At 35.2% G+C, this 72089-nt stretch overlaps 2 protein-coding genes and 2 non-coding genes across 5 annotated transcripts in view; 2 read left to right on the forward strand and 2 right to left on the reverse strand.

Moving 5' to 3' along the window:
- Nucleotides 1–3161: 3161 nt before the first annotated feature.
- Nucleotides 3162–28717, forward strand: LOC149787785 (DNA damage-regulated autophagy modulator protein 1-like). Of its 2 annotated transcripts, none has more exons than XM_089975667.1 (8): nucleotides 3162–3292; nucleotides 14922–15027; nucleotides 18052–18105; nucleotides 22953–23020; nucleotides 23601–23746; nucleotides 25281–25461; nucleotides 27367–27443; nucleotides 28063–28717. In XM_089975667.1, the coding sequence occupies exons 2-8, from the start codon at nucleotides 14957–14959 to the stop codon at nucleotides 28411–28413; spliced, it is 948 nt and encodes a 315-aa protein (XP_089831793.1). In that variant the 5' UTR covers nucleotides 3162–3292; nucleotides 14922–14956; the 3' UTR covers nucleotides 28414–28717. The 2 variants fall into 2 exon arrangements, with proteins under 2 accessions (XP_089831793.1, XP_089831794.1); XM_089975668.1 differs by lacking the exon at nucleotides 3162–3292 and adding an exon at nucleotides 3878–3979.
- A 10289-nt stretch (nucleotides 28718–39006) lies between these two features.
- Trnag-gcc (transfer RNA glycine (anticodon GCC)) lies at nucleotides 39007–39077 on the reverse strand. The gene has a single exon. It is a non-coding gene; the product is annotated as a tRNA-Gly (tRNA).
- An 8881-nt stretch (nucleotides 39078–47958) lies between these two features.
- On the forward strand, nucleotides 47959–48029 carry Trnag-gcc (transfer RNA glycine (anticodon GCC)). Its single transcript has one exon. It is a non-coding gene; the product is annotated as a tRNA-Gly (tRNA).
- A 1957-nt stretch (nucleotides 48030–49986) lies between these two features.
- Nucleotides 49987–72089, reverse strand: part of LOC149787788 (DNA-binding protein RFX6-like) — a 66957-nt gene continuing 44854 nt past the window's right edge. Inside the window, exons 5-19 of the mRNA XM_089975669.1 lie at nucleotides 70577–70654; nucleotides 69493–69520; nucleotides 65045–65149; nucleotides 64035–64112; nucleotides 62963–63076; nucleotides 62532–62581; nucleotides 59086–59186; nucleotides 57692–57750; nucleotides 56610–56754; nucleotides 55012–55106; nucleotides 54386–54503; nucleotides 53050–53172; nucleotides 52632–52736; nucleotides 51218–51799; nucleotides 49987–50725 (exon numbers count right to left, since the gene is read on the reverse strand). Coding sequence (XP_089831795.1) covers nucleotides 50556–50725; nucleotides 51218–51799; nucleotides 52632–52736; nucleotides 53050–53172; nucleotides 54386–54503; nucleotides 55012–55106; nucleotides 56610–56754; nucleotides 57692–57750; nucleotides 59086–59186; nucleotides 62532–62581; nucleotides 62963–63076; nucleotides 64035–64112; nucleotides 65045–65149; nucleotides 69493–69520; nucleotides 70577–70654 — 1951 coding nt within the window. The 3' untranslated portion in view covers nucleotides 49987–50555. The remainder of the gene's footprint in view (nucleotides 50726–51217; nucleotides 51800–52631; nucleotides 52737–53049; nucleotides 53173–54385; nucleotides 54504–55011; nucleotides 55107–56609; nucleotides 56755–57691; nucleotides 57751–59085; nucleotides 59187–62531; nucleotides 62582–62962; nucleotides 63077–64034; nucleotides 64113–65044; nucleotides 65150–69492; nucleotides 69521–70576; nucleotides 70655–72089) is intronic.

The following is a 72089-nucleotide window of genomic DNA, read 5'->3' on the forward strand; positions in this document are numbered from 1 at the left end:
GTGTTCAAATCCCTGTGGAATTCTAGTTCAGCTCCCTGTGGCCTTCGAGACAATATTCACCGCAGAGGTAATCAACTCCCTGTGGCCTTCGAGACCATTGACACATCAAAAGTATTCAACTGTATGTGGCCTTCCAGACCATGTTCACATCAGAAGTGTTCAAATCCCTGTGGAATTCTAGACCATAATCATATCAGAAATCTTCAACGCCCTGTGGTCTTCGGGTTCATATGCACATCTGAAGTGTTCCGACGCCCTGTATCCATATATACCTTATTCACATCGTTAGTTAGGCAATACACAATGCGAGTTGAAGCGGGCAAGTGACATAGCGATATCTACCCTAATTTACAGCTAGGATGTCAAATTTTAAATCGCATCAAAAGTATTACACGGTAGATTTTATAATTGTACCAACCCTACAAGTATGTCTTTGCTATTGTCTTATTTATTCCATTCTTCCTTTCATGGACTTTTATAGTTCTACTTTAAAGTATGATTTATTTCCAGCAATACATTCTACATGCGAATATTGGCCGTTTTCTTGTGCGTAGCCATGAGAGGTTATGTGGTACCAAATTGAGGAGAAAAAACAAGGAAGACAACAATCTGAAATTATTAGAGATCTTGCACGTCAGGGGCGCTCGCAGAATTATGGTGTGGGCAAAGATGAGGTGGTCAGCTATAAAGTTTTACCAAAACATCTTTAGTTGTGAAATTGGTGTGGAATTTATCCTATGTTGCACGCATGAATAACTTAGTTGCGTGGATAATAAGTGCATCAGTATTGAGTTTTGGAGGCGGACTTATATGAGGGTTGACAATAACAGCCTTCCCGACCGTCATAGACAGGTTATTTTACGATTTTTTGAGAAAGCATTCTTGGTGGACGGTTATGATTCGTCTCTGTTCTTCCCTGTTAATCCCAAATTAGCATCGGTAAGAAGGAAGAATACTAGTTAAAATTACTAAGGTAATTTTGATCGTACAGGCAACTTTATGAAGTTTTCTACCCTGGGGTCATGTGATAATTTTCAACATTACTTATGTGAGAAAAAAGCAGACTACTTTCCTAGTATCTTTGGTCATGCATCACTCGTCTTTTCAATGTCTTTTTTTTTCTCTCCCGCTGTCTACGGGATACCTACCACCCAATTTTGGTATTGGATTGCCATGGCCCTCCACCACCCCACCACCCTTATATAAAATCTCAATACACGTCGGTGTCACACACGATTTAATTTACCATGAAAATTGAAATATTAGTACTATAGTCAAACATGAAAGCTATTATTTGTGCATATACGTTCCCATAAAAATAACTATCTTTGAAACTTTTTCTAAATTTAAAACTGCAGTACTAGCTAATTCAATCGACAGGGTACTCCTCTCCAGCATCGGAAATTGTTTTGGAAAGGAGAATGGTTCTGTTGCCATTTAAATCACCATTTCTTCTCTACCATTATAAAATATTAGACACTTACCTTGATTACATACAAGTAAACAATTCGTATTTTATCTAAACGTCAAGCAGCAAAGATGATAGCGGAATAACCGGTAAACCAAAGTAAATTTGCATGATATTTGTTAGTTCTTTCGTGTCTCAAACAGCTTCGTTTTCGAGCTGATGTTTATTTAGTTACCAAGTAAAGAAGCCCCATGGAATCAAAACGGCTGATTTTAATTATACTTTCAAATTTTCGATATATTAATCAGCGAAAACCAGTTTATCAAATGAAATGTTGAAAAGTAAACGCTATTTAGGCCAGATGTTTAAAAAAGAAAAGAAGAAAACAAGTACTTGGCGGAACCCGGTGTCTCACATGGTTTCGTACAATCATATTTCCCTCTACTTAAATTACGAGGAGAAAACTGTATCACACAACGTTAACGTTGACGGTGCCGCTGCAGTCGCAAACGGATTATTGATGCTTACGTCACAAAATTCGTACCACAATGCAGTTGAGACGAGAAGAAATCAATTTAAGAATGTACAACACCCTTGGCGAGCTTAGTTGTAAGTCATTTGCAGTAAATTTCAACGGTCAAAAACGGGTCATTGAAGTACGAAATTAATATTGGGTATATAAGACCAACGAACTAAGCAACTTTCTATTTCCAACACGTCACGTGAATATTAAAAGGCAACGTGGCAACAACTGGAAAGTTCTCTAATAATTTTTAGTTGGTAACTATTGCAACATAATATCAGTATTTTAACTATCGCGACTTAGTTGGGGAATTCAGTTGATATGTGTTGGTATTAACACGAACTTTTATCAATTTGTAAATAAATCGACTTCAAAATCATTATATTGTCTCAAGTCTCCAATTAGTCGACCTTTTTCTCATCTTAGACGAATTATTTTATTTATGTATACAAGTCTGAATAAAAAAAAACGATTTCATTAAGCAGATAAGTGGCAGAAATATGCGAAGTGGCCACTAACACAGCCTTATTTGGTAAAATTAACCTGCTATTAAGCTGAAATTAGCAATGGGATATGTTGCATTAGATTTTATATACATCGACTTGTTTCTCGTCTTAAAGTGACTTATTTATTCTGGAAATATATTTAAATGAATTGGCCAACTTAATTAAATGGATAAGAATCAATTATCTAGTATAAATCTGCCGCTATAACGGTAGTGTACTTTTGGAACATAAAACAAGAAGAATAAATCAGCGACACCTATCGGTAACAATCGTGGAACATATATCAACCACAGTCTACCTCCGTCTCGATTTCTCAAAGTAACACGAGAATCTGGTTAACGAGACTAAACTATCTTCGGAAATATTAATTTAATTCACGCCCAGGGCCGTAGAAAGCGATCACGGGAACTGGGGTAAGAAACAACCTGGTCTCTCCTAGTTCTTGTTCAAATAAAAAAAAATTTCATAAAATTAGAAAGTGTTGTTCGGCCCACGCCGTTTTACAGGCCCGGGCACCTGGGATATATCCCTGGTGCCCTCTTCTCTCTCTCCCCCCCCCCCACACCTCACCCCCCCACCCCCACCCCCGGTCGGCCCTCTTAACGCATTGACACGAAATCTACACTAAGGGGAAACAATTCTATTGCTACTATTTTCTAGTAATACAAGAGAGGAAACATGAAACGATTCGTGCTCCTTGGAGAAATTGGTATTTGGTTTTGTCGCGCTCGTGTTTGTGAGAAATCAAATGCATATCAGGGTAAGACCAAACTTAGTAACAGTGGAATTGATAGATGTAAACAGGTACATTTTATTTTGATCATCATAACCACAAGCAATTCAAGTATCATTCAGGTAAGTGAAACTCAATTTCCCTTTTTTTTTAAATTTGGAAACAAATTTTCGTGTTGAATTGTCGGCCTATACATAGTAAATATGGATAAAGTTGACCATTTAATGTGTCGTGTCTTATCAGAACCATTCTTACCTCGCGTTTGCAAAGCACACTTTTAGACTTAGTTTTAAATCTTCCGGTGTGAAACCATAAGGGTATTTAAAAAATACCAAATCGATATTGTCATGTTACACCAGTCATAGAGTGTGACGAAGGGGGTGGGGGGTTACCCTGAAATTGTTTAAATTAGAACTATCGAGCTAACCAGGCATATTAACGTTCAGACGAACGGATAGAGGTATCGACAGACAGAGACTGACGTAACGGAATGAGAGGTGACCTCCTATACAGTATATATTTCACAATGGCTAATTTAGATCGAGTCCAGATATATATTTATACCATATACATTAAAAATAGCACGGCTTTAAACTTTAAAATTTTGTGTGAAGGAGTTTGATATACCAGTAATGTCGGGATATCAAATTGTGATCCGCCCATGGTGCATTAATATGAATATATGCATATATAAACATTGTTTCAGAAGTAGGCTATTGCTTCTATGCTCCCCAGATGAGTGATGAATTTCCACTGACTAATTTGCAATAGACATGATAAAGAGATTAGCAAGACGTGACGTCGAAACGGTATGTGTACACTTGCACACATACTGTAATCTATGTAGTACTTAATTTGTTATATTTGTTTTTTCCTATAAAATCCTAAAACAGATTAGATTATTAAATATACATCTCTCTCTCTCTCTCTCTCTCTCTCTCTCTCTCTCTCTCTCATGACTTGACAGGCAGCATAATAATCGACCAACAGAGAAACACTGAACACAACATAGCATAACATTGGGACGGACAATACAATATAACCTTGTGGTAAGTCTTCCCAACATCCTTCCTCCTCTCTCTCTCTCTCTCTCTCTCTCTCTCTCTCTCTCTCTCTCGGTTCGGAATGCCCAGGGCACTTCCCTTTCTTACGAATCTAGTCTTCAACTATGTAACAGAAACAAATTGAAACCAGCAAGTTTAGTAAGCTAACAGAATAATGCATTTTCCCAAAAACACAAAGCGAAAATTTAACAGGAACTTAGCGTATTGTAAATTAAATCCCAAATAATCTTAAATGTCATGTTTACAAGCCCAGAACTGTTGAATGTTTCCAATAGTCTTGAGTGTCTTGATGTGACCCATTGATAGGATCCATAATGTCTTTGAAAAAGTCTTCAATAATCCCAAAATAATGTGTTAATCCAGTCAATTAGCACTTAGTAATTTCAATGTATGATTCAAATAATTCCCCAAGAATCATATCTTAACACAACAACAAACTCTGATCATTGGTTCCCAAAGACTAATATGAAACATGAATGAAGACATTGTTTACAATATATGATTACAGTTTTGCACTGCAATTGGTTCCATCATCCGGTGGGGATCCTCTTTCCTAAAGTGCATCGGCTCTGACCCACAACACTCTCCAGATGTGCGCCCACTGAGTTGATCAGACTCTGCCCGGAACCAGTAAGGATTTCTATCGCTAATCTCCTCTCTCGTCTGTTTGCCAGCCTTGGTGACTAGCGTCCTGTTGCTAGCTCCTGTTATCCCAATGACTCCCACGGCACTCTCAGTTCTAATAAAGTGACGTGTTTGGTACCTCCTGAACACAGTACTATATCGGGTCTGATGTTGGTGTTACCTTAGAGATATATTTTGGGAATTTCAGCTGCCCTTTTACATCTGTCGTCTTTGGCTTTTGTGCCTAATCCTTTTTAATATTGCTGATGAAGTTTGGACCACTTTTTACTTGCTGTTTCTTTTCCTGGCTATATACATTTTGGCAGCAATCTCAGCAAGCACGTTGTCATGGCGATAAGGATAACGTCCTTATGTTAGAGCTACCTTACAGGATACCAGCATGTGCTGTAAATTGCAAGTCTCCCACAAAGTTTACAGTTTGGGTCGTCAGCTAGCCCACATGTCTTCAAGTTGATTGGTGTAAGGAGAACAACATGCACTGATAGTAAGAGGAAGCTGATTTTCTGTGCATCAGGTGTCCAGATCTCACTCCAAGATCGTTTCCTTGACCTCAGATTTCACATCGTATCCAACCGTCCTACTTCCTGATGCTGACAGCTTTGACTTACCTGTCTTCTTCGTTTGCCAGACATACTACTTACTGGACCATGGCACGCTTCTCTTTGAAGCATGCTGCTCGTCATGATTTCTTTCCGGACGTCACAGCCCATTCTTCCTGTTTCTACTGTGCTTACCTTGTCGCTGTCTCAGTCTACATTCTTCAAATGCCTTTGCTGCCTCCCACTTCCATCCTGTGCGTACCTCCTCTGCTGCTGCCCTCACCTTCTCATCTGCACTGTATTTCAACATCATCACCTACCTGGCCTTAGTCACCTTGAACTCCTCCGTCACTGATGATAGTGGTAACTGAAGCTTGCTGGCGGTACTGCACAAGTTGATTCATCTGAAGCTCTTTGGAACTCCCGTCTATCGTCGCAGATATGTGGTAAACATTATCTCGACTGTTTCTACGGCCTTCAATGGGACTTGGCATGCTAGAAGTAGCAAAAGTATTCTTGGTAGAATACCATGCTGGTAAAACCAGACCTTAATCTTCCCAGGTAGCCCGCTCTTTTATATAGCTTCCATCCAGTCTTCTGCTTGTCGCTTCATTTCTACTTTACTCTCGCCGTCATTCATGAAGTCCTTAAACCACTTGGCGAGGATCGTAATTGGCTGCCAACTCAGTGTTGGTGTGACTTCCTTTCCTATTCTGAACGTGTATATTGCACCTTCCCTTTCTTCAGGACCAGACTTCTTGACTTAGATTACGTGAATTTATTCCTGGCCCAACGAATCAAATCTTCAAGATCCTTCAACACCCATCTTCCTTCTGTAATTGACTTGGACGTAATTGTCATATCATCCTAGAAGGACCTTGATCCTCGGCTCATCTTCACTGCTGACTTTGCAAGCAGATTCCTTGAAGCTGATAATAGTACCACCGAAATGTTAAATACAGTTATGATGCAAATATCTAATCTCTGCTATGCTGATGTTTGGTCCGACATGGTGAAGCGCATTTGGAAGTTATCGAGATAGTGTTGAAGTATGTCTCTGAACTTCTCTGGTACATGATATTTGTTTGAAGTCAGGTCGACCAACTTGTGTAGAATGCTAATATGTGCATTGACGAGGTCAACCACAACATTGTCAGATCGCCTTTGTTTCCCTTGGCATCCTGGATGATATTAGTTAGGATACTTGTGTGCTCAAGTCAACCATGTACTCCTGGAATTACAACTTTCTGAACTGAAATATCCATGTACTTGTTCTCGAGCATTTGTTTCATCAGACGCTGAGCTAGAATCGCAAGGCATATATTCCCATATATTCCATTTCACGTTTACAAGGACAATTGTTCTGAATTGCTAAATTGCTAAATTCCTGACGAGTTTTCTTCCTTAGTAATACAACATCTCTCTGCAAGATGCCAACTCTCTGTCAACTTGCCTCGTCGTCATATGACCTTTATTAGCTTCCGGTGTTTTCTGTTGAGTCCTGTACAGTATTTGTAAGGCTTGTAAGGAACACAATTTACTCCTGAAGCTGATGTGGCTTTTGCCTCTTCTATAATGTCATTCCCTCCCTGCAGTATTAGTTATGAACTGTCAGTTGGGGTTGCTGGTCTTCTGGGTTTATAAGTCTGGGCTGGTCTCTATCTAGATCACTGTGGGCTTTCCTCAAGTGTTCTTCTACATCCTCCTTCGGACATTCGTGTCTTCTCGATCTTTTGTCTCCTTGCAACTTTTTGACAAAGCAGAACTGATTGACAGTCACGGCTTTCGTTTGGCAATGTGTTTCTTTGCTTCTTTTCTTCTATCCCCAAACAATATTTCCCCGTGCCTTACATGATGGTGGACATGGCCTTTTCTTTTCTATCAACACTTCCTGCCAGCTTTACTTCCATTAATTGGTCTATGTCCTCATCAAACTGTCTCCACGCTGTTTTGGTTGAATCCAGAGTCCATTTTACTCTTAATTTCTGTCGACTAATACTCCCATTTACCATTGTAGTCTGATAAAAAAAAATTGTTAACAATGTTAAATAAAAAAAACAATTTACAAAATTAAGGTAAGGCAAAACTCTATACTCATCTCGGAAAAAGGTCAGACACAACATATACTGGACACCCGCCTAAAGAAAAATAAAGCTATATAAAATAAAGCTTTCTTTTACATATTAGTCAAAACATATATATGATAATCTAACGATTAAAAGTCACATAAGATATCTAATGAATGACAGCAAATGTGTACAAAATAAAGCAAAGTGATCTTTCAATACACATAAAACTGTATTTGCAATCAAATTATATTTTTCATTGATGTGTCCAATTTCATCTATATATTCCTGCAACATCAAACTCAGTAGTCTCTGAGTTTTTGTTTCCATTTTGTTCATGAAAATACGAAGTTTGCGAGTATTGAATACAATAATCGGAGAAGAAGCTAAACTAATGTTCTAAATCCAATATAAAATCTAATGTTCTAAATCCAATATAAAATCTAATGTTCTAAATCCAATATAAAATCTAAATATTCCGTCTCGATTGCGAAATATTTTCTTTGGTACCTGTTTAATTGTTTAGAAAATATAGTACACTGGATGATCCACAACGTTTTCTTTCTTCTTCTTGAATCAATAATCCACCAAGCCCTACTTGCTTCAAACAACATTTCTGTTTAATTGACTGAAGATTTCTGACACTTGTCAGACCAGTGCACTTTGGATTTCGTACTCAATACATCTGTCAAAGGCTGATTCCTTTCGACAAAGGTTTCCAATAATATGGTTCCAGCCATACCCAAAAAATGCATCAGTTCAGTTATTCTGATAGGGATTGGGAGATAGTCCTGACCTTAATTTCTGTAAAAAATATGCCCTTAAAATGTAACACATGCACGGCAAAACTCACTTTTACCTAAATTAATTAACAGATTATCATCAGTGAGAGTAATACAAAAATGTCCGAATGATTTCCACGTGATGTTTTGAAGGATCATACAATTTATCCCGAAGAGGATTCTGATGTATGGGCAAGAGAACTAGAACTATATCACCAGGCTGAAAATTTGTTTCCATTGCATGTCAGTCATGTCTTAATTTCATTCTTGACAGAGTAGATGAATATTAGTTCTTGATACATCACAAGCATTTGGCGATTTGTATTTGAAACCAGAAACATAGGTAAGAAGATTAATCGCGGAATCTTCAATAAAAAGAAGTTTCTCTTTTAATAATTTCAGTGGACATTAAGTCCAAAGGGTAGTTCAAAAGGACTTTCAGATCCAATGATTCTTGAAATTATTATCTAACAGTAAGCAACAGGAAATGAACGCTCTCATCCCAATCCTTTCCTGTATCAATATTACTGAATGGTATTTTTCAAAGTTTGATGAAATGTTTCAATGTGATAGGAAGAATATATAAACTATTACATGCCTAATTAATGTGTAACTTGTTGGAAAATTTCAAACATAAAATTTTACTCTTGATTAGACTGGACATATTTGGGTCAGATAGAACAAATCTTGGACAAATCTTTTACTATGGTTTAATACCTCTTAAACGGATTGCCTCTGGAAATCTGGTGGACGCACACATAATGCTCGAGAAGTAATGTTTGCCTGGCTTGGTTTTAGGTAATGGAACGACGCAGTCTACCAATGTTCTGACAAATAGCTCTACAAATGCAGGAATAGGTTACAAATAAGCCTGATGTATTGTCAGATTGGGATTTTCTCATATTTGACGTTTATGACAAGATCTACAATATTTAGAACCATCACTTTTAGTTTTCGGCCAATAAAACTAGTAAAGTTCTTGCGATAAGTTTTATTGACTCCTAAATAACCAGCCAAGGAAGCTTCATGGTCCAGATTAAGAATGTATTAACTATAAGATTTAGGAACGACAATTTCATGGCTCAGTGACCACGAATCATCAGCAGGTACATTAGTTGGTCCCCATTGTCTCAGAAGGGCCCCATTTATACGAAAATAGGAAATTGTGACTTGTTGGGTTCAGTTTTATTAACAGTCCTCTGCAACGAACAGGAGATCTCAGGATCTCGTTCCTGTTTGATAATAATTGATTATATGTTGTTACCCTGATTCGAACTGATGGAATGAGTAGTAAAAAGAAGATCAGTATTATCGATACCTTTTAATTCACGACACCATGCGCAAAAGCGAACTCCTCACAAACCTGACCAATAAATGTGTCAGCCAAAGGAATATATTTCTGATCAACGTCATTCTCAAGTGCACTTTTTCTCATAGGTCTGGACAGGAATTATATCAATCAGAGATATCAGTCTCAACGTGATCACTTTTCTGATCCAAATGCACACACACACACACATACACACACACACACACACACACACACACACACACATTTTTTTTTTCAAATCCTGGAACAATTTGATCTTTTCAAAAAGGATGAATTTATACAAAATGCCAGAAAATACGATCTTTCTGAGGTAAAGGATTCATTAACGAAAGACGAAATAAGAAATATTTCGTTTCAGAATTTCGTAGAAAAGAATGTGTTGGATAAAAGTGCTTTGGTTTCGATCAGTAAATCTGTATCAGACTCTGACATAAAAATGAAAGAATTAGAATTAAAATACAAGATGGAATTGGAGTTGAGGAAGCTGGAACCTCAGAAGAAGAAAGAAAATTAAAAAAAAATGCAGTTGCAATCAGAAAAAGAAAAAGAACAAATGAAATTGGAGAAAGAAAAAGAACAAATATTATTGCAAAAAGAACAAATAAAGTTACAATTTGAGAAAGAGGATAGAAAGAGACAGAAAAGAGAAAAAGACAAACAAATGCATTTACAAGCAGAAGAAAAAGAGAAATAAAAACAAATGCAGTTACAAAAAAACAAATGCAATTACAAGAAAAATAAACGCAGTTACAAGAAAAACAAATGCAATTAGATAAGGAAGAAAGAGAGAATGTGATGTGATGTGATTTTGGATTTTTAACGTAGCTTTAACAATTTTTCAGTCATATCGCTACGATGTCTGCAATGTGGCAGTTTATAGTGATGTCTAGCACTGGGGCATCATGCCGCAGACATGTAGCATGATGTCCCACCCAGTCGCATTATCTTGACACCGGGCCGACCAGTCCTAACACTAACCTCTTAATGCTAAGCGCCAAGCGAGGCAGCTGTTAGTACCATTTTTGTAAGTCTTTGGTATGACTCGGCCGGGGATTGAACCCACGACCTCCCGCATCCGAGGCGGATGCTCTAACCACTAGGCCACCAGAGCGGTTAGAAGAAAGAGAGAAAGAGAGAGAATATCAATGTAGATTGAAAGAAATGGAACTGGCAAAGTGAATAGCACATTCGTACTTGAAATCCATATTTAAGTTTGGATCCTGCAAAGAATATTAGATTAATGCCCCCTTTCAGAGAAAATGAAGTAGACAAATATTTTACTCGTTTTGAAAATGTCGCTGAAAATGGCCAAGGGAGCATTCGACTCAGTTATTACAATGTGTACTCACTGGTAAGGCTAGTGATATTTACAATTGACTATCAGTTCACCAAAGTGGTAACTATGAGGTGGTTAAAGAAAGCATCCTAAGGGGTTATGAGTTAGTCCCTGTAGCTTATCGGCACAAAATTCAGAACATATAGAAAAAGTTCGACAAACTCATGTCGAATTTGCTAGAGATAAAGAGCAGTCATTTGATAGATGCTGCTTAGCCAAGAAAGTTGAACGAAACTATGAACGTCTGGAACAACTTGTATTACGTGAAGATTTCAAAAACTGTGTCCATGGTGACATTAAGTCTTATCTTGACCAGCATCAGATTGAAACACTGGACATTGCTGCTCGTGCTGCTGATGAATAGTCTTTAAAGTTCCTTTTATAAATAAGACTTCCACTCAACAGTATTCTGGCAGAAAACGTATTTCAGCCTAATACAAGCCCTTCTAAAACTCAAACTGGCACAACTTCTGAAAGTCAAACTTTAGAGAAACTTGATTCAAGATCCTTCTCTCATCCTTCAATTACCTATTGCAAGAAAAAGGACACAATATTTCTGATTGCTACAGATTGAACAATATGCATCAGAATCAAGACAGACCTATAAGAGGTCAAGGTCACGGTCATGTATTGAAAGTAATACATGTGTTGGGTCTAATAAACCCGTCTGATTTGATTATGGAGAATTATGAATCATTCATATCGAAGGGTTCTATATCACTCTCGGCTTATTCGGCCAATCCTATCCCAATTAAAATTTTAAGGGACACAGGAGCTTCTCAGAGTATTTTATTGTCAGGTACTTTGCCTTTTCCTGAGAAGTCTTTTTCTAATGAGAGTGTTCTTATTAGGGATTAGAGTGCAGCTTTGTTAATATTGCTCTCCATTGTGTTAATTTGTCATCAGACTTAGTCATGACCCGTGACAGTCGGAACAGTCACAGTTTTACCCATCGAGGGCATTCATTTTGTACTAGGCGACGACCTAGATGGAGGCCATGTTGTGGTTAATCCACTTGTAACTGACAAGCCTTGCATGGTACAGAATGTCGACCTAATTGATAAAGAATTCCCTGATTTATTCCCAGCTTGTGCAGTTACCAGAACTATTTCAAAGAAAGATCTTGAGAATGGTGTTGATAAGGAACGTATTCCTTTAGCTGGCACATGTAATGGTCAGGTTTTTGATGAGGTCACTTTCACTCCTTGTTTGGATCAATCAGAAGGTATTGATCACAGTGATCCTCTTTTAGCTACTCATTCTCTTTATTCTAATCAGGAAAATAAACGACAAACAATTATCGTCGAACAGGAAAAAGACCCTGAGATCTCCTGGTTGTTTCAAAGGACCATTAGTGAAACCGAAGCTACTGAGTTTCCTGTCTGTTATTTCATTAAAAAAAGAATTCGTATGAGAAAATGGAGACCTCCCGAGGTACCTACTGATGACGAATGGTCAATGAACTATCAAATTGTAGTTCCAAAACATCACAGGCAGAAAATACTTAGTTTGGCCCATGAAACTCCATTGGCTAGTGATTTAGGGATCAATAAAACTTATCACAACATCTTAACTCACTTGTATTGGCCAAAAATCAAAAGTGATGTTGGTAAATACCGGAGATCTTGTCATACCTGTCAAATGGTAGGAAAACCAAATCAGAAAATATCTAAGGTTCATCTGCAACATATTCCTGCCTTTGACGAACCATTCAGTAGAATTATGGTAGATTGTGTTGGTCCTTTACCTAAGACCAAGTCAGGTAACCAATACCTGTTGACCATTATGTGTGCGGCAACACGGTTTCCAGAGGCAATTCCTTTGAGGAATTTAAATTCTAACATAATAGTAAACGTTTTGATAAACTTTTTTTTTACTCAACGTGACCTTCCAATATTTGTTCAATCGGGTCAAGGATCAAATTTTAGGTCTGGAATATTCCAGTCTATTATGCCTGAATTTGGCACTAATTTCAAGCCAAAAGTGAAATTACGGTTTAACAGAACTTCTATGGAGAGATCGTTCTAGTTTGGTAACTGTGGAGTTCTGTCTCTCTTACTCATTCTTCAAATGTATCTTCAGAATAGATAGTACGGCCAGCCCTTACAAAGTTAAGAAGAAAATGAATGAATTAAATTATAATATTGCTGCTCCTGGGATCTAAATACGTTAGAGGAGTACCAGTATATAGAAAGAGATGGCCAGCTTTAAAATGCAATTAATTTAGTTGTACCTATCCCACTCATGAGCAAGAAAGAAATGAGCTTAAACATTTATTATTTTCATATAAGCACTTATTTCAAACTTTTCCTACAAGAACGAACAAAATTTTCCACGACGTTGATATTCTAAATTCTAAACCTGTCAAACAACATCCGTACAGGATGTACCTTCTCAAACAGGAATACTTGAAAAAAGAAATTAAATTTTTGCTGTAGAATAATTTTATAGAGCCCAAACGGTGACTGTATTTCACAAAAACCAGATAAAACTGTCCGTATGTGTACTGATTATAGGAAGGTGAATAGTGTGACAAAAACAGATATTATGTATATTTGATTTAATTATATCTGATTTAATATATATTTATTTTAATTGAATTGTTTGTTTGTCAGTTTTTTATTTTAAAATATTTTGTTACATGCTATTGTAATGTAAATTTATTCACTGGAGATTATACTTTTTCCAGAAAATAGTTTGATCTTGTTTGTTCGTTTTAGTAAACACGAAATGTTGACCTACATCCTGACCTTGATTCAAAAGTAGTAGCAGTTACGTAAATAAGTTCTAGTTTTATTTTAAAATGATTGGCTTTTGTCAAAGTCATGATGGGACTACGTGATCAAGAAGTAAACAATTTTTTATTTTATTTCTTAGAGTAAAATGATTGGTTTTCGTCTGGGTCATGTTAGGCGTCAAACGCCGGTCCTGTGTTTTTCTTAATGTTTTATGAGGATTTCTGATGTATTGCTTGCTTTATAATATTTTCTCTCAAGAATAAAAGGTCAAGGCAAATTGCAATGTTAACTGGAACATAATATGTTAATAATAATATCATTATGAAGCATATCAACTTAAGGATATGACATGAAGTTTGTGGGCATGTTAGTAAAAGTAACATGCAGGCTTTCATGATATAAACATATCTTGATTTTAGTATTGCGTTCAAAAGGCACGACCAAAACATAATCGCTTTTCTAATGATTTTGAAGACATAGGATATTCAGAGTTACGTATTAGATGATACAAGACGAAGAGACTAGATAAATACTTTCTTCGAAAGGTCGTAGTGCAAGGAAAATTCATGAAAACAGATTTTTTCTATTAGCAGCTGCGGCTCGAGGGTTCTAGGCTCCCGAGGGCAATGCTATTTAGTGGCAACTCTATTGTGCTATAGAGACTAGTTTTTATGTCAGTTTGCAACCTACCTCATTCACCTGCCCACCCACACCCTCCTAAATATAAGTTTTGTAAAAGAATGATATCACCACCACCTAGTTACATTAAGGTGAACTACTTCGAAAATTTCAGCTACAAAATAGAAGCTTCCAACAGCGCCACCTTCGACTGGCACATGGGAGCAATTGCCCTCTCCCAGCCAGGCCCCTTGCACCGCCACTGTCTGTTATATTCTGATATCTCAAGCTGAATATTTCAAATGTAAAAGTAAAACCGCACACTCATGTACGTCATTTAAAAAAAAAAAAAAAAAAAAAAAAATCTTTAATCGTTTCGTAATTTTTTCAAACACGAAGATAATGTATTTTCTGGATATGTTTTCAATGTGAAGTAACTACAGTTGAATAAACTGGGTGCTTTATTAGTTTTTCATTAGTGCCGGATAAATTCACGAGGACAGCATATGCAACTCATGCATATTCTCTCTCTCTCTCTCTCTCTCTCTCTCTCTCTCTCTCTCTCTCCTTTAGAAGACTATATGCAATTAACACAAGCTATTATGCATTAAATATTCCCATAACATATTGCAGGACATATGGAAACCAGGACTGTGGAAACCTGAACGATGCTTGAAAACCACATCTTCCTTCTTCCAATTGTACTCGTGACCTACTTGCCAGTTTCATTCATAATCACGTGAGTAAAGCTCGCTTTAGTTCCCCATAGAAAATGATTCGTGTGCAGTTTTTCAAGTTATGTATGACATTACATTATTTAAGGAGATGATTGAACACAGGCATATCTAACATGAAAGAGGAAGTTAGGAAAATAAAGTATGTAGCATTGTCATTTAAAAGCTTGTATTAATACTGTATTGTACTGATCAATCTTGTATCTGTTTTATATGATATTTTTGTAGTGTATTTGCTATTCATTCGAGTTCTTGAGATTTCATATGATTGTGTAGAGGTCCTCAAGCAGTGAGGAAGAACGAGCACTTGTGCATGGCCCCATCAAACTTACAGTCTCTCGGTTGTTGTAAGTGCATATAACTGTTTGTTAACTTCCAGATAGGCTTCAGTATGCTAAAATGTTTTGGAAGCTTTTAGCAACGTTAAAGAGAGACACGCTTTTGCCCTCATTATGAAAACCAAATAAAAATTCCGAAGTTCAATTCACTACCTGCTTTGTTGTTCAACAGTCCTTCACATAAATATGAGGTAAGTAAATTTGCAAATTTTGATTAAAAGAGCCCTTGTGTCTCTAATTATTTTATGAGACGAATCTTTCTTGTGTTGTTTCCTGTACATCGAGGCCACAAATAAATGAAAACAGATGCAACCAGTTAACCTATTTCACTGGAGTAAGAGCTTCCAGTGTCGAATCAAGAAATATTTGTTTAGAGTTGGTAGGCGAGGAGTCTGTGTGATGGAATCATTAGTACAGGTCCATGTGGCAAAGCCTCTAGGAGCTTTGCGTCTCCATGGCATAATTGTAAACATCTAACTATAAATAAAACTTAATTTAGGAAACCAATGGGTATGTTTCGTACGTGGTTTTAGGAGAGAGGGGTCCAACCCATCCCCACCCCAGCATCTACCCATTGTGTACATATACAAGTTATAGAGATTTTTCTGACTTTTCTTATATTTCTCATAAATATGTTAATGAAACGTATTGTCAAATAGTCGGTACACTTTACCTATCTGGGAATGTATGCATCTAGTTATCATCCTTTCACATGACTATCGCAACAATGGAATGTTCAGTTGTGAAACTGACACGCTTTAGTGTTAACATGAGTTGTCTACCCTAACCGGTATCAAGCTACGTGACATCATACGCACTGGACAATCTGTGTTGAAACGTGATTTGTCTGTGTAAAATGTTCTATTTATTCGAACGGTCACTTTCTCTTTGATTTATAATTTGTTAACAAAATGTACTTTAGATGTTAAAGGCTGTAGAACTGAGTCTGGGACTATTGTTACGCGTAACAAATGAAAGGTGATCCGTCAGGAAGTGGACGAAATTATTCCGCATTTCTTTCTAAACAATTTTCATTAAAATAAAACTATGCGATAAATAGAACCTCAAATGGGCAATGCTCGTTAAAAAAATGTCCCGCTTTTGCGAGTCAAGGTTAGCAACCAAAAGCTTGACAAAATTCAATTCATTTCATAAATTCAATGTTAAATCATTACCTATTTGAGATTCTCTGTTTATTAAAGACTCTATCGACAGACTAAAGTAATCGGCCTTAAATGTCTGTTCAGGAAATTATATCATCGGCATCTCTTGAAAGGATTAAAAACATATTACAAATTTATTTATACAAATTTCGTTATTTTCATCTACATTATGATAAAATTTTCTTTGATAGCAATTCTGATTTAGCCGTCATCAATATTAAACAGAATTCACAAAATTACATTCTTTTAGTTTAATCGCACAATGAATGAACTTCATCTGTTGCATATTTCAGCAAAAACATTGGAAACGGGCAACGGTCAGTGCAGATAATTGCCTTTCCCATGCACATGGCACAAAACATATATTTATAACTGATTATTAATTGATGGTAAAGTCACATTATGAATAATTGTACATATAATTATGAGCACTGCTTAAATCATTAAATGGCACGACTTTAAAAGAGATTTAGTGTAACTTTGCAATTTTTAAAATTGAGATTCTATATTCAGATAAATATTCCTCTAAATATCATTGGACTCCTTTCCAAAATTCAACCAACCTTGCTTTGCGGACACCTCCATGTAAAGGACATTACCCTCAAAGGAGTATATTAACCTTTTTGTTGCCAGACAGCAAAATAACTGGCGTATGGACTAGCGTGTGTTAGTCCGTCTTATCAAGTCCTTATGGTGTCAACGCTCAGATTAAAGTGTCCGTTGAGGTCATTTTCTCGGACAGTATTGTTCGCAGTCACGTGATCTGGTATTGCAATTGTTCTTCTTGAATTTAATAGACAAATGTCAGTAAAATTAGACAATGTTTTCAAGATGTCGTTATTTTGGTAATCTTGGTGGTCGTCTTGTTTACTCGGGTCTTATTGCCTATGGAGTCACAAAACTTCGAAGGTAATTGCGTTATGAGGAGTATGCCTAGCATCAAAGAATAGTGGGTCTCTCTTACCTACATTTCATGGTTCAGTCAGTTGTGCTTTACTTATAGCTAGGTTACGATTTTATTTAAGATCATTTTGTCAGATACTACAGCTCGTAAAGTCACAAAATTGCAATTTAGCTGTGTCTGAAAATTAGGGTTTTTACTTAGGTCATTTTCTCACACGCTGTTGTGAATGAATCAGTTGATATATTGAAGTGTCAAAGGAGCTATCAAATTTGAAGAGAAAAAAGTTGGTACCGTCTGAATTAAAAATGTGTTTACAGTATTCATTTGTAATCCCATCATGCTGCCACTAGCGACTTTCTTGTGGTAAGTTTAAATACATATTTCACTATTTTTATACAGGACATTCGCGTTTTAAAAAGAACAACACACAATTGTGCTTTTGGGGTGTTCCCTATAAAGAGGGTCTATAGAAATCAATGTAACTGATATCTGATCATCATCATCATTATGATCGTCAGTGTATTACTGACGTAGTGTAGATGATGATGATGATGATGACGACGACGACGACGACGACGACGATGATGATGATGATTATTATTATTATTATTATTATTATTACAGATACATTATTGCAGTCAGATACGGTCATGTAGAACCCGGGTTTCCTTATATAAGGTAAGACTGAATATGCTGATTATTCAATGTTTCTCCTCTTCATCTTTGATGTTATTGGCTTTTTCTATTTGCTATTGTAATAACCGAAAGGAGTCTCTTGACCGAGCGAATCCTACCCTGGTGTAAATCCTGCTAAAAGTTACTTGTTTTCCCCTGATTTCCACGGACTTTTCGACAACAACCGATATCTACTGGAAATTCCAGATAACAGAACAGTCCCTTCTTAATTATTCCATTGTTCAAATTATCAGTCCCTATCACAAATACTTCACCTGGAGATACACAATCAATCAACATAATTAGACTTTAATAGTAACTTCCTGGCTAAAGGCCCCCGTATGCAGCTCTGACCTGAACTCACCACGAAATAAAATTCCGGTCAAGTACTTCGGATTGTTTATTATATAAAAAAGTTACCCATCTCCTAACCGTGGACAGAGATCATATCGAGTTGACGCATGGAAAACATGAACACGTAAAATGCCAAGGGAAATAACAGCATTCTATCCCATATTACAGGGTGTTTGGTAATAATTCTAATTAGTAACTAGTTCTGAATCTCAAATTTAAAACGTACGCATGCCAATATATCTATTAAAAAGACTATTCCACAGGAATTTTTGATTGTGGTCGTGTGTGGTCAAACCTTTTCAATATATAAATCATCAGATGCTTTATACCTGTTTTATTTCCTTATGTAAGTATGGAAGTGAACCAGATAGCAAAATGATTACTGGTTCCTATCCATGACACATTTAATACAATTAAAGCGAATATTAATAATACACGATATACAATAAAAGGAGAGAGAGATCATTGGTATGAATAGCCATTTATCATTGTTGGGTCGGTATTTTAGGGCGCGAAATGTAAGGCAAATTGACGTATACAAGAGAACACATTTCAGAATGAACAAAAAAATTCTTTACTGAAGCAATTCACTTTCAAATATGTTGAAATAGTGCGTGTCCTAGTCTGTGAAGATGACGAGTGGCCTAGTCTGTGGATATGATGCGTGACGTAGTCTGTGACAATGGTGCGTGGCCTAGTCCGTGGATATGATGCGTGGCCTAGTCTGTGGAGATGATGTGTAGCCTAGCCTGTGGAGATGCTGAGTGGCCTAGTCTGTGGAGATGGTGCTTGACGTAGTCTGTGTCGATGATACGTGGCCTAGTCTGTGGAGAAGAGGAATGGCATATTCTGTGTGGATGATGCGTGGCCAAGTATATGGAGATTATACGTGGCCTAGTTTGTGGAGATAATGAGTGGCCTAGTCTGTGGAGACGGCGATTGGAACAGTCTGTGGAGATGGTGCGTAGCCTAGTATATGGAGATGATACGTGATCTAATCTGTGGAGATGATGAGTAGCCTAGCCTGATACGTGACTACTCTGTGGAGATGATGCTTGGCCTAGTCTGTAGTGCAAATGAATGGGCTGGAGCAAAAATAGTTGACCCATACTTCTTTAAGTCAAGAAACGTTCAGTTTACATCGCCGCTGCTAAAATCAGTTAAAGACTTCTACAATATTGTATTGTCTTAAAATGCAACTCGAATGTCTGGTGTTCAGTTTTGCAGAAATGGTGGCTGTCTAGAAAGGCAGCAATTTTCAGATAATTCCTTAGCACTCGGAATACATAATTTATTCATATCGTCCTGATCTAAATGTTATCAGCTAAATTTTCGATGGAATTAGCAATAACTAACGGAAAGTACACGAATTTAAAGACTGAAACCTGCATAACTTATTATCTATTTTCTTCAAAACAAATGCAAGCCATTCCAATGACATTTCGAAAATAGGCTGACCCCGAGGTCAAAGGTCTATGCATGAATAAGATTAAAGGAGGGATATACAGACCACCAAATATTGAATTATTTGTTTCTGATCGTGATGAATTAAGTACTGAGAGATCCCAGAACAGTAAACCAGATTATTTTTTTTTAAAAATTGTCTTATTCTAATAATAAAATATTACAACTATGCCACTCTTGTAACCTACAGCAAATTATACCAGAAACGACAAATTTAACCGCTTCGGTGGCCTAGTGGTTAAAGCGTCGGCCTCGGATGCGGGATGTCATGAGTTCGATCCCCGACTGAGTCATACCAAAGACTTTTAAAAATAGTACTAAGAGCTGTCTCGCTTGGCGTTCAGCATTAAGAGGTTAGTGTTCAGACTGGTCGTCCTGGTGTCAGGATAATGTGACTGGGTGGGACATCATGTTACATGTCTGCTGCAAGATGCCTCAGTGCTAGACATCACTATAAACTGCCACATTGTAGACATCGTTGCGATATGACTGAAACATTGTTAAAGCTACGTTAAAAATCGAAATCACAACAACACAACACAACAACAAATTTAAGTTTATTGTGAGACTTTGATATATTTAATAGCGGTGTCGGAACCCAAATTTGTATTATTTTAATGTGGATGCCCTTGATCCATTTCATTCAAGTGGAGTCAGATACCATTGCCCAGTATTTGCCACCTTAATACTTACTACCCCCAAATGAGAGTGCTATAAGAGAGTGATATAAGAGAGTGAAATAGTTGTATGATAAAGGAGAAGATACTTTCTTATATTCACTTCTGCACAATGCTCTATGGGATGAAATATTTGAAGAATAAAACTATATTAATGATATTATAACTATATCAACAAGTCTCCTTTGGGATGCAGGGAGTAAAAGTGTGCCACAAAAAAAGCACCCATTACTATTCGTGCTAAAAAGCCAACCTGGATGCACAACGAAATTAGAGAACTCGTTATACAAGGAACGCGACTTCGATATAGTAAAATGAACGCAAAACTCAACACTGGTTGCTATAGCGTCAAAAAAGATAATTATTAGTGAAATACCTGGAAGCAAATATTTAAACAATCAGCGATTGGCTGACAATAATTATTCAGGTAATTTCAAATAGTGATGGAAACTTGTTACGGGCATTCATGGAAAGTCCAAGAAGAAATTATGATTCACTGATTATAAACGAGGTTAGTGTGACGGATGTGCAAAATACATTTCAGCTGTGGGACACGTTACCGATTGGAATAATTCGTAACCCATCCATTCAAAATTTTAAAACTTACCTGAATCAAAACAAAATTACAATTCCTTCGTATTATTTTGTTGGTGATTTGGTGGGTCAAGTTCATTTTATGCGACTGAGAAATAAGTACAGTAGCTTAAACAACGATTTATTTCAATATCATGTTTCTAACAATAGGTACTACACACGCTGACACGTAGAAACAGTTGAATATTTTCTATTAGAATGTCAAAAATATACAACTCTGAGACATTGTGTTCTTTTCACATTACCGATCCGACTTTCAAATAGGATCTTATGATCCGGCAATCTGGTGTATTCTGATGAAATTAATAAGCAAAATATTTATGGCATTGCAAACGTTCAGAAAATTATCAACACGATTTTCAAATTAACATTAACATTCAAGTCACAACCACGCAAGTGTATTTATTTAATCTATTTTACAATTAAATGATCTTCAACAAAGTTGTATATACTAGAACTAACAAAGTATACTTATATATTTGTTTTTTATTTATCTACTTAAAGTCTGAAGACAATTATTGTTACAATTTCTCTATGATAGGTGCAGTGCCGGAATACCAAATAGACAGAGTAGGCACCGGTTTATGCGCGCCACGCCTTTTAGGTGCCCTGCGACAACGGTTATTTAGTAATATTTAATAAGTTTTATTTAGTAACATAAAATGTTAATTTGCGTAATAACATTAATAATTGTTAATATTTATTTTGTGGAATAAAATTGGGTTTTTTAAATTGTTGGTTGGTAAAATTCAAAACGTATTAGGAGATAATTTGCGAGGGGGCCCCCAAGATTTCGATAGCCTTTGGCCCAAAGGAGGCCCTCCACAGGGTTTAATCCGGCACTGAATAGGTAAGGCAGTTTTCAACAAGCTTCCATCTTTCTACTGAATCCCTACAAAGATTTTATTGTTATAAATCATACATGAAAATGTTTTCTTGAATATATACTGTTCAGAACCATGGTCTGATCATTTACGAATTTTACTGGGGAGCCGTTTTTGCCTTGACAGTAAAAAAAAAACTTAGGGTATTCCTGTTGTTCTTGGTAGATAGATCAATAATAGTTTGAACGTTGCATATATCATTACATCTAAACTTGGAAGTTATCCTCAAATTACAGGTAAAACCTAGTATATAATTAGGCAAACATATTTGGGGGGAAAACGTATGATGTAGCGCAAGATTGCATCAACGCCTGGTGGTCTCAGGGAATCAGTACGCCATATCATACTAAACCTTTCTGTTGATTGTTAACAAAACATGATGTTGTTTGGGTTTTTAACACCACTTCTCAGTGCAGATAGGCCATACATGGCTGTCAGCACAGCTCTTGGAGGAACCCGGAAAACACCTAGTAAGAACCACCGACCAACGGGAAGGTACTGGCAAGCTTTCTCACATACCCACATTGGCCGAGCCCGAGACCCGAACCCACACTGACAGAACTGATATGACATTGATGGTAATTGCGAACGCTTAAAACCACTTGGACACCGTAAGTCTTATATACATTTATCTTATTTCGAACGCATTTCTTGCATTTTTCAATCGTAGCATTGTGGACATGTAATTTTCACAATTTGTGAATGTAAGGTTTGTTTTTTGTGCATCATCTGAAGAAATTAGCAGAGTAATGCGTTTTCGGTTTTTACGTCAACGTAAACGCACCACTTTAAAAAATAATGCTACATACTACTTTCTTGCCATTGTATTTAGATAATTTTATAAATTTTCACTTCTTCTAAATTTCGTTTTTTTTAGTGACACGGGAACCTCTCCTCCAGAGAGTTGCATTTTTGGACAATTACTAAATATTGGCGCATTAATATGTAAGTGTTATTTTATTGTTGATAAGTTTTCCCTCTGCATGAAAATTGGCCTTTATTAACTTTGGAATTGTTTGTCTTATATTTTTTTAAAGAGAAGAAAGTATATTTGAATTAAATAACATTTACGTCATTAGTTTAACTCTTTGATGAATACTGAGGACTGAATACAAAAAATTATGTAATTCAATATTAGTTATTTAAACTAAAAACTATTGTATATATATAGTAGAACTTCGTTTATCTGGATTCCGATTTGCCCGAGTATCTGCTCATACGAACTATCACAGTGTCCAACGAAATGTATGCTTCATTCAATTTGTATTTATCAGTAAATGAAACTAATTTGCCAATCACGACGTTATTATGTATTAAAAATATGTTCCCTCATATGAAATTAAGATGTTTTAAGCACTTGTGAATTGTTTTATTCAGTTTGCTTCCATATTAAAAAGAGGTTTATATTTGACAAATATTAAACTCGATCCTTTCATTTTCTATTTCAAGCTCAGCATGAGCTTTAGCAACTGAAACTTTCATTTATTTATCCATGTATTTATTTTTGCTGATTTTTTTTTTGTAGGCTTTGTAGTTATGTATACTCGCTATAAGCAGATAGAGAATTTCTACAGAGAATCTTCACGTAAAAAGTTGATGACAGCCAACAAAGTTTCCTTCGTGTTGGGATTAGCAGCGTGTTTAGGTGTTAGTATCGTTGGCAATTTCCAGGTATGTGCTCACAGAAAAGTAACTTTTATTGCACTTAGATTGTAACTTCACGAGATGTTCTGCAAAATTTGGTCCGAAAGTATTGCGTCCATGCTTTCATTACGGAGGAATCCCCCACCTTTGAAAGGAAAGCTATGAATCACTATTGGTTGTGTTATTATTTCGTACCATTACATAACTACGAACATCACATACGTAATTTTTAGATCCCATTAAAATAATACTATATATCAACCTCGACTGTCCAAGGCATTTGCATTAAAGCAGCAAGTTGCACTAACAATTAAAACATTAAGAGCCATAAAAAAAATTCAAAGAGAGGAGACAAAGGAGGAGGAAAGATGCAACAAACCAGGCTATGAGCGATGATTCGCCGACGTTGAAGAATTTTGAATTTATGTGATTGCTATGTTTACAAAACAATATATCCTGTCACAAAAACAAACAAAAAATGTCATAGAAGGAAGAAGATACAGTCGATAATTTAAACTATTAATTTCAAAGATAAATAATCAAATCCGATAAGTGAATCCGTTGACAATGTTAGAATAAAATCTAAAGTCGCCCAGTGATTCTGAAAGCCTTGACATCAGATTCCAAAAATACTTTTTTCCTAAACATGATCAAATGAATCAACGTATATAACCTTTTACGTGGAATAATATCGGGACACCATTGTGTATGAAAGATCATGACAAGCTAGTGTCGAAGATTCTAACATACGCTTAGGTACAGAAAATTGACGACCTTTGTGAATAATGCAAACAAATATTATTGTATAAAACTAATAAAGTGACTTCAGCTTTTTTTGAAGAGGACAGTACGCCAAGATGATCAAGATGAACGTGTACATCTATCCAATGTTCCGTCATCCATCAGTCTATCCATCATCCGATCCAAGCAACACATACTAAACGTGCACGCTGATGCACATCCTTTTATTTCAAGAAAACAGTGGCAAGCAGTCTCGTTGGCGTGTTTCGTTTTTTTGTTTGATGTTTGTTTGTTTTTACTTTTGTTTTTAGTGGGTGTTGTTTTTGTTGTTGTTGTTGTTGTTGTTTTTGTGATTTTATTTCAGCTTTTAATAAATTATTTTTCTTCTCTCGTTTAACATAGGAGTCCTAACATTAGGAAACAAGAATTAGGATTCTTTTCAGTATCATACCTGGGAGCATGGCTGATGTCAATGCTTTGGTCTAGTATCCATCGTACGTCACGTTACATACATTGTACGGTGGTCAAAATTTAAAAGAAATAAAAGAAACGCTCGATGAATTTTAACTTTTTTTGAAAGAGAGTATCTCAGCATAACTGTCAGACTGCACACAAATAATGCCGATCTGCAATCCTTTCTTGAAATGCCTGCAAAATGTTAGAAATACTTGAAAGTCAGAAATATTTTTCCACTAGACATCGTATGCCATATTGCATTGCACCATTCATTCGTGGTCAATATTGTCTTAGATTTATTGTACTCCATAATTGTTTTGATTATTCATTATATTTTTCTTCTTTTCTTTTTATTTATCTTCAGGAAACAAACTTAGTAATCGTCCACTTAATAGGAGCCTTCCTGGCTTTTGGAATAGGAGGAATCTACTGCTACATACAGGCTGCAATGTCGTTCCGGATGACAAATCTTCCCGGAAATAGTCTCAAAATACGAATATTCCGTGTTGTACTTTGTATTTTAGACCTTCTTCTGCTAATAGCACGTATCCTTAAAGTACCGATACTTCCATTAAATATTTATTTCAATTACTTTTTTTTTAATGATTGCTTCAAATTCCGAATGCATTAGTCTGAGAGGAGCCGTGATTTCTATAGATTTTTGAAATAATAGTCTCCGTCTCTAACTTGTGAAAGTTCTATTGCTTCTAGATTAAATGTCTTTTGAGTATTTCTCTTCCTTAAAAACGTTCTATTGATTCTATTATAGATGTCTCTTGAATATATCTCTGCCTCGAAAAGTTCTACTGATTCTAGATTCGATGTCTATTGAATATATCCCGCCTTTTCCATTCGAAATACCTAGGATTGTAGTTTTTATATCATGCACTGTATAACTTGTCAAAAGAGAGTTCAATATGAACTGTCTTCAGTGAAGCCTTACAGGCCAGATTTTCATACCAAACCTATATAATGGAAAGTTCATAGAGAGACATTCATCGAAGAGGACAGGTTTTATGTGGAAAGTTAGATTCGCCGATTCGCAATTTTGCCATGATGTCAATCATTAGATTTTGTTTCTTATTAGCAGAAAAAGAAGCAAATGGCTCATTGACGAGAATGAATGACCTAGTTTAGATTATTTTCTAAATTAATTGCATTTAGCTGAAATGAAGGGAATTAGTGGAACTGTTATTTACATTTATGTTTGTTGGGTTTAAGTTAGTTTCAACTTACACAATGAAAATTATTTAATGTAATATTTTGCAATAATTGTAATAGATTTGTTTACAATCAGATTGAAGTTAGCGTGGTAAATTCACGCAGATAAAGACCAGGTAGCTCGACAATGTCTTTTCTTAATTTCCTCGACCGTATATAGAATCCAGGACATTGCTTTGCCAGAGCTTGGGTCCATGTACTAGCGAACTAGAAACATGGGCCGGGTCAACAAATCAATTGTAATTAGAAGATGTTTTGCGTTTTCGTGCCCAACATTAAAAAGAAAAAAGTCCAAATGGTGTTATAATTGGTGTAATTAGCCATTTTTGATTAAGACGCTCTTCTAACCTAGGATAAAACTTAATCAATCTCGAGACCATATAATTGATACTCAACGTTTCTACTCCTATTATTAAAAACTACATAAAGCTATTCCTCACTCCCTCCATCCCTCCCTTCATCTCCGTTCCGAGTATCAAGTGTATAGTTCCATATTATAAAACACAAACTGTCCGAAAATCAGTCATACACTTGCACATTACAAAACATAAAATGTCCCAAACTCTGTCATAACATTCTATTATAACATGATTTCATAGCGTTCCACATTATGACACGTCACAGAATCTATCATAACGTTTCACATTATAAGACGAAATGTCCCCAAATATATGATAGAGTTCTAAATTATAAAACAAAATGTCCCCAAATCTATCACAGAATTCCATATTATAAGACAAAATATCCCAAAATGTATCATATAAAATTTCACATTATAATACATAATATGTCCCAAAATCTAGGATAGAGTTTTGACATTATAAGAAGAAATGTCAAAGAGTTTATCAGAAAGCAAACTGTAACAATTGTCGAGGGAATATGGGTGGCATTCATCATTGTGCATTCTTGTGTTTTCTCGGGTATTAATTTTCATGGTTTTGCATTCTAAAAATGGAGAGTCTTCATCGTCACGTAAAATCCTAGATATGTCTCTAATGAAGACAAATGGTACTAATATGCTTCAGGTACGAGTAATTGATGTTTAGTTAAATTCGAGGTTAGTAGCAACCACGAAATCCACGAAAATCAAATACAAGTGAATTCACACTATCATATCATAGAGAGTCGAAGATCAATGGGATGCACGAATTAGTGGATTTGAAAATGTAAGCAATTGTCATCGAAATTTAGCCAATGTATCGATCTTTCTTTAACTCTATTATATAAAGTATTCGTTTCGTCCAAAGAAGCAAGGTCACAAGAGACCCTTCAAAGCAACCATTTAAAATGGACATCAGACTCTCCTGTAAGTATGGAAACACAAAATCTGGAAAGAACAAACTACTTACTAGATACTCTTACTTCTGATGCTGCTCTGATGTTGTTTCTCCTCCTCATCTTTCTCATCTTCCTTCTCCCCTCCTTCTACTACTGTTGTTTCTCCTCCTTTTCCTCTTCCACCTCCTCCTACTACTACTACTGTTTCCTCTCTTACCAACACTTTGCACGATGGTGGTGGTGATAGTGTTGTTGGTTTGGATAGGGGACAGAAAGGGAAGAGGGTTGTGATATTCTTATGAAGATCCTTCAATTCATCGTGCGTCTTCTGAATACTTTAACGGCCATCGAAATTTTCATAAAAGTTTTTATTTGCACATTTAAATGAATCCCTGTATTTTGACGTTTCGAAAATACATCTTCCATTTAGAGTCTCAGTTAGACGAATAAAAACCATAAATTATAAACTAATTTAACTATCGAGGTACATGTTAATTAAATAAATACGCTGTCTCCATTCCTATGCCATATTCACACATAATTTTAAAGAGGTCTATGAAAGTATGTCATTTTAGCTTGCTGTCGCATTGTCGCTTTATCGTCTGAATAAGAATTTCTTTCTTGATTTATTTATATTTTCTTATCAGGGTTACATAGAACATTTGGTATCCACAATATCAGAGTGGGTTGCAGCTTTATTGACCGCCATTTTCATCGCCACATTTACTGGAGAGTTTCGGAAGTTTCGACTAAAAGCACCGGAAGTAATTTACAGTGAGATTCAAGAGGAGTCCAACAAGGAAATGCATATTTCAGCTATTTCAAATCCGGAAGAGCTTGACTGTGACATTCACGAAAATTCAAACAAGGAAATGTATGTTTCAGCTATTTCAGGGCCGGAAGTACTTGACTGTGACATTCACAAAGAGTCAAACAAAGAAATGCATATTTCAGCTATTTCAGGACCGGAAGTAATTTATTGTGATATTCACGAGTAGTCCAAAAAGGAAGAATATATTTCAAACATTGAAAAATTAGTGTAACACATATTTAAAAGATATTGTCTTATAAATTGTCCATACGAACATACTATGTAATCAAATTTGTACCCATATTTTAAAGGAGTCAAACAAATGTTGTAAAGGAAAACAAATGTCTTAGGTATTTTAGTTATATTTTAAGGAATAAAATTATGTGCATAATACGTTTACATTTGCTTTCATAGGATTCAACATAATTTTATGTCAATTTAAAACAGCTGTTATTCAAGTCTTAATTTTACAATAAACATAGCTTTCCTGATGTTTTCCATGGACCTCATATTCCTGAAACAGTTTTTGTGTATGCGTGTATGCGTGTATCTGTGGATGGATAAATAAATAAATAGGATCTTGTGATGCATATAAAGATGGGTTTAAATGCACATGGCTCTCGACTTGAAAGTATGAGGAGTAAAGAAAGACTTCCCCTTTTTGCATACACAATATTCATTGCCATGCCTCATCATACTTCAGCATTATTTAGTTTGTTTTTGGACTTAGTTTGTGTAGCGTGTGTGTGTGTGTGTGTGTGTGTGTGTGTGTGTGTGTGTGTAGGTACATCAAGAAGATTTTGTGTTTTCTTCATCATAGTTTAGCAGTTTAATTGTCTGATTTTTATTTGCATGTACGAGATCTTCTGTGTCGTCATTCGATTTTCCCATGCCTTGCTAACTCCAGTATTGGCAAACCCAATTGTAGCAATTCGTTTAATACATTATTTACTCGATGCAGATGGCCTTGGTACTTAAAGCCAGTGATTTGTGATGAAGGTCAGATCTATGGTAGATCAGAACTATAACAGAGGTTAAGTGACATAGTCATACAATTGCAAATGTTAAGCGTTTTACATAAAATTTATAGCTCAGTGGCCATGGTGATTATAGAGGTTTAGGGTGAAAGGTCAAACTTAAGGGTCAAAAGGTCAAATGTTAAACGCATATGATGAAAGTCTGAGAGGAGAGGTCAAGATCAAAGGTTACATGGTAGTAGTATGAAGGACATGTGGCCTAGCACGATGTTCTTTCCTCTACTCAATGTTTAAAGGCGTCTGCTTCCTTTGTATAAAATTATACATTATGTGATTTATATTGTTGAAATTTTGTGCTTTATTGCATTTATTGTATTATAATTGTAGGTCAAACAATTCTTTGCAATTTTGTATGGCGTATTAGAGTTACTGACATATATTGTGCTATATCCCCATGCTAAAACTAATGAAGTTATGCCTTACAAATGACACTCTATTGATATTTTTTTTCCATTTATAAAAATTGACATTTTTGGACATAATTACACATACATAAAGGCAAGACAAAGAAAAATATATGATAGCAATAAGTATGGAGGTGGTTAATCGCAGCACATCTCGCCACCTCCCCACCCCGGATATGACGGTTTTGTGGAGTACAATATGATTTATATGTCATATGTTCTTCTGTCTTGTTAGCATGGTTCTTCGTGAAGTAATTTAAAAATAAAAAGATGAGTAATAATTTGGAAAGAGACACGTTCTAAAAATTTCATTCTGAATGCAGACTCTAACACCATGTAAGCAGATGGTGTCAGTGAGTGCCTCTGTATTCTGAGACTATTCGATTTCACTTTATTAACATTTGTATATTTTCAGTGTATCTACATTCAGATTGCTGGAACATGACAGCATTTTAGAACGTTAATTAATTTGGGATGTTGTCTACCGCAACCGCATTATTCTTTTCAATGAGTAATACTGACATTTTTTGTGGATTTTTAAAATGGAAAACGAGCTCTCTTTGTCAGTACATGTTGTTGCTGTTGAGTTAATTATAGTGGCGTGCGCACAATTGTGCATGTGCCACTTTTTTCTGACTGCACCGCAGCCTGCTAGTTGTTCATGGGGAAGGGAACCTGATAGTTTGGCCTCAATCTGTGGGTCCATAAAGGTCCCTTACAGTTGAATGGTCGGCTGTCATTAGTGGGAAGGAGAGCTCGGGAACGGTCGTGGTTGCTTCACATCGCTGGTTTCTTGTTGCATTTGCCTGGTGTTTCTTGCGGTTTTTTTTTTCTTCTTCAAAATGTTCTAAAGGGGGGGGGGTGTTCTATGCTGTTTATAGAGGTTGTTAGTAGAAATCATGTATGAAGAGAGATTTTCAAGGTTATTATGGTATTACTAGTCGAGGTGTTTAGGGTGTGCTTCCTATGTTATATTATTTATAGGTTTTTAGATATTGCCTCTTTAAGTTATTTATTTATTAATGTTTTTAGAGATTGAATGTTATTTATACTTTATTTAGCAAGAGACCGGAATCCTAGCCGATTACACGGTTTGTTAAGGACATCTAGGACCGGAATCCTAGCTGATTACTCGGTTCGTTAAGGACATCTAGGACATCCGATTTTACGGTTTCCATAGTTTTTGATAGGTGCTTCGTAAGTGAATTATTTATTAATATTTTTATAAAATTTAATGATATGTTATGGGTTTTTTATGTGGGGACTTCTAAATTTATTTAGCTAGTTACTGGGTCTTTTGGTTTTGTGGGGATAGTAATTATATTTTGTTCCTAAGTCCTGCTGAGTCAACGAATTTATTTATATTTTTATATGCTGATTGTTTATTTTTATTAGAGTCCATAAGTAACTCTGGGTATGTGTGTGGTGATCCAATCTCATTTTGGTTTTTGATAAATATTTTCCAAGCGGGTTGATTTTTAGGCATATATTGAATACGTGGTGTAGATCTTTCGTGGTGTGGCAGTTAAAGCAGTTAATGGTTGCTGGTTTGGGTCCTATAAACCTTCCAAAACTGCTTGCTAGTTTAGTTTTTCCAGTTATTATCCTCTTTATGGTTTTCTGTTCTAAATAGGTACCCTTAGGTAGATATGTTCCTATCTACGGTTTTTGGGGTTTCATGGTGCTTTTTACCTTTTGTGGAGGAGTTCCAAAAATCTTGCCATTTTTGGTCTATATATGTTTGTGCGAAGCTTAGTGCTTCTGTAGAGCTATAGTTAAGCTTGATAGAGTTTTGATCTCCTAGTTTGGTTTGTGCAACTTTGTCTGCTGTTTCGTTGCCAGAGATTCCAATGTGTGACGGTATCCACATGAGCTCGAATAATTGATGTGATGTGGTGATATCGTTGATTAATTGGCATGCTCTGTCGAGATATTGTTCCCTAGAGTGTGTATTGCGATTTTGGATCGATTTGATAACGCTTAAGGAATCGTTTATAATGACTGCTTTAGGTATTTGGTTGTCTTTGATCCATTGTAGTGATTCAAGTATAGCCCAGAATTTAGTGGTGTAAATGGAGCAATAGTCAGGTAATCTGGATCCCGTTTGTATATTGAATTCCGGGATGACTATTGCTGCTGCTGTTCTTGGTGGGTTGTTTGTTTTTGATCCATCGATATATATTTTAACATAGTCCGGGTATATTTGGTTGATTTCGTTTACAAGTACAGGTTTTAGTAAGTTTTCTTGTCCTTTTTTTGTGTGCCTAATTTGGTAGCTTCAATGTTAATCCTTGGTGGTTTTTGTAACCATGGTGATTTGTTCTGGTCTGTATTGTTTGTTACCTGTTTTTTTTTAGAAGAGGTATCTTTTCTCTTAGTTCAAGAATTACTTTGCCACTTGGTGTGGTGGGTATGATTTTGGGTTTGAAGACAACTTTACACTTGTTTATAGCTATTTTGGTGGGATGGTTGTCTGGGTGGGTATCTAATCGAATGGAGTATCGGAGGAGCCCATGGCGCAATGATATGCATATATAAACATTCTAGCAACTGTGTGCTGTCGATTAACTATGAATTTCCACTCATTAATCATTAGTGATGTAAAAAAATAGCGATCAAAAGTATTAATAATCATCGTTTTCTAAATGAATTTAATATGGTACACAATTTCATTGCAATTCTTTCTGCTTTCACCCCCCCCCCTTTTTTTTTTAACCTCCCAAGCATAAAAGACAAAATACGCATCGATTAAGAGTGAGAGAGAACAAGAATTGTGAGAAAACCTTCAAACTGAACATACACCAATTAACATACAAGAATATGGTTCGTCGTTACGGTATACGTACACTTTCCTTGGGTTCTATCTACAGATTTTATATAATGAATGACAAAGTTGTAATATCCTGTCGACAAGAGGCACAAATACTTTACGTTAATGCGTTGTTGTTGTTTCTTGAACCTATTATAATTTTCTGAAAACCTATTATCATTAGATAAAATATGAAAATGTCGCTGTGAGGTCGTTTCGAGACAGGCGAATAGTTTGCGCCGAGAAGTTGGTAAGTATTTAAAGACAGAACTTTCGGTACATACGACAAATATCAAGACCAGTGAGCAAGACTTTCACTTCATTGTTCCAAACAGAGAACACTCTAGGCACCATCAAGCGTTCAAGTTTATTCTGCTGGAACTAGACGAGAAATAAATCATATTCGACACCTCGCGACTGCGTTTTTCGCTTTTCTTCTGTGGAGGTAGTCCGGGTCTTTGCCGTCTGCTTTGTATCATTTTCATTCTGGTTCTCGAAGTGCAATTAGAGACAACAGTTTATAATTAACATGGCCTGGAGAACATAACTAACGCATGATAGTCATGCATCCAATGCGCTTGGTGGAATTAGACAAGCCAGACGCATGCGCATTCTAGCCAAACAGCCTAACAGAATTGTTTCTGTTATAGGCGTAGCCCCATGGAATATTCTCCTGATATTTTCTTGCAGAAGATGCACTAGGATGGCTATTTGCACATGATATATGGACAAGCAACAACCCAACATCAGCATAGATCACAAAATGAATTATGGTCAAGTTAGAGAAATTCTCAAATTTCGGTATTATTTTTGTCTGGCATGAGAGCTTTTACGACGTTTACACAGTCTCTGCTATGCTGCGTAAGAAGTTAATGGTTTGAACAACCGAGGAAACACTTTCTACAATACAAAATTGCGCCCTTATGCTTGTTATCTTGGCCATTCATCGAGCATTAGAAGATTTTTATCCAAAAATAGTGGCCGTCTTCGGTATTATCACGTACTGGGAGCAAATTAACCTCTCGCTCACTTGCGATTGAAGAAAAGAGTAGAGGATCGATACTTGCATTGTCACTAGCCCCCAGAAACATTTTCCGAGGAATTAAGCAATTCCAATAATATTCAGCATACTTTTATATGCGGTATAGTTGCTTAACCCAGGTTGGATTGTTGTTTGAAGCAGCACACAACGCGGAAACAGATCACATGAAATATTTGCTGCGAAAATGAGATCTCAGTAAGATCCAGATCAGATTTCATAACAGGATATAGGTTTAATGTTGCAATGGCCTCCAACCATATTTCTGGCTGATCCAATTTGACATCTATAATATCAAAATACTATCTGACAGAATGTATAACTTCTTTTGATTAACGAAGCTGCGATTGGTTGTGACTACTACAACAAATAACTATATTACTTACATTATAATACCTGGCCACAACATTACAGCAGCAAATATCACATCATAATTAAGTTTACGCGATTTAACTTGTCGTGTGAGGAACTGCCAGGATTCGACGAAATATTTGAAAGAATTCACCACGTTAAACTTGCCTGGACGAAAGAAATATATCAAGCTCTATTACTTCTTCAAAAACTAGTTCATGTAGATATGCCAAACAAAACGGCCACATGTAAGTCCCAACAAAATGTGTCGGAAGAATACGACAAAATGTATTTAGTACCTACCTGCAGATAACACAAACGTCAAATCCTTATAATGTATCTGCCTGTGTTACAGAGAATAGCATCTTGTTTGTTGCAGAGTGTAGATATGATAATTACAGGATGCAGACAGGATTGTTTGTCTCTGTGTCAGAGAATTATTGTCGGAAAAATTCTTGCTCATAAAATGATCCGAGATAGGTTTGCCACTCCGGTCTGCTATCTTGTCTTTCTTATTTCTAACACAACAAAATGTCCCGTGTCTCGTTCTAGCCAGGTCTCAAATGTCTTGATATAATATTTTACCTTCGTGATCTACCCAGGGCTTTGCTGGTCTGCCCGATAAGAACTCAAACGTGTTTCTGATATCGGCGCCTGTTTTTGTCGCAAGCTCTACGCAAACTTTCTGAAGACGTCAGTAATATTTAGCAGGTATTTGACACCTTTGTTTCCTCAGCAATACTATCTCAAGTTAATGAGATCTGTAAACCAGATATGATCAGCACCATCGGTAACAACTCAGAATCTAGGAAAACATTTTTTTGCTGGCTTGTACAGTTCTTCTGCAAGAGCGTCGTTTATTTTCGTTTGGACGATATCATTTTTTGTCTGCCGGCCTTGGCTTTTCTGGCTTGTAGGTTGTTGTTTTTTTCGTAGGTTTAACTGTTAGTATGCCAAACCTGTATGTAAGTCCCATATAGCCTTTATCTGTTGGATGGTCACCATAGCAAATGCAGTGCGGCATCGCTGTGGCGTCAACTATGTTAAAATGTTCTTGGCCAGGAAGCGGCCGATCATTATGGTCAAGTTGATGTCATGGAAATGAAGGCCTACAAAATACGAGTCAGTTGGAAAATATTGCCTGTACTCCTCGTTTTAACCGATGCCACTTAATATGTCTTTATAAGTTTCTTTGTCTTTCCAAATCAAAAGTGAATTAAATATAGAAGAGCCTTGAAGAGTTTCGTAAGCTGGTACTTGTTACCATTTATTCTGGTTGTGGATCAGCACAAAGGGATGATACATTTCTTGGCTGTAATGAGAATCATACAGAACATCTACCTTAAACACAGAGAAGGTAAGATCCTTGTGGGTTTCTTTTACTGCCATTCCAATATAGGTATAGACATGCTAATAATAGTCAGGTACTTGTGATAGTTCCTTTGAAATATTTCTAACAATTACTTTCATGCCAAAAAATACAATTCTGTATTAAGATCATAGGAAGCTACAATAAAAAGTAGAGAAAGTAAACTGATGTAAAAAAAAATTCAGTTCGATTAGCTGCTAGTTTTATTTTCTAATATATTTATTTAGAGACAGAAAAAAATCCTTTAAGTATAAACTCATATTCACAGCAGAATAGACTTAAAATCTGAAATAACTTTTTGTTTTGATTATAGTTCACATTCCAAGTCGCACGAGCGACTACAACATTAATAATAGTAAAAATTTCTTATATCGGCCAAGAATGAACCCGAGCCGCCAGCGAATATTCTACGACTGAAACAACGATGCTCACCTTACCAAACCCCCTGAAGAACACAATCTGGCCTGAAGTGTAGCACTGAAAGTGCCACGTAAAACATCTCATGTGTATCTAACCACTCTACACCATCGTCGCCACGTATTAACGCCTGAATGTCAACTTTATGCAATGGGTTATCAAAACATTTTTCCAAAACATAATACTGGGTAACCCTGTCAACAACAAAAAAAATGCGATGTGAATGTCGCTCGTAGTAATAGTAGTAGTAGTAGTAGTAGTAGTAGTTGTGTGTGTGAGTATGTGATTTGGATTTTAACGTAGCTTTAAAAAAAATTTCAGTCATATCGTTACGATGTCTGCTGCGTGGCAATTTATAGTCATGTATATCATTGGAGCATCATGCCGCAGACATGTAGCGTGGCAGTTTATAGTCATGTATATCATTGGAGCATCATGCCGCAGACATGTAGCATGATGTCCTACCCAGTCACATTATCCTGACACAAGGCCGACCAGTCCTAACACTGACCTCCTAATGCTGAGCTATAAGCGAGACAGCTGTGAGTGCCATTTATTATAAGTCTTTGGTATGACTCGGCAGGGGTTCGAACCTGCGACATCCAGGGCGGACGCTCTAACCCCTAGGCCACCAGAGCGGTCCACTCGTAGTAGTAGTAGTAGTAGTTATTGTTGTTTTTGTTGTATCTCCACGCTTAAACGTATTGTGAATTTGTGATACTCTCCATCTGCCAGTCCGTCATTGTGTCTGTTCAAACCTCAATTTTCAATTAAACTTTCAGGTAGAAATTCACCAAACTTGGCAATTATTTGTGTTCATGATGTCTATGCAAGAGCTGGTTATTGTTGTTCTCTCTGCTCTGGAATCCGTCGAAGGGAGGTCAAAAGCTAAAATCTTAACAAATTTAATGCCATTTTCATTTTCGTATGGTGGAAGATTTATTTTTCATTTAACTAATTTCACTCAGAAGGATAGTAATTTTCTTTGCGGAAAATATAATTAATTCAGGAACGAAATTGTGATGATAATTGCATGCGCGAAGAAAATAATTAAATCACGGAGAAAAGTGTAGCAACAATTTTTTTTGTTGAGAGTTGGGCTCGGAGAATGTAATTAAATTCGTGGACACAACTCAGACAGTAATTTTATTTGGGGATAAAATAAATTATTTTCTCAGCGTCGAATGCAGTTTATTTGCGAAAACTATTAGATTTGCTGCATCAAAAATAAATTGCATTGTGAAGAGAATTAGTCTTGTAAATGTGTCTGAACAGAAAATGTTTTGAACATTTTTTCATTGTGTCTAAAACAACTTGATGCGCGTCGAAAATGTTTTAGATCGCTGTGAAAATAAACGAGTATATTCATCGTCAAAACGAGTTTTATGAAACTTGCTTCTCGAGTACTCTATGGTTTGTTGCAATGTTGAGGGGTTGATTTTGTTTGACCTGAAACACTTGTTTCTATTTTTGACTTAGTTCCTGACCTTGATTGATGGTCAAGTAAACAACTTTTTCTCCGAGTAAAATAATTGGTTCTTATCAAGGACATACAGGGGCTACGTGATATTTATATGTAAACATGATCACGTGATCCTCTATTTCGCAATTAGGCATTCCCAAAATTGCGAATACTTGGTATTAATAGTGATGTTTAGAGAGAGATCTCAGGGTTTTGGGGGCTTTTAAGCACTTGATGTCAAGTTGTTTTCTTCTGTTGTCAGCAGCATTGAGTTTCTTTGAGGTTTTTAGTTTTATTTTAATTTTTCGGATTCTAAAAGATTAAATCGTTTCTCTGGAAATAGTATTGTGTTCATACAGAATTCTTGAACAAGGACATTTCTTAAAAATTTTATTTGGATTTCCAAGACGGGAGGATTAATTATTGTGTTTCTAAAAGGAACTGTAGACTTCAACACAATACATGTTATAGCATACGTCATCGCCTTCCATTTGGGATTCTCCATCGGCACTCGAGCTTGAATTCATTAGAACATTTCATTTATTAGGACTTTTAACATTTTATTCTGCATTATTCTTGGATTAATTTTGAATTTGATTCTTAAATCCGTAAGTTATTTATTTTATTTTTACAGTATTTTTCCATTGAAATAAATAAATTGTTTATTCCAGCCTAAACATGTAACATAAGAGAGAAAAAAAGGGACATGAACAGTGACAGGAGTACTCTAGTACTCGATAAAATGAGAAAAAAGTGACAGGATTAGTGCTTTTTGCATTCCTTGTCGCCAGGTAAAATCGAATCTTGTCTTATTGTGAAGTGTTGCATTAACCCTTGACGAAGTTTACGTTTTAAAGAAATTTCGTATCGTTTCGCTTAGTAATAGCTAGGCATAGTGCATGCATTTATGCACATTGTTTGCTCCACGTTCAGGCGCGGATTATATTATTTTAGAATGTAGTGAAGCCATTTGGTATAAATGTACCCGAATTCCAAATGAAAAAGCACACCCTGATTGGCCACACATTCCGGCCCAAATACTAACTTTTAATCTCATGTCCATGAAGGCAATGGTAATGTCAGTTCCAGACAGCTATAACGGTGTCAACCTTAGATCTCTGAAGTCGTTTAATTATGGCAGTTTCACGTAGCTGTAAAGGTGTCAATCTCAGATCTCTCAAGTCGATTAATTATGGCAGTTTCACGTAGCTGTGAAGATGTCAGTCTCAGATCTGTGCAAAATTAAGATTTTCGAAAGCTGGTGTTTGTGACCGTTTGTGTTGGTTTTGAATCAGGTTGATTACGCAAAAGGGGTAACAGATTTGTTGGCTTAGATAAAGAATCGTGCATATCATGTAAAAAGTAAAACATGTACGGCAAGCCCCGTGTGTTTTCTTAACATATTTTACTGCCATTTTTGTACAGGTCAGTGCTGGACTCATGCCCTATGATCTTAGTTTAGTCCTTGTCCAAAAGTGCACCAAAAACAAAAACGCTTTATAACAGGCACCGTATGGAAATTAATAGAACATATATAAAGATGGTATCAATAACAGGCGTGTAAAACGAAAGAGTCCTAAAGCCATGTATTGTGATAATGTGGCCCCATATAGTAAATTGTTTTCAAATACGTTTGATAGTTCCTTAAAAATAAAATTTATTTTGTTCACAAAATCCATTAATGTTCCAAAATACAATTCAATAAAAAAAAAATGTGGAGGTAGAAAGAAAAATAATAACTCATGTCAAGGCATTCTATTCGTGTAGCTTTTTTAATATAGAAATAAAGCATACAAAAAATAATTTGAAGTAATGTTATATTTAAAGCTGTAATTGACATTATTGGTACTCGAACATTTGCCATTTAATTAGGAAAAACAAAAAAATATTAATGCATCGGCCGGGAATCGAACCCGGGCCGCCCGCGTGGCAGGCGAGCATTCTACCACTGAACCACCGATGCTCACACAAAGCAAATCTCTAATACTAAACCTAACCTAAATTGTTGTACAGCACCTGGTCTAACAGAAGTAACACAATGGAAAATACACGCTGAAATCCAGAACACGTAGGCTTATGTGAGCCCATAATAAACTGAGATATTTTGCCAATGAGTACGGAACGGTTCCATATGTTAAAATACCTAATAGGTGACAGTATCATGTAAACTATCGAAGGGGAATGGTAACACGGGAATGTTTTGTTTGAACTCGTATCGCGTTACGTTACGTTACGACAAAACAATGATACTGATAGGAAACTATGGGCATCTGTAGTTGAACCCCAACTCCTAACCCTCACCCCACCCCCGCCCCATAGAATAAAATTCTGTTGTGTAGTATATAAATTCCTTTGATTTGTACTTTGCCACGGATCCTCCAAAAAATTCCTCCGTGAGAGAGAGAGAGACAGAAATTGTTTTACAATAGATTTGTGTTGATACCGAGTGCACAGTAGAAATATTCAAAGCTTTTTTGCGTTGCTTTTATATCCTGTTTTCCACTGAAATATATATGGAATTTATTTATGTATGTAAATATTACTGTAAATACAAGACGATATGATTCAAGTTTAAAGACAGCAAGTTGTATTATTGTATTCTAAATGATTGAGAAATCAATAATTATTGAAAGACGTCATTTTTTAGGAACCTTGTCTTTGTGGTTTGGTCACTACACTCGTGATCCAAGTTCGCAGTGACAGAAAGAAATTCTACAGGTTTAGTTTTGATAATTGGCATGTACCCTGTATGTAAGAAGGACCCTTTGTTTTTTGTTATTGATTTCATTCTCCTGACCCATTGTGTTATAAACAGACGACAAAAGTTTGAAAACCAGTCTTATTTATGGTATTATTACGATTTTGTACACCATTTAATAATAATAATAATAATAATAATAATAATGATAATAATAATAATAATAATAATAATATCCTCCATAATTTGGCTCTTTATCAGGCAAAATCTAGAATAAGTTAGAATGAGTGCGTTAATCCAAGTGTTATTATGTTTCGTGGTTGTTATATATTTTGTTGGCCTATGTTGCAAGAAGAATAAAGGTTATTATTATTATTATTATTATTATTATGCTTAAGCGTCAAGAGTAGTTATATTGTAAAACCCTCAATCTGTCCTTGCACGAGTCCGTCAGTTAATACGTCAGTGTTCAGTACTAAATATTCGGCTGTCTATTAAAACTGTAGTTATATTGTAACATATCAAGGGTCAAGGTCACATAACATGAAACAGATGGACAGCTCACCCATTTTTCCGTTACTGGATCTCTCCAGTGTATTGTAGTGTCAATAAACAGTGTGTTCACCACAAAAGTTCTTATTTAGATGAAAAAATCACAAAACAAAATAAATATAAATAGTCAACACAGATTATTATATGACTTAAAGGCTTGTATGTGTTTTCTCAAAAAATTTAATGTTCAGAACGGTGAAATATAATATTTGCAAATATGAAGCAGAACAGATATTTGATAAAGCATGTCGAAATGACTACAATAATTTCAGTGGTAAAATGCATGTGAAAATCAGCGAAATTTGTTCCATTTATCCTAATTCACATGATCTCTAGCTCAGATAATCCCAATTCCCACACTAATCTTGCACAGAAAAATGATAATGATTTGTGCATCCAATCAAGGTTCATAACCAGACCCGGGTTTGTGTTTTAGAGTCCCATCGGAACCGGATGTTAATAGTACGTCGCGTTTGTTGGCTGAGACTCAGTTTGTTGTTTTGAGCGACATGGACATAGAACACAATTAATTTCACTATATGTTCTCTACATTTGTTTCTCAATACTGACCTTTTCACTGTGTGACAATCAATACAAGTTATATGTTAATCTAAAATACCTTCAAAGATGACTTCACGGTGAAGTTCTTGTCAAAGGTTGACCTGCATTTGTTTGAGAGGCTCAACTGTCAACAAAGCAGCATGTAAACAGAACACAGATTTCACTTCACTTCCGGATCATCACCAAGGCTTATTACTCACTGTGCACTGTCGCAGACATACACACGGAACACCACACCCTGAGCTCATATTCTCAAGAATAAACAATTACCTTTAAATCCCTAACAAAAATGCATAAATATAACTTTTCTATCACCACCAAATTGAGAGAGGAAAGAATGTTCTAAAAATAGACTAGAACTACATTCGTGTACTGAACTGGAAATACTAATTGTGACCTGATCCCACATAGTCTGGAACCGGATGTCAACAGTGTGTCGCTTGGATTGGATGCGACAATGTGTGTCGACCTGTAGCAACAAAGTGTTTATCGTTGTGTCGTGTATATTATTTCCACATCTAAATGACATGACCACTACAAAATGGATGAAATTTGTGATTTCAAAATGATACATAAATTGAGTAGGAAATGCGACAATGCCAATCGGAATACTAAATTTCTAATGGATAGCAGACGATTGTGTTGATAACGACACTGTGACAATGTCGTCAGCTAAATCCCCCTGTGGGAACTTTTATCTGATACACAGGGGCTTGTATCGTTGCTTACAATTGACCGCTCGACATGGCCCTGATTGCGCCCTCTTAATATTAGGACAGATATTTTCCCCCTCGACGAACTATTCTTTATTTGAATAATTTATATACATATAATGCTACATTCTATAGATACGTCTATAAAGCCTTTTTATTATATGCTGATTTTTTTTCCCCGTTAACTTTACATTGTCAGAATCGTTCAATATTCCCCGATACTGAACGCGCGCGACAATACACATATAGCATTCACGTGAATAAAGGAACTACTTTCTGTTGTAAACAATAACGCAGACTCCAGCACTTTTGATTTGTAAACAAATCATATACACTTGCGTAAGAGGCTCTTTACGTTGTGGTTGTTTAAGTTTGTTTCTGAATGAACTAAAACATGTTTCGTGGACTGCAAAAAAACCTCAGCTGTTTTGGCACATTCCGCGTTCATACAATGTTACGGATTTAGGCTAGCTACATTATATAAAAGACGGAAGATTAGGTCCTTACATATAACATACAAGAGACAAGGCATATACTGTCTTCTTTATCTGGTGATAAGAATGGCAAAATAAAATATACTTACAGTTTTACATACTGAATTTCCTCAAAATGTTTTTCTTAATTCTGCAAATCCGAATTACATGAGCCATGTCATAGGTTTTCGATCTGGATTGCACATTTCGAAATTGTGCTGTAATTTCGATGATAAGTGCAATTGCATCCTCCTTACTGCACTCAAAATGAAATAAGCATTAAATGCCATAGCGTCTTTTTGATAATTGCAATTGAAAGACTTCATATTTTTCACATGTTATGATTTCAAACATTCAATGACAGAAACAGAAACACATTTGCAGACGTAAACACGCTTCTCCCGCGCCACTTCAATCCGATGTATTTCATGTATAATTTGCACAGATGAATCCAGTCCAAAATCACAAACTTTCGTCGAATCGAAACAAAATACCAAAATATATTCATTCCAGATCAAATGGAAAAGTTGTTGCAATGCGCATTCATTCACAATATGACTGCAAATTTCAATTTTAGCTAGACACGCCATTTTCTTTCGACAGTTATGTCGAGCGCGCGATTAAGTTCAAATTTATCTGGGCGGAGTTATGTGCGCATTAATAATGATGTCATTGTGTAATGACAAACCTGCGCTTGTGTATTTAGTTTGGAATACGGCATTCGTTCATTTATGTTGTTTCTTGTAGTGTATTTTGTTTATATAATTAAACCTTAGGTAGAATATAAAAATGAGCATATAATAAAAAGGTTACTGCATTTGTATGGGAAAATATGAACTCGTTTTGTCGGAAGGATATACTGCACTCACATGTTCGTGCAGTATTCCATCCCAAAACTCGTTCATATTTTCCCATACAAATGCAGTAACCTATAAATATTTAAAGTACACGAAATACATATAAGATTACTTTTCCTTCGAGCTTACCAATTTCATACTTATGAACTTTACCGTTAAAATCTCAAATACTAAAAAGTGCATATCCTTTAAAGAAGTTTACTAACACACACACGATTCTTGCAGGAAACTTCATTAAAGAAAAGGCACTTTTTAATATTTGATATTTTAACGGTAAAGTTCATATTTTTGCAACATTTTTCTGAGTTATTTTATTTATATTATAATGCAATGGAATGTTTAATTGTTTTAAAGAATTTATAGTCATTTTGTATTTATGTTAATTATTATTGGAACCTATTCCAAATTAGTATTCTATTCGAAATGATTGTTGCATTATTGAAATTTATACTCTTTGTCTATCATCTAGTTCATCAACATCTAGCTATCTGCATTATATTCTAAAATGCAGAAATTATACAAAAGTATGAAGTTGGTAAGCTCGAAGGAAACGTGTAATTTTATATGTATTTCGTGTATTTTGAATATAAAGGCTTTATAGATGTATCTCTAAAATGTAGTATTATCTAAATAAAGAATCGTTCGTCGAAGAAAAAAAAAAGAGAAAAAAAGATAATAACAAAAAGGGGCAAACTAACATATAAAATGAAAAATAAAGAAAACAAGAACTGCATGCTGGTATTAGTGCAATAATCATTTGGCAAGCCTAGTCGTAGAAGTAGATTGCGTAGAATTTTATTGAAATGTTTTAAAACCTTTTTGGTCATTGTATTCATTCAATTTTTAATGTCGTGCTCTTTCCATTGCATTTTTGAATTTTATTAATTGTCGTGAAGTGTTCTTTCATTGTATTTTTTTCCAATTTTACTAAATATTTTTGCAATGTACTCTTGATTGTATTATTTTGTATTTTACTGAGTATTTGTCAGTGTTTTTATTTTATTGTACTTCTGAACTTTACAAAATGTTTCAGAATGTTTTTATCATTGTATTTTTTTATCTTTCACCTTTTACCTTCTAGATCCTGACCTTGATTCAAAATTGGTAGCAACCACGTAAATAAATTCCATTTTTATTTTAAAATGATTGGTTCTTGTCGAGGTCATGATGGGACTATGTGGTTTAAGATGTATTTTTTTTTTAATTTTTTTTTATTTCTCAGATTAAAATGATTGGGTCTTATCAAATACATACAGGGGCTATGTGATTTTTTTTTATATGTAAACATGACCACATGACCCTTATCCGGGGCGTAAAATTCAAGTTTTAAACCAAATTATTAGAGAAGTAAACACATTTGGGCTTTTTCCTTTCAACTGAAAGGTGTTGTGTTGATTGGAGTTATTTCAAATTACTTGGATTCAAAAGGATTAATCATTTTTTCACTGGAAAATACGTGTGCTCATATGAGATTCTTGAACAAAGACAGCTCTTATAAAAAATTTATTCAGATTTCCAAAACCGAAGCGATATTTCTTGTTTTTTTACAAGGTACTATCGACCTCAACACTATAGGTTACCGCATACGTCATTGTCTTCCATCTTGGATTCTTCGTCGGGACTTGTAATCATTTGAACAATTTATTATTAGGACTTGTAAAATTTTATTCGTGGATTATTCTTGGAATATTTTTGGATTTGGTTCTTAAAACCGTAAGTTCATATTTTTTCATTTTTCCATAATTTTTTTCATGAAAATAAATTATATTTTTTAAAGCTTGTTGTTTTCACTCTTTCTTGTGTTACTGTGTTACTGTTTATTCGAGCCTAAACACGTAACATAAGACAATAACGGTTTCAAAATATCTTTGATCAAACTGTATGCATGCAGAGATGGCAGTAAGACGCATCATACATGTGACGTAGTTTTCATTATGACCCTTAGTCATTGTGGGGGGTAAAGGTCGAGTATTTGGTTATTGGGGTAATGGAAGGCATGATGGGGGTAGGGGTATGCAATAAAAACTTTTGGAATTTGCGATAATGAGCCACTTAAGTAGCTCCTATTATCATACTTATTATTATTATTATTATTATTATTATTATTATTATTATTATTATTATTATAAGTAGTAATAGCAGTGGTAGTTGTTGTTGTTGTTGTAGCAGCAGCAGCAGTAGTAGTTGTTGGTGTTGCTGTAGCAACAGCAGCAGTAGGTATTAGAAGTAGTTGTTGGTGTTGTTGTTGCAGAAGTAGTTGTAGTATTAGTAGCAGCAGCGGTGGCAGCAGTAGTTGTTGTTGTATAATCTCCGTCATGAAATGTGTTGTAATATATCCCATCCGTCTGTCCGTTAGTTTGTCTCTTTAGAACTCATTTTCTTACTAAACCGTATGGTATAAATTCACCAAACATGATAATTGTTTGTGCTTACAGCACCCAAATATAAGATTGGTACTATATTTTGTCTTTCTGCTCTATGATCAATGGGAGAGAAGTCAAAGGTCAAATGTATACATATTCAAGATCAGTGACATTTTCATATGGCAGATATATTTTCATTGAAATTGTTTCACTCAAAACGGTAATAATTTTTTCGCGGTGAATATAATTTAATAGTTTAATTCTCGGAGAAAATCGTGGCAGTAATTATTTGGCGCGGACAAGATAAATAAGTCAGCGGGGACACAGTAATAAGTTTATGTGGGGAGGAAATAATTTAATTTGTCACGGAAATTATTTTCCTCGCGTCAAGTACAATTTATTTGTGAAAAATATTAGATTTTGTTTGCGGCAAAAATAAATTATTTTGCGAAAACAATTAAAATGGTAATTTTGCTTGAACAGAAATTTCTGTAAAAAGGACGCTTGTTTTTGTGTACCAAAAATATAGATTGAATAATTTAATTCTGCACCGATCTGAAATTAACACCATTATAGCCACTAAAACTTTCCTAACCAAATACCTTCAACGATCTGAGAACAACACCTTCATTACAATCTAAAACTGCCATAACCAGATGCGTTCACAGATCTGAGATTGACATCTTCAGTCACCTGAAATTGCCGTTTCTAAATGCCCTCATCAACACGAGAAAATAAGTTAGTATTGGGCCGGAATGTCAATTTGTCAGTGGCGTCCGTCAGAGCGTGCTTTGTTCATACTGAATTGGGTACATTTACATCACGTGGAGCAACAATGTGCACCACTACATACTGCACGCACTTGTAGTAAATATCAATTTTAATAAAAGGGAACTTCGTCCAGGATTAATACAACGTTTAAGAGTACTCTTTTCAATAAAATACACGATTAGTATAACGAATACGATAAGCACTCTTCCTGTCACTAAAATTAAAATGTGTTTTCTAATGCTTCGTTTCTCAGATCATAGTTTATATTTCTGCTTTGCGTTACAATATGTATTGAAAGCGAAATGTTATTATTATTATTATTATTATTATTATTATCATTAGTGCAAAAATATTAATAATAAAGTAAGAAACAAAATATTATTCAGCTTTTGTCATTTTTTCAGAGATTGACACCATCATAGTCATGTCATGGGAGGTAACTCTTCAAAAACAGAAACAAAAACAACAGGCCCTTCTTTCCTGGTCCATTCTAGATGCTATGGTAGTTATTTGCCTCTAGATCAGTGATACGCCTCTTTCTCTAGTACAAGGAACATGCTGCTTAATAACAAAATTGCACAACGAATTTCAGGTACTGGGAACTTCAACTGTAGTGACCGAACCATATAGGCAAAGTGCCTCGCATCTTGTGACCTTGAACACCACAAACCAACCTATGGCCGTTCGCAAAAGGGAAGGTTCGAAGGGGCGCTGTTGCATCCGTCCTGGACTTTAAAAAAATAAATATTGTGCAGTATATAAATAACACATTTGCTTTGCCCCCCCCCCCACAAATATATATATATATATATATATATATATATATATATATATATATATATATATATATATATATATATATATATATATATATATATATATATATATATATTCTGCGGACACCCATGGTGCCATCTACTGTTTACAATAATAACGATATACATAAACATATCCCTGATATATCTCAATCGACCTGCACAAAATGGCAGACCATCGTGCCTTTTTGTCTTTTCCACTTACTGAAACACTTGTAAGATAAACTATATATACAGTTTTCCACTTATGAGAAATAAATGGTTAATTTTACCAAAATGTTATTTCATATATGTGAAATACATTATTTTTTTTCATTTGTGAAATTCTTTTTAAAATTTGAGGAAGGTTTATACGTGGAGTAACTAGCATATATAAAATGAGCCTTTATGTGTTAAAGACTTTATCGCGTATCTGCAGGGCCTTAGAGAGCGTTCACCGGCCCTGGAGAATGAAACACCCGGGCCTCTCCTGGTTCTTATTCAAGCAAAAACTTTCTTTTCTAAAATTGAAAAGTGTTGTTCGGCCCAGGCCCCGGGGATATATCCCCGGTCGCCTTCCTCCCCCATCTTGTCGGCCCTGCATATCTGAAATCTCTCTCTCTCTCTCTCTCTCTCTCTCTATAGTGCCCCCTCCCAAATTAGATGCGCTACTGTACTGTAGGCGATAAGTCAGCCCACACAGGACCAGCCCTAGGGCAAGGCGAACAAGGCAACCGCCTTGGGCCCCACATTTTCAGGAAATCAACTCCACAATGCAACTTTTTTGCTTGGGGCCCCGCTCATCGCTTGCTGCCTTGGTGCTGCCTTGGGCCCCGCACATCCTAGGGCCGGGCCTGAGCCCACAAACTTGTAATGATGTAAATGGGCGGTCAATAGTCGTCCCTTAGTAGCAGCAAATGTCTGGGGGCTGATTTTTTCGGAATAATTGTACTACTACACTGCATTTATTTGTTCAGAACTGCTTCTCTGGACATGTATTACGTAACATTCTAATAACACAGATTAAGCCACGGAGTGTCTTTTAGAGCCTTAAATAACAGAGCATCGGTGGTTCAGTGGTAGAATGCTCGCCTGCCACGCGGGCGGCCCGGGTTCGATTCCCGGCCGATGCAATTTTTGCTTTTTTTTCTTCTTCCAATTATTATTATTAAACTTTTAAAGTATTTGGTTTTGCTACAATGAGAATATTTATTACAATTCGTTTATTTTTCATTCAATTACCTGACAAAACAGACTTGTGCAAAACGAGTAAACATATTCTTAGTTTTAGCCATATCTCATATCACAAAAGCTGTCTCTTGCTTCTTGTAACTAAGCAGTGATAATTCCTTTTATTTTAATTTCATCTCCGTACATTTATTGTATGCATATATCGTCATAGGACAATTAATGCTTTATTTATAATAGAATATTGCAAATTCATTTTCTCCAGGACTGACAATAGGAAGTCGCTGAAATTTCTTTCACCCCCTCTGCAAACAGTTGCTCGCTCCTGATTGGTTTTGTATGGTTTAATAACATTTTTAGTACATGCTGTGTTTTTACAAAGCGCCCAATTTATTTGGTGTAGAAGAAACCCGAGAACAGCCACCTACCTATAAGAAGCTATCTGCATATTTTCTCAGATACCCACGCTGGTCGACCCGAAACGCAATCACGCTGACCGAGGGTAGACTATTGTTTTTTTTCCACCCATTTAAGGACATTCCTGCCTCATTTGGAACCATAGAGGCAACGGCATCGTAGCTAATGGATGATGTGCGAATAATCTGTAAAAGCGAGCGCCTAGATCACCCGGACAACATGATCGCCCGTGAAGTTATCAAAATGCAATTTTTTCCAGAATCATTTGTGAGATTCTTGTATCACTCTGCTATGCTGTAAATAATGCCTCTTGGTCGTAAAAAGACTATTAAAAAAAAAACTTACTCCAAATCCTACATGAAGATATTCTGACCAACAGAAGAAGAAACAAAAAAGGGGTGGGTGGGGGTGGGCTAAAAGGTATGGAGGGGGTTACCGCCATAATTATATGCGTGTATTTTCTAATCTTCCTTGATGCATTATTGTGAATGGTTGCATATATATATATATATATATATATATATATATATATATATATATATATATATATATATATATATATATATATACTCATTCCCGTAGCCAGGAAACTGTGTTTGCATCGGGCAATACATGTATGTATGTATGTATGTATGTACGTATGTATGTATGTATGTATGTATGTATGTATGTATGCATGCATGTATGTATGTATGTATGTATGTATGTATGTATCTATGTATGTAGTTGATTTTAAACATTTTGGTAATGCTTATAATCATATATATATATATATATATATATATATATATATATATATATATATATATATATATATATATATATATATATATATATATGACGCTCATTCCAGTAGCCAGTAAAGTGCGTTTACATAAAGGAAAAGGAGAACAGGGATTATTATCTTTTATTATTAATATTACTTTGATGTTCCAGTTGTTAAACGTGTCCTGAAATTGTCGATAATTAGTCGGCAAGTTCGTTATTGCACTATAGTACGTTTATTTTCCGTCATTATTGGTTTAAACAGTTTTTTCCATATTCAGTCACTATTTCCTTAACGTTAGAGCAATTAACCACGAAGACACAGAAAACATTAATATCCTTGATCTAGCGAGACTAAATTCGTCAAAACGTATTCTTCTAGCTTTAAAATAGATTTACTTAATGCGTTCAGAGTTACCCTCACATTCTTCATTATGACTGAAGTCGTGAAAATCCATTATGAATATCATGCATATTACGTGTACAAGTCAAGCATATTTTAACAGTACGTAAATCAAAGCCCATGGTCTGGTCCATGGAAGTTAAAATTAGATGAAACTATGTAGCCAAAACGTTACTTCCATCGTAGCTAGATATTGTATTACCTTATTGATATGCCAAACAAGATGTTTCAAACGTCTTGACAGATGTACCAGCAAATGTAGGAGTAATTTGTTTCAATGATAACGATTAATAAATATTAGATTTATATATAAATTGGATTTATAGACATATATTCTCGTCACTGTTTTTTAGGTGGAAATTCTCGCATTTTAATCTTCAAAACTTTTTTTTGCGATTCGAATCGAGTAGTAGACGTCTTTTCCGTCTTACGAATTAAAGAACAAAACTGTAAACCGGAATTAACGGTGACATTCCAATTCTTCCGTCACAAGAAGCAGTCTTTACAGGATTATTATGCAGATGTGATGGAAAGAGCACCAAACAAGTCTTCCACATAAACAGAATTATAACAGTTCCCCCACCACAGTCAAAATAGACCTATCCATTTTTCTTGGATCAAGTTATCTTTTCACATTTACCTACACATTTAATTTTCTATTTTATTCAGAGTTGTAGCAATTTTGTTTCCATTTTTGGGGATGTTGGTAAACACAAATAGTTTTATGTATCTTTTCCCCATAAAATAGCTTTAAAACATATGATTGGCTTAATACTTGCAGTGAACGGCACAACTGCATTTGAACAAGTATGGAGTTTGTCAACTATACTGCAATTATTGTGTGCATAATTTAAGTACTAGTCTAACAGAGTTGTCTTCTCCTTGGTCATCTAAATGGAGCTGTCAGGTAAGGTTTTCCAAAGGATGAAAAAGAGGATGCCATTCCACACGGGTATACTTCGTCTTGGTAGAATACACCATCCTGTCGGCAGTATTGTGCTGGATTCGGAGAAACGTCCATGAAATTTCCACCATATGTTCCCACAGGCAAAGATGCTAAGTCAAACGAAATGAATTTAATAAAAGAGTTTGAACCAAGCAGAAAGCAAAACCAAGTAATTATTTAGAAGTGATTGATATATTTTGTATTTCTTTGTAAGGCAAGAATCTTATTTCCTAATGTCAAGGAAAAAAATGTCTCCTAATTTGTTTGATAATAATGATATTATTTTCAGTTAAAAATATAAAAATATATTCGGAACTATGAGCAGTTATAACACATATCTCTTTTTGTTCCTGGAAATAACTCTTTTCTATAACCCACATACTGCAACAAAAAGACAACAAGAAACACGTTAAGATCATGGATAGATCCAGAAGAACCAGAACGTAAATCAGCCTACATGTAATAACAGTTTTATAGGCATTTGTTTATTTCTGGTAAATTTGATCATTCTTCATCGGTGCTTTTGAACAAAGATCCTTTTCCACTTAGCAGACATACGATTGTTGAGAGGAATACGTCGATAAATTATCTGGAATACTTACCTTGAAAGTTATCATGTGAACTTCGATAGTATCCCCTTGATGCGTCGAAGGCAGACTTGTTCATGGAATCATGGTACGGTCCACGACTCAAGAAGGAACTCTTGTTATAGCCGTCATATGTTGCTGACATTTTATTGAATGCGTAAGGACTGTAGTGATCTGAAAATGAGTGATGCCCCCTGTTGTCTGACCAATAGTTTCCGTTCACTTGGGACAGGTTGGATGACAGTCCAACACTTGAAATTGTCTGTGTCTCGGGGTAAGTAGAAATCCTGGGTGGGGCAAGAGATGGTCCTGAGTTCACATAATCTGAATACGGTCCAAGCTGAGGAATGTATGTCGGTCGATCGTATGAACTGTTATTATAGGCCTGGAAGGGTTTGAGAGGAGACAGTGGAAGACCTTGACCAAGGCCTCCGGACCTGACAGAATCCTCAGTGCTCAGATTCAATGAAAAGTGATCATTGTTGCCTCGATTGTTGGATGGTGCTGGACGCGAAAAGGCGGTTCCATTCATTGGAGCTACGTCTACATGGGCGTTTGGATGTTTTTCATCCACCATGATAGTGGTTTCTGCTTCATCTGGAATAAATATGATATCCAGTACGAGGCAGTCAGCTTTAGCGATTGAGAGTTTAATAGATATTATCATTTTCAGCCTCTGTTTTTATCAAAAGTTTGAAACATTATCGCATTGTTTCGAATTTTCACTAGTTAGGATTTCACTTCTTGTCATTTTAAGTCGCTTTGTAATTTGAACTTTCATTTGAAAAATCGCAAACGTGTCTTACTCTCTGCAATTATAAGTAATTAGAGTAATGTACTGATGCATATACGTTTGTAAATATAAAATAAATATGAGAGAGGAAAACATGAATAATATGCAAATAGACTAGTATGTAACTTTGTTTATAAACATCAAATATACTATTTGCTCTTCTCTAACGAGGCAAAGTACATTTCGTGTATCTAAAACTCCCCCACCCCCTTACCGTATTACACAATTAATACCGCCCGAACAATTATGCCAATGAAATTCCTAAGCGTTCAGTCGAAAGGTTTAATATTTAAGTAAATTTGCGCGTGCTAAAGCACTTTGTTATGTTCTGTCCGTGTTCGTTAGATATTTAATAGACTATGCAATTGGATTAATAGATGCTGCTACTTCAGAAACCCCCCTCCCCAAAAGGAATATTAAAATAATACACATGTTATATAATTCTGCTAATAAATAATTTATGATGGCATTGGTCAAAAATATTAATATTGTAATTAATGTATCTTGTTTAATTACTGAAGAAAAATTAAATAAAGCTTGATGATTATTTCCAATGCTTCCTAATATTTTAGAATATTTTGATAAAATCTTAGCAAACTTCATATGATGTATGTCGCCAAGCCTATACATGCATACCATTGCTGTCGAATTGGTCGTCTCCATGCTTTCGTTTCTTAGATTTCGGAGAAATCTGTGATTTGCCAGATGCATTTCTTATCTTAGGCTGCATTTTTATTTCCTCTGAAATAAATAATATTCAGTCTTTTTTTTGTGCAAGATGAGAAGCATGTTGATATACATTTACATTCTTACATTAGATACAGATAGGGTGATTTTTAAACTGGTATGAATTGTAACTGACTACTTGAAATAGATGCTAATTGTAAATTATGTATACACATACATATTGCATTGAGTCATTATTGTTTATATCCTCTTGACGCTTATCATGTTGCGGAATAGAGAATATGATTAATTTTATATAAGAAATATGAGCCATGTTATGTGGGATTAAGAGATATATTATGTGAGAATATAACATTTTACAACCCACCAGCATTTTTCATGTGTTTTTGTACAGTTTGTTGGAGCTCCTTTTCAAGTTCCTGTTCTTGTTGTGTTTCCATTACAAGAAACACGTACTCATCAAACATCATGTGGATAAGGTGGAAAGACCCTGAAAAAGTTTTTATACATGTAAATCAGGTGGAAAGACATGTAAATCAGGTGGAAAGACCCTGAAAAAAGTTTTTATGCATGTAAATCAGGTGGAAAGACCCTGACAAAAGTTTGTATACATGTAAGTCAGGTGGACAGACCCTGACAAAAGTTTTTATACATGTAAATCAGGCGGAAAGACCCTGAAAAATGTTTAAATACATGCGTATGAGATGGAAAGAAGACCCTGAAGAAGTTTATATACATGTATGTTGGGTGAAAAAAACCTGAAAACGTTTATATCCATGCCGAACAGGTGGAAATACCATGACAAGTACACACACACACACACACACACATATATATATATATATATATATATATATATATATATATATATATATATATATATATATATATATATATATATATATATATATATATATATATATGCGGATATGTGTCAATCGTGCTGTTTCATATAGTATAAAATGTAATTTGCGCAAACCTGGTATGTATGAATAGTTGAAAAACTTGTAAGTAAGAATGTATATTTAGGTAATATACAGTTTGAAATTTAACAGTGGTACAAGGAATTTATTCATTCTAAAATGCAAACTACATGCAGGATAAATCTTATAAGTGTCATATAAAATATCTAACACTTTTGTTCTATATGTCTAATCCCTAAGGAATCGCCATTTATTGTTGTACAGAAGACGTGAGAGCAACTAAAACGACTGTTTATACCAGACAGATGGCATTTTCCGTTTTGTTTGGGGTATATTCTCCATAATTAATTCCATATACCTTGATTTATGTCGTAGGAATCAGGAACGACTGTATAGTTAGATGAGACTTTATTACTAGATTGACATCCGAGTATGTCTGCTACGCACGAGTGCATGTACCACCGACTCTGTAGCATCATTTTTGATGATATGTGCATAGTCTTCATGGTATATGAGCTGGTGCGAGCAAGTAAGGCGATGGATGCCGTTTACCCGCACACCTGGGTTCGAATCTCCGCAGATGCTGTAACCCATGTTATGGTGTTATTGTAGTAATAAAGGGTGAAAACGTTCTCCTGTAACCTTCTTCGCCTCCCTCTGTTGCTTCATTAACGTAAGATACGTACTCCTAATTCTTTGTACAGTTCAAATAATGCATGTATAGACCGAACGAAAAGAAAAGAAATTATGCTCGCAACTTATTTGACAAATGTTAATTACCGAATGATTTCGCATTATGAAGCGTCAAGTCTCGCAACAAGAGAGATCCAAATGCGGCCCATTGCAAAAGGAATTCCGCCGCTTTCTCTTTTTGTCGACTTTTCTTGTCTTTGCTTGGCTAAAGATAAATTAGGCAGAAGGTTGTCATATTTATTAAAAACATTGAAATAAAATTTCTTTCTAACAATGAAAACATAAAGCAAAAATGAAATAATCCATCAGATTTGAACAAGAATACAAGAAGTTTTATCTTCAAAATACAATTTCTCGATCTGAGCCAGATGTTAAATATATAGACGATACTGACTTGAATACAAAGAAAGAAAAGAATTATTGGCATTGTAATACCATTGACTCGCATACATAATCAATAAGAAATATAAATTTCAAATGGTTTAAGTACATTATTTTGTGAAAAGTTAATGTCAGTACATTGAATAATTATGCTCTCCAATCTAAAATAAATGCTTAAAATCAAATGTAACTAGGTAAAGAATAATGACCTAAAAATTGTCAACATGAGTAACAAGGCAATTAAAACTACTAATTTACACATTTTCAATAACGTTGTCCAGCCACTCCGTATACCCTTCAATAGGAACAAAAAATTAAATAGACTGGCTTACCTGTAATACACATTTATCAATAACGTTGTCCAGCCATTCTGTATACCCTTCAATAGGTGCCTGCTTGCTCAAAAGTGTCTGAAATTCTTCAAAAACTGAAACGACAGGAACACTAATTTGTAAATCTTCAAGCTATTATTTAGGAAAAGTAAATTCAGCTGCATATGCGAATTTTTTTTTGTAAGATTTTGCATTTTTTCATACTTAATCAAGTTAAACGATGTGAGAGGGTCACAACCATGCAGTATGTTACACACACACACACACACACACACACACACACACACATAGAGTAAACTATTTCCCTGTTTAGATTGCATCGATTACACTTTGCGGCAAGAATAAATATTTCTTTGTTTGTTTGGTCGTGGGTTTTCTTTTGGGGGAAGGGGTGTTGACGAGGAATTCCATATCGGATGAACAGATTATTATACATTCTTATACAGTTGTTTTCTTCTAATACACACGTCTTTTCCAGAGGATTACTGAAGTTCTTTACCATAAATTTGCTTACTATTTTAGAATTTCGTATGACACTGTGGGTGAAATATTGTCCCATATTCACAACAATGTATTTCGATCGCTCAACCATAAGAACACACTAAGTCACATACCGAAATTTTGAGAATTGATCTTTACATACTTGACGAATATTGTTAAATGCACAAAAGTTATTCTATTAAACTTTTGCAAATATATCATAATCAAAGACTCGATATCTGGGTTTGACTGTGTATACATTATTGCATTATCCAATCTGGCTGAATGTTTACAGCATATCTTGGGAATTAGATATCTATATTTATGTGTATCGCAAAGTGCGACGGCAGATCTGGGTCTGTGCAATTTGTTAGGAGTAATCAGTAGAACAAACAGCATAAACCCTGATCTGCATGTGCTTTATGCTACGGCAGATCGTGATCTTTGTTGTTTGTGGTTGAACTCGACCTATGAGCGAGTATAAACGGTATTACACCAAACTTTGCATTGGGAAACGTCTGCATATGACCAAGAACATTTGCAGAAGGACTAATATAAGCCTTATATCGCTCACCTGGCAATTGTTGTGTAGTGTTCATTGTGCATGGCATAATCTTTGCTCCAAAGCACGTTGATAAACGCATACAACAGCATCTCAAAAAGGTTACTAACTAATCTTAGTTGTTGTATATATTATATTTATATTCTCATATAAGCATATGTATCCAGTTTCAATAAATTGTTTTGGGACTACATTCTAATGAGTGTAAATAACTTAAACATTTTTCTAACTATGTGCAATCACCTATATTGATATGGTTAAATCCCAGTATATTCGCACTTGTCAAAACGTTTCGATAAATTAATACCTTGACTCAAATTTAAAAAGTACGAAATTCGTACAGAATGGTAACATGCTCTGCTTATCTAATGCGATGTCGTCTCATTCATACGCACATATATTGCTCATAGTTGAACAATTCCCAAATCTTGATTGAAGCACATCCGGGTAATTATAGTCAGTAACACATCCAGTATTGATAGATGAAAGATGATGGACAACACGTGACGATCGCAGGACGCCACGACAAAGCTAATTAACCATAATATATACTTACCATCACAGATATGGCCTCTACATCGTGATGCTGTTTCAGGTTCCATGAAGCCAGCTTGGCAGCAGATTTCACGGAAGTCGATCTTCCCAAGGTCGTCGAGCATCTGCGTGATATTTTCGTGGTTAAGAAGGACTGTTCTAGCAGTCTGAGGAAGAAACAGAACAATTCTTCCAAAATCTTTTACTGAGTTATTTGCATAAGCTTATTCGTTAATATATTATTTTAGGTCTTGCTGGCAATAGTGGAGGGGCATGCTGTAGCGATGGTCCTACTGACTCCTGGTGGAAGGTTTACAATTTAATATGATTTACTAAGCATGATATTGTTTTGTTGTTTGTTTTTTCTTCTTTTTAATTCTGTTATTTTCATGGATTACAAGGTTTTGTACGTGTTTTTAAAATTATGGTGATTACGTAGTCATCATTGCCACCGTCATATGGGCTAAACTTCATAGCTCGCATTACTGCCCAGGACACACACACACACACCCCAACAACAAAAAATACCCCCCAAAAATGGTTGTTGATCCAGCATGAACGTTTAATGAGGTAATATTGCACTGAAATCAAGCAATTGAAGACAAAATACAACAATTAATTCGTCGAATCAGTATTTTGTTATTAGTTAATTCGTCGAATAAGTAATTTAAGAACCTTTATACAAAATATTTGCTTATCAAAGCTTTCACTTATGGCACATATATTTTGAATATTTTTATACCTTTATGGGGAGTGACTGATGGAGTAAACTCTGTTGCGTTCAATGTGGCTTTAAATATCATAAAGTTTGTCTCTGTTTATACTAGAGTAAGTATGAATACATCTTCCATTGGAAAATGTTTTCTATTACATTAGATACTTAGCAATACATTATTCAAAATACTTAGGCTCTCTCCACTACTGTGAGAATAAAAGAGCTGTATTGTTACTAGGCGAAATAAGAATTGTATTTTTAAAATAAAAATAACTACTTATTCTGAATAATATTGAATACCTTCTTTACTTCGTTGGCTCGTTTCTTTGTTGGAAGTACAGGCGAGTTTCACAAATAACTGAGAATGATTTAAACAAAAAGTTGCTTACCTGGGCCAGGTGAACAAAATTTATTTGCCTCTTTATACTTTGTATAAAGGTCTTTACAACTGAAATGAGAGAGTATAATAAATAATTAAATACACATATGCAACTAAAATATTAAAATTACAAGAAATACGGTAGTAATATAAAACCTGTCAAGTTGTTGTGAACTTATAGTCTTGATGTAAAATACTTGATCCTTTGGTACTAAACTTTGATAACAGCACAAGAGCGTTTCCACGTCATAGCAATGTTGCTAACTTCCGAACTCTTTCATCTTTGTTTACCAAAATTAACGATATAAACCCTTAAATGGTTTGTTGAAAATGTGTAAGGAGATGATTGCAAATTTTAATCACCTGGAAGTCTCACTGAGGCTTTAATTGACATGTTTTCCCAATTCTAAGCTAGTTATCTAAAGGCAATTGTAATTCGATTCCTTGTATTAATCTTTCTTTGGAGAGATCCTTAGGTAAGTGATACCCGTAATTCAGCCCATGGCAAAATTTTAAACAAGCTACTTTATAATGTATGCATATAACTTGAATAGTCTGATTTGGCAAGAGTACAATGTGTTTAAATAGGATGCGTTTGCTCTGTGAACACAGTCCCCAGATTAATATTCCAAATTATGTTGAGCATATAAATATGAAAAAGTTAATTGAGCATATAATGATGTCTCTTTGTACATTGTATGAAGGTCTTTACAACTTAAATGAAAGTATAATACATAATTATCCAGGCAAATAAAACCACAATATTAAAATTACAAGAAATAAATAGGGACCACTGATTAGTCTTTTTGCAAAAGTAAAAAATTGCATCAGTCTGAATTTCACCAAAAGAGCTTAAGACTCGTCTTCAAGTTAAGTCTGGAATCTTGCGATTTGATTGGCTGAAATAAAAGTCTGGCTTAAAATTGACCAATCAAATATCTCATGTCTAGACTTCAGACGTGTATTGGTTAAATTGAGGCCTGGTAACAAATATTATAGACAAAGCCTAAAGGTACCGTACAGAGTGCACTGTAAGAATAGAGAGATCATCTTTACAAACAGATTTTAAATGTCATGGGTTTTCTATTTAATAATGTATTACGCGAACAGAATGGGACTCCTTTCCTTCATACAGATTTATGACGAGTGTTAGAAAAACAGGAGTCCACATTAGATTCGTTTATCTCCACTCTGTTTGTTTCCGTTTCACGGTTTCAAGCTTCAAATGGTGTGCGGTAATTGGATCATTCTCTACGAAACATATAAGATTCTTGTGAGTTTGATCGATTGTTTCTTAAAGACGGAAAACGGTGAAGAAATAAATGATGTCATCGAAGCATTTCCAAAAGCCACAAACGGGAAATAGTGAAATATGTGGAAATATAATAATATACATGTACTCACCGTTAAGTTTTCTATCTTTAAGATGTTCTGGAACAGTCTCCATGGAAGTTTCTATCCAGAAAGGAAGTTTCTTTGCAAAAACCCTAATTTCCACACTTAGGCTGAAAATAATGAACAATTTTATTACAAAATAGTACTTATCATAAATATACGCAGAGCCGGGTTACAAATAATTGATTGCCAATGTTGTTGCTAGAGCATTGCATAGCGCTGCTAATATCTGCAAATTATTAAAAGTAGGTTGCAAAAAGCACTGGTTCAACATACATGTTGTTCCGAAACGATTATTTAAATTGGACAGAATTTTAACTAATCATATAACAATAGGAAAAATCTACTACAACGCTTCATCAGCGTTTATATGCAAGCTCAGTTCAGTGGTCGTTATTCTAAAGAAGGTTTGATTTGAAACAAATAACAAAGAATCCCCCCCCCCCCCAATGATCCACTTTATCAAATAAGTTTAATGTTTATTCATGTAGGAAAAAAGCCGAGGTTTCCGATTGCTTCATTGACTGTAGGATGACTTCTTGTAGTTACATAGGTCATGCCCTCTATACTCGTCTGTAAGCAGAGTCCCACTACAAACAACACAGATCCTAATCTGCCGTCGCATAACGCGCCGGCAGATCAGGATCTGTGTTGTTTGTTCTATTGATTACTACTAATACGCCCAGATCTTCGGGCGCATTATTCAAATGTCATATCTGGGTCTGTGCAATTTGCATTTGGACGTATAAGCGAGTATATACGGTAATAGAAGCTTTTACGAACCAATGTGGGCAGAGTTTCTTGACAAACACAAAACGATACTGTATTTTCGATATTTATATGGCCATGACTGGTGATAGGCTGGGTAATGCTATCTACGCAGCTATAATCGATTTTGCTCTAAATTGCTTTACGAAATACAACTGGTATACAAAATAATTGAAAAGTGTCAAATACAGCCAGCTAGATAATTTTGCTCGTATCCAGCCTAAACTGGCGTTCCAATATCAGAGACAGGTAACTTTAGCGTCAGCATACCCTCCCGTTTGTTCTGCACCCCCACCCCCCACCTATTTTAAACACAAAGGGCATCAAGGATATAAAAATGCCAAAAAAAAACGTAGTCATTTCATTCATCAATTTATAATTTTAACCTGATTGTCGCTAGTGGGTCCCTAACACTGTCAACTTACTGTCGTTTAAAACCAAATGGAAGTGTTCGATGTAAACAATCAGGCAGACTGCTCACTGTCCTTTTATGGTCTGTAGAAAAGTGCATTTCACTACAAACTGTGTCTTCTCCGTACAATATTAACAATGTCTAATTTTAATATTTCTAAAACACATGGAACAAAAAAGGAGGAACTCCTGTATACACGTACTCAAAGAGAAGTTACTCCAAAATTTAAGTAATTTTTTTAGTAACAACATTGGTGAAGTACTAATTAAAGAAGTGAGAGAACGCAGTAAATAAGTGAGGGAACGCATGTTACTGAGATGCAGGGTGGACTATGACAAGCGCGAAAAAGTAAGGAAACGCGCGAACAAGGTAAGGTAACGCGCGAACAAGGTAAGGTAACGCGCGAACAAAGGATGGTAAGGCCGTTTTCATATTTCCACATCACTCATTATCAAAGACATTTAATAACATCACCTCTATTTCTTGAAACATAGACTTACCCATGCAAATATGGCGATCGTGTTACTAAAAAAAACACCCGTTCGATTAGAAACGCCAAAAAGTTGACAGTGTTTGTGGCCGCCTGGCGTACTAACACGTTTAACCTCCGAGCTACATTCAAAGTGTAGAATATATTGTCAATAAATACATAAACAGCTCACCATTTTCAAGTTTCAGTCACCATTGTCCATAAGAATACAGAATATCAACCCTATTTTGCTTTAAATTTAAATTTAAATTTAAATTACAATTGTCCTGCTACAGCGTAATAAAAATCGAGCAGTCAATTCATTTAGGAAATAAGTTTCTACTTGAAAATAACATTCAGAGTATGCACAGTTTTCGTCTAACATCAACCTAACTTTATACGTATTTACTATAGGTAGATGTCAGATAAATACTCCGAAAGAATGTTAAATCATTTACACAAATTTCAAAGGAGGAAGCGAACTATACATCATTACCGGTAAAACTAATGTAAATAGAAATAAAGTTTTGGAAGCATTTGTTATACATTGCAGTCGGTTGATTCTGAAATGTATTTTCTGTTTGCTTGCAAATGGTTCTGTATAAGTTTATAATTTTAAAATATTATCGCAAATTAAAGTGCCGTCTATGATGTCGGCATGGACTTGAGAGACGGGTGCCTTCTGATCATGCTGGGGGGTTAACAGTTTTTATATACTTTCTTGATTAATAGTGTATACCCAATGTCATTGAATTAACATAGGTAAATACATTCTTTTTAAGCTGCTTTTCTCAGAATCCAATAAAAGGCAAAACGCTAAAGTCCCTATGTCTCAAGAATAGTCCGGAATATTGGCAAAATAGATAGTCCCTCCGCCCCCAATTACTCACTGAGGAGTATGATAAACACCACTTTTGTTGTGCTGACCAAATACAAGCACTGAAATTGAATCGTTTTATCTTCACGTTCGAAAGGTATTAATTTTTAATCCTTGACAGAAACTCTCAGATAAGAGAAGCTTATCTGGTCACATGACTGTCATTACGAGATTCTCGTGGTAAATTTGATGAGAGTTCCTTTGTTGACAGGATACCTCCACGATTTCTAACATCAATTACACAGATAGGGACTAATTCTAAGTGAATGGGCAAATTTTAGCCACCTGGGATGCTGATGATGGTGGAATATATAAGAATGTTGTCTGGAGTGTTGTCAAAATAGTTTCCTGGGGTTTCCAATGCCCCATGTCCGCTATTTCATACGACGACTTTACTATCTGTCATAGAGATTATTTATACTTTTTGGTTGATGTACGTACCATGGCTCAACTATCATTTCACATTGATGTAAATAAATGTTTCAGAGCTAAACTGTCAATATTGACTGTCCATGCTCCCATGTCATCTAGGTCCTATTTCTGAGTCCAAAGATTTTGAAATAGGGTCAACACAATTATGTAAACTGGATTCATGGATTGACAGGAATCATAACTTAGAGCTTCCTGATATAAGCTACAGATAGCCTTGTCTTTCCAAAACTTGTGTGAACAAGTATTTAATACTATTTTCATTTGCTTAGAAAATGAATGTACAAACCTGTAAGACACTGAAGAGAGAAAAGTAAGACAAGAACTATATATATATATATATATATATATATATATATATATATATATATATATATATATATACACACACACACATACGCATGCATGCATGCACGCATAAGTACACACATACATACATACATACATACATACATACATACATACATACATACGTACATACATACATACATATCACTGACCTGTCTGGCATATCCTGGATTGATGAAGGAATCAAAACATCTATCAAAACCTGAAATAGTAGATTCCTGCATTAATCATTAGACTTATACTGTAACAATGTTCATTTCCATATTAACATTGTCTAATCAGATTAATGATATTAAAGCAGATCATGAACGGTAACTCTTATGATCATAAACTGTACTGGTCTAATAATAAATGTGTAGGATTATTTTCTATGACGTTTGAATAAGCACAATTGAAGAAACGCTTAATTAAGTATGCTATGGACACTTCATTTGTCTGTACGATTTGTTTTGGTGTACAATGGTCATTATAGAACAAAACGGAACATTACGCAACATGCAATAAGGTAGATTTACTGTTTCTTCGATGTGCTGACCTATTGAAGAAAAACAAGTAAATATGGCTTATATCAAATCATTTATACCTGATAAAGGATGGAATCACAGAAACTTATCACGTCTGCCACGATATCAGCTTTCATCAACCCAACAAGATGCTCTGGCATGCCCTGCCAGAAATGAAGCAGGAAGTTCTGAACCTGCGGATAGAGATATTACAAGAAATAAATTAATAAACTCTTTTAATGGTCTTCAGCAGCTGTCAATGCGCAAACAAAGCAACAGTACAAGGGCGACTGCTTTTTAGGCCATACTGAATTACAAACAAGGGCGACTGCTTTTTAGGCCATACTGAATTACAAACAAGGGCGACTGCTTTTTAGGCCATACTGAATTACAAACAAGGGTGACTGCTTTTCGGATTACTGAATTACAAACGAGGGGGACTGCTTTGTAGATAATGCTGAATTAATTACAAACTGCTTTTTAGATTGCACTGAATTACAAAGAAGGGCGACTGTTTTGTAGATAATACTGAATTACTATCAAGAGCGAATCCTTTTGTCTTTTAAGATAGGTTATGCATCAAATGCACATTAAATCTAGTACAGTAGAGTAAAAACAATTCTGTCCCCATCCCCCAACCACATACTCAAAACTTAATTCTGGGGCCCCATCCCAGTAAACTCAAAAAGTTGTTTCATGGTAATTTTGGGCTCCCACTGGGCTGGGCTCACCCCCACACCCCCACCATCGCTGCAGATGCAGTGCTTGCTTGGGCGTTTGCTAAGCCACTGAACTACTATCATTAACATGCATGACAGAGACGCACACAATAGTCGTTTGGGACAGTGACACTATTTCTTTCTTTCTAATTTCTTCTTACTTACCGTCTATAATCCTTTGTAAATCGAGTCTAACTGCAAAAAAGCAACAACCCCCCAACCCCCCCCCCATAAACCCTGATCTGCTGTCGCATAAAAAGCCGGCAGAACAGGGTCTATGTTGTTTGTTTTTACTGATTACTTCTAACAAATTTCTTGAAGCCATATCTTCCGGGGAATTATGCGAGGACACATTTGAGTATGTGCGGTGTGCATTTGGAGTCGACTTATAAACGAGTATAGAGGTAAGTTGAAATCTTACAAATAAACGTACCTCTTCAAAATTAGCACTGACGACCGTATCCAGTATCCTCTGGCAATGAGTGCGGTACATCATTATGAATGTTGTCATCTAGAAATTAAGCACAGTACGTTTTGGTAAATGAATTAAGTCACACAACTGCTAATTAAGACATTTTGGTAACTGACACTACAAATTAACTTTTAACATCAACGAAATTTAACTCTCTCTCTCTCTCTCTCTCTCTCTCTCTCTCTCTCTATATATATATATATATATATATATATATATATATATATATATATATATATATATATACACACACACACACACACACATATAGTTGGTGTGCGATGATATCAGTAACAAATTAATCGGTAGGCAGTTGCACGCCTGCCTAGGTCAATAGTTGAACAAAATCTTAATTAGTAACATCTATACTCGCTTATAAGTAAAATCCAACTGCAAACTGTACATACCAGTTCTGCCGCCGCATAATATCCTGTCAGATCTGGGTCTGTGCAGTTTGTTAGGATTAATCAGTAGAACAAACAACATAGACCCTGATCTGCATGCGCATTATGCTACGGCAGTTCATGATCTTTGTTGTTTGGAGTTTGATTGCCTTATAAGTGAGTACAGACGGTATTCATTAGCAAAGGCGGTTCTTATCATTAGCATTGGAAAGTTTATTTTGTCAACAATGCCATTATACAATTTCTTGTGTTCAAGAAAGTTTTAACAGCAAAAATATGTTCCATTAAAATCATACATAAAAACCTGTTTGCACTATACTCGTACAAGATCAATAAAGCTTTAAAAATTAAAACGCATGCTTTAAAAAGGAAGACTACGGAAACCTGAAATAAACAATTATTATCTTGTTACAGATACATCATAGAAGTTTTGCTTATGCGAGAAATATTCATCGTGCGAGTTACATTTATTCCAGGTTTAGATACAAAACTAATCCACAACTGGGTGTTTAAATGGAATGATAAAGAACAACTAATTAGATAACTGGTATCGATGAAAAAACTCGCCTTTTCTTTACTGACATCATCAGGTAGGATTAGGTTGTCCGAGTCGGGAAATTCTGGTAGCAGAGTTCCTGTTTTTGAACTAAGAGAGTACTTTCTGTTGGAACCCTTCAAAGAAATAATAACACATGGCCGAGCTATGGCTTGTGACGGTCAATCGTATAACAATGATTGCAAAGTTTCTTTGGATTTTCATCGTTTTCCTGACGTAATTTAAAAATATAATATGACACAATGTGTTAATTCAAGCTTTGTTATTTATTAAGTTTGTTGAATCATTTCAAAGTAATAATTTAAAAAAAACACTACAATGGATTTAAATATTTACACATTTTAACCGTGTTATTATGAAGTTCACATCATTTATTTATAAAAAAATATTTCAAAAACAGACACAAAATTACATCCAGAAAATAATTTCATTTTAACAGAATTTTTTGTTAAAATGAATGCAGTGTCTGATAAAAATAAGATGCAAAGACGCCGAATATCTACTTATTTACACATACGTGTTATCTAATGTGTAATTCTTACAAAATATATTTCATGTTTTTTTTATAGCATTAATGCCTTAAATATGTAATCTTGTTTTGCTGATGGAACATTGCAGAAACAAAATACCAATGTTTATCCTCATATATGTCTTTTTGGTGGTGTGTTTATTAAGCCGTATGAAATCAATTTACGGGAAGGGAAAAGTTGTTGGTTTTATTTACTTTTCAAATTAAAATCGCGTTGCACTGTAAGTCATTATTCGGAATTTCCGTCAGTCTTATACTATTGGATATAAAGACAGTACACAAAAAAAGATCCAAAAGGTTTGGAACTAAATAGATGAATACTTTACCGTAGTCTTCAGTATAAATACTCCAATGAGCGACAAAAAGTATTGACACGAAATCCAGTACGAAGTGATGATGTCAGGCTCCAAACATATACATAATACTGCTGTTGTGTCAACATTGTAAAATGTGGTGACTGTATGTGCGTGCGTACGTGTTTGCAAAGGGTGGCTTCTCAGCACCACAAGGTGCCTGCTTAAGCTTTGGCGCCTATGAAGGAGTGGGACAGATGGTTCTTGTCGTGTCCATTCTCCATTTAAAAAAAAAGCCGGACACTTTATGCCTTTGCAGGAATTTTGTCATTCTCTTGATTTAAGATCAAAGAGATATAATTTCATTACTCACTGAGAAAGCATCCGTTTGTAACCGCAGGTGTCCAACTCGAATACCTAACGGATTCAAGATTAAACGTTCAGGAATGTCGAACTTAGACAAGCACATGTCCAACTCATGCGGACTCTAAATACGACCGTCCTGGGAGTATTTATTTTCCAATCATTTATCTGCTTTGTGTAAGATTATTCCGGTTAAATAGACTGTAAGTTCTAGAGAACTATACAAGGTCACGAGTGGGATAATCTCCGAGAGACAGACAAGAAGGTGAACATCTTGTAAACATATGTATGGATGTCACCCAATGTGATGCTATTCTGCAAACATTAAGTTTGTAATCTAGCAATAAGTAGCTGTAAATGAATTTTAAACCATAGTGAAAGAAATATTTCGTGCATCAGATACATTGACTAATCCATTATGTTAGCAAAAGCCGCTTCGTAGTTTTGACGTGAGTTAGAAAATGGCCCGTCTCCTTGTTTTACATTAAAGTGCAGACGACAATTCGAGTTCGGTTGTAAGACTAACTAGGAATGAAACAGTCGATATTCTCCAAAGATGTTCAATTATCAATCAAATCATTTTCTCGAGGATATTTGCAAATTGTAATTCGACTGAGTTAGAATTAACACAAGGAATGTCATGAAACATAGTTTGCATTTGCTACACCCTGTTCAAAATTCTTATATAAAGAATTGAATGCCATTTTTTTAAAAAAAAAATCAAACTTGTTTTATTTTGATAATTATTGTTTTCATCGTAATTAGTGGCAAAAACAAATTAAATCAGCCTTTATGGTAGAGAATGAAGAATCAAGGCTGTTGCAAACCGTGTATGTATTTCAAATGCTGAATTTCGGTGTTAATCCAGTCAGTACATTTATTTTCCACGGCGATGAAATTCCCACGAAGTGTGTGATTTCCAGGTAGAGATTGTACAGCGAGCCTTGACTAGGGCCTTGTTGCCCTTAGTGAAGAATGCCATGCATTGCTCTAACCGTTGAAATAACAGTCACCCAGTGATACGTGGTGAGGCTAACGACGTGTACAGCTGTTCGAATTGAGATTTTTGTGTATTCTTACATTATTATTATTATTAGTATTATATATATATATATATATATATATATATATATATATATATATATATATATATATAGAGAGAGAGAGAGAGAGAGAGAGAGAGAGAGAGAGAGAGAGAGAGAATGTATACGGTGTTTTGTGATTTAATAGCTTTTGCGTTGTAATACAAATAATGCTCTATTACGAGGCGAGGCTTGGAAAACTAACCCTAAATCAGTCAAAACAATTTGAATTCGTGGCTCTTTCTGCGAGAAAAGTCGTCATTGTCCTGCGGTATATTTTTCTCTGATTCATATATTTATGTCGGGATAAACGGCAGGATTGTAATTTTAATTTTGTTTATCGTAAAATTAATTTACGTAAATAAAAGAAATAGGAATAATTATCAATAGATTAATGGGAAAGAACTAATACTCAATTCCTGTAGGATAGCAGTTATATATATATATATATATATATATATATATATATATATATATATATATATATATATATATATATATATATATATATATATATATATATTTGAACTTGTAGTTAAAATTAATCTGGAGTCAACCACACAACTCATTCCCAAAATTGTACACCCTGCTGCATTTAAACATTCAATGAATTTCAAGTTCGTATGATTGGCTACAAAGTTGCACTGATCTAAATCATCTGTACATTTTTTAAATTTTATTATTTGTAACTAAATGCAATTAAAAAATTTAAACTGAAAATCTTTTGATCTTTCCTTTTTGTAAAAAAAATGTTTTGTCAGAATGAATAAGAATATTTCTCTCTTTAGGAGTGACACTGTATAAATCAACTAACCACTTTTGAGCTTCTAACATTTTTTTAACATAAATCAAATTTTCATAGAAAAATTTGCTTCCGTTTTAGATTCACTTGTTTCTTTCACGCATATACACTGATTTATGGATATTGATATAATGCAATATATTATTTTTGAAGTTGATAATTAGTTTATTATTATTATTATTATTATTATTATTTGACATGGAATGGCCATCAAGATCCATCGAAACTGCTGATTGGGTAGCTTGCTAGATAACGTTTATACTTATCCCCTACAGTCAACGCAAATTTTCAGGTTTGTACGTGTATATCTATCCTTTGTTTTACAGATATTCACAAAGTCGATTTTGACATTATATATTGTATCCATTTATCACGAAAGTTCATTTTTCCAATAGCTTGTATCTTTAACAAAAGTATATGTACAGTTTGTTTGGTTATTTTTTTTATAAATCTTTAATGTTAAAATATAAGGGTTGACAATGTTTCTGTTTGGAGTTATTGTTCAATTTCGTTCATAAATCAGTGAGTTCCTAAGGTGACGTTTCCTTTGTGCGTTAAAATATTACCCTCAAACGTGTTCCACACACGGGAATATGAAAATTTGTCTATACAATGTTTTTGTTATCTACAATGCAAAATTTAATCGTATATGTGAGAAGAAAACAATAACAACAAGGTAATTCATCTTTTGTACAGTAACTGATAATACATTGTTAGTGATCGTGCCATATCGAATACATATGGATTGTAAATAAATGGCATTGCTTAATTGTCGATTGAGATTAATTAAATCAGATTTGCGTAATGAAGTTTGCCATGTACAAAGCTCATTTATGTGTTCAAAGGAAAATGAACATACATGAAACTAATTAGTTTAGAAGTAACTAGATTTCTTCAGTGTTTAATGTCTGCTGGTGAACCATGTACAGCGCCGCAACAAAGGGAGTATCATTTGATCAGTACCTCTAATCTACCCGGCTTTGTCTTTGTATATTTGCACCGTGTAATTCGAACTTGACAGGACGCGAGGCTCCGTTGCATGAAGACAAAAATATGGGCAAATAGAGAGTTTGATCAAAGCTCGGCGTGTGAAATTACACGAAGGAAAGAAATCAAATTTCATATGATAATCAATAGCCTCGAGGACAGCAGAGGTATGCTGCTCTCCAGAGTGTTTATTGTGTGATATATTTGCATAACCGCGGTACAAATCCAGCCCATCAATCATTAAGCAATTGACAAACCCCTGTCAAGCCGGGCTGTTTAGAACCATCTGTTGAATGAATCACGTTGGAGGTTTTATCTCCGGCTAGGTTTGTAATGGCAGGTATTACTCATAATAGCACAAAAATGAACTGTAGGAGTTTAGGAAAGATGAAAAAGTAAATACCTCTGTCTTTATCTTAATCCCTGAAAATCTGTGAATGAAAAAAGGAAGTCAAATTAAGATATTGCGATGTGAAATGGAAATGACTGCCTACATTAAAATATGTTTAGAAAAAAAAAAAAAAAAACTATAGTGACTTCAGAACGACTTTCAACATAGGCGAAAATCAACGATTGCAGAAATAGTTTGAATTTCGTTTAAACTTAATCTTTAGGTAACTCAAACTTTTCTGAATTGAAAGCTGCATGATATGATTAACAGTAATTAATAATTTTTACTTATATCAGATAAAAATTTAGCATATATTTAGCCCAGAAAAAGCACATCGTTTTTGTAAAATGCTTAAATCGTGTTAGTTTTGACTGCAATAATGAAAACTAGTATATGGAATATAACTAAATGCGACAAAAAATACAACTATGCTACGTGACTCAACAGGATTTCGATTGAAAGCGACGGAGCTTCCAATTTTCTGTTAATATAAATTAAACAAATTGCTGCATATGACGCCAGACATCCCAATTTTCAACCTGTTCCTTTGCTGGTTCATTTTTACGATAGTGTGTTTTGGGAATAAAGAAAGCAGCATTTAGTCACAGTGTCATCTTGAGTTCATGATTTAGCATAGTACAAGTTTATCATAATAAATAAAGCGTGGCAGAATGTTTTTCTCGCATAGATGACAGACAATGCGTGAATCTTGTAATTCTGAAAAGAGATCATTTCGTTAATTTCCATAAATATCCCATATAATACGCAAATATGTTTAATGTCACATTTGACGTGCAATATTGTTTCCTGGGTATGCTAATAAATATTTTTATTTTTAAATTTTATTTTATTTCTTTTGTTTCTCGAAACTAAAGATAAATTAACGAAGATGTGAGAACGTGTAACCTGTCGCTATTTTCTGCACATTTGGAAACAACGTGTTTAAACTAAGCCAATGAAAATTAGCCATACATTTAAGTATGCTCTTGGGGGTCTTGCTTTCTCATTATGAAATAACACAGTCAAGAAAACAACTAAGTTCTAATCTATAGTATGTGTCGAGAGTAAACAATCTGAGCACAATTACGATGTTTACCTTGTAAGCCCTTTGCCTGAATACACGGAATGGTAGTAGATAGATGTCTCTTTAATTCCGATTCCATAGTAGTGGTACCTGGAGCGAAAGAAGGGCATCTCAACACAAGTACTGCTTTTAAAGGTTAAATAAGAGCCTATGTGAACCATACACAAATAAAAACTGTACACTTTGTGCCCATGACGAAACCTTTGCGAGTCACATCGTCAAACCCGAGAATCTCTCATAGTATGAAACAAAAATTGATAGAAATTATAAATCTGAGTCATAAACAATACTTATTGAAAAAGTGGATGACAATTAACAAGAAATATCTTTTGAAAGCCATAAAAATAGGTTACAATTTGCCGTGCATCGCATTTGTATTGAGCGAAAGCCATAAAAATAGGTTACAATTTGCCGCGCATCGTATTTGTATTGAGCGAAAGCCATAAAAATAGGTTACAATTTGCCGTGCATCGCATTTGTATTGAGCTCCCAGATAGGTTATGCACTTCCCAGATTGCTTTTGCACTTGTGAATGAAACGTGCAAAAAACATATTTATAAAGGATGCGAAATGGGCATTTTTCTGATGTGATTGGCACAAGAATTGAATAATTCTTCATTATACGGACAGTTAAATAATTAACATTAACTTTAAAATGATAATCTCGCTTCAACTGTATATTCGCTTTTTTCTTTTGTGTCTCTAGCATGTACAATGTGGAATGATATACCTATATACTCACCTAGGTTGAGTCCAAATGTAAAACAACACACACACACACACACACACACACACACACACACACACACACAGATCGAGAGAGATCTACCGTGGAATAATGCGCTGACAGATTTAGGTCTATGCATTTTGTTAGGAGTAATCAATTCAGCATACAACACTGACACAATCTGTGATGGCTGACCCGGGTATAAAATGAGTGTAGCTAGACTTGACTTACTAGCGGGTATACGCTATACTTTTTAATTTGTATGACCGTTGATACAATACCTTTGTTACAAATAGTTTTTATACATAGTATAGGCTTTTAACTTCAAATTTTTTAAATATAACGATTTAAAGTGAAGATATTAGGCTAGGTTTTTAATGGGTTATTTATATTTAATTATATTATGTACCTTACGTTTTGCCTGTCTGATTTTTCTATTGTTTGGAAAAAGATATTTACTAAATTTTGAGTTTAAGGCCTGGCCTTGTTTACAAGCTTAGAATGTTCTGGAAGAGAATGTGTTGGCTATTTTGATGAAAATTTCCAATGATATTAAGGGAATTCTGTTGCGCCAGAGGTCAGGTGACGGTTTCTATATAAATAGAGGTTTTGTAAAGAAGGGCTTCGTTCCTGTTGTAAGATCAGTCGGTGGAATCATTGTTTTCAGTTGTATTCAGATATAATTTGAGAGGAATCGTTAAGTTATTCACTGGAATTAACAAACGTATCATTAACGTTGTAGACTAAATCGCCAACTTTGGGATTATTGAGAACTCATTCAAAGACTGGATGGTACCA

Source organism: Sinohyriopsis cumingii, chromosome 11 (genome assembly GCF_028554795.1).
Source record: "Sinohyriopsis cumingii isolate HCF-2022 chromosome 11, ASM2855479v2, whole genome shotgun sequence".
Lineage (NCBI taxonomy): Eukaryota > Metazoa > Mollusca > Bivalvia > Unionida > Unionidae > Sinohyriopsis > Sinohyriopsis cumingii.

What these genes read in the sequence shown, in the direction of transcription:
- LOC149787785 (XM_089975667.1), top strand. Translation starts at nt 14,957, where the DNA reads ATGCTTGAAAACCACATCTTCCTTCTTCCAATTGTACTCGTGACCTAC. An exon ending in CCAGTTTCATTCATAATCAC is followed by an intron (nt 15,028 to 18,051) that starts GTGAGTAAAGCT and finishes TTATTATTACAG; the next exon opens with ATACATTATTGCAGTCAGAT. An exon ending in AAATATTGGCGCATTAATAT is followed by an intron (nt 23,021 to 23,600) that starts GTAAGTGTTATT and finishes TTTTTTTTGTAG; the next exon opens with GCTTTGTAGTTATGTATACT.